The sequence below is a fragment of the Ascaphus truei genome, chromosome 3, assembly GCF_040206685.1.
Source record: "Ascaphus truei isolate aAscTru1 chromosome 3, aAscTru1.hap1, whole genome shotgun sequence".
NCBI classification, from domain to species: Eukaryota; Metazoa; Chordata; class Amphibia; order Anura; family Ascaphidae; genus Ascaphus; species Ascaphus truei.
The window spans coordinates 156,332,123-156,404,211 of record NC_134485.1 but is presented as its reverse complement, the minus strand read 5'-3'; positions in this window follow the sequence as shown (position 1 = coordinate 156,404,211).

The following is a 72,089-nucleotide window of genomic DNA, read 5'->3' as shown; positions in this document are numbered from 1 at the left end:
CTCTTCTCCTCGGGGTACCACCCGCAGACCAACGGCCAGACGGAGAGAATGAATCAGACCTTGGAGCAGTATCTCAGATGCTTTGTGTCAGAATCTCAAGACAACTGGGTGGACCTATTACCCTGGGCAGAGTTCGCAATTAATTCGATGAAGAATGAGTCCACGCAAGAATCGCCTTGTTCCATTAATTATGGGTTCCACCCCAGCAGCCTTCCTCTCTCTTCTCTACCCTCTGGTGTACCTGCAGCTGATACCCAGGTGTCTAATTTACAAGTCTCTTATAAGAGGATTCAAAAAGCCTTGCAAGGGGCCGTCCAAAAACAAAAAGCTCAAGCAGATAGGCAACGTCAGGTGGCTCCGGAATACAAACCTGGAGATAGAGTTTGGCTTTCTTCAAAAAATATCAAGCTTAAAACTCCTTCCCAGAAGCTGGCGCCCTGATTCTTGGATCCCTTCAAGGTCCTCGAACGGATCAATCCTGTGGCGTATCCACTTTCGCTACCTCCCACCATGAGGATACCCTCTGTGTTCCACGTTTCCCTTCTGAAACCCTTCGTTCAAAATGTACATTTTCCGGATCGTCCTCAGAGACCCAACCCTGTCGTAATACAAGGGCAACAAGAATTTGAGGTCCATTCCATTCTCTCCGTCTGGCCGTTGGTCTGCGGGTGGTACCCCGAGGAGAAGAGGAGGGAAAAGCTCTGAGAGAAAGCTCGACAAAACTTAGAAATGAATTGAGTACCCCTGTCCGAGACAATGGAGAGTGGCACGCCGTGTAGCCTGAAAATTTCTTTAGAAAATATGTCAGCCAAGGTAGCTGTATTGGGGAGGCCCCTGAGGGGTATAAAGTGTGTGTGCTTGGAAAATCTGTCCACTACTACAAGGATCGTATTCATCCCTTTAGAAGGTGGGAGTTCCACAGTAAAGTCCATGGAAATATGCTTCCAAGGCCATTCCGGAATAGGAAGGGGCAGGAGAAGACCGGAAGGTTTGTGTCGGGCGGACTTGCTCTGAGCAAAGACCGGACAAGCTCTGGTGAAATCAAAAATGTCATTGTTCATTTTAGGCCACCAAAAGGTCTGTTTAATAAGATCCACTGTCCTCTTGAAGCCTGGATGACCAGCAGATCTGAAAGAATGCCCCCACTCTAAGATCTTGTGGCGAAAACGTGGAGCAGCATACAGATGTCCTTCTGGCACCTTAAATCTCCTAGAGATATGAGCCTGGGCTTTATTGATCTCATCCAGGATATCAAAAGTATTGGCAGAAATAAAATGTTTTGCCGGAAGAATAGTCTCAGAAGATTAGTTAGATCCTTCCTCCGTAGAGAATTGTCGAGAAAGTGCATCAGCCTTGATATTCTTGGTACCCTGAATATAGGAAATCGTGTTATTGAAATGAGAGAAAAAAAGTGCCCAACGTGCTTGACGGGATCCCAGACGACGAGCCCCCTCAATGTACAATAAGTTTTTGTGATCGGCGAGAATTGCTACTGGCTGTTTGGTACCCTCGAGGAGGTGCCTCCATTCTTGCAAGGCTAACTTGATAGCCAAAAGTACACAGTTCCCGACATCCTAATTTCTCTCGGTGAAGAGAACTTCCTAAAAAGAATCCACAAGGATAGAGTCTTTCTTGGGGGGGAAGACCTTTGCGAGAGGACTGCCCCAGCTCCCACATCAGAAGCGTCAACCTGAAGGGTGAAAGGAAGAGATGTGTCTGGGTGCCGGAGGATGGGAGCGGAGACGAAAGCTCTTTTTAGAAACTCGAAGGCTTTGATGGCCTCTGAGGACCATGTAGTAGGATCAGTCCCTTTTTTGGTAAAGCGGTAATGGGTAGAGCGATAGTGGAGAAATTACGGATGAATTTTCGATAGTAGTTAGAAAAGCCAAGGAAACGCTGGACGACTTTTAGGGAATTCGGCAACGGCCAATCTAGAACAGCCTTCAATTTCTCAGGATCCATGGTGAAGCCTTTATCGGAAATTATATAGCTAAGGAAGGCTATGGATGATTGGTGGAAGAGACATTTCTCCATCTTCGCTTAGACGCTATTTGCACGAAGCCGAGCGAGAACCACCCTGGTGTGACGAATGTGCTCTTCCAGGTTCTTGGAGAAAATGAGGATATCATCTAGGTATACTATGACGAAAATACCCAAAATGTCCCGGAAGATATCATTCATAAATTCTTGGAAGACGGCTGGGGCATTGCAGAGGCCGAACAGCATCACTAGATATTCATAATGACCTGTACGTGTGTTGAATGCAGTTTTCCATTCGTAACCGTCGCGTATTCGGATAAGGTTGTAAGCTCCTCTCAGATCGAGTTTGGAAAATATAGAAGCTCCTTGGAGCCGGTCAAAGAGTTCTGAAATTAGAGGTAGAGGGAACTGGTTTTTAACTGTAATTTTGTTAAGCCCACGAAAGTCGATACAGGGTCTTAGGGAGCCATCCTTCTTTTTCACGAAGAAGAAACCTGCCCCGGCCGGGGAAGTGGAATTCCGAATAAACCCTCTCTTGAGATTTTCCTGGATGTAAGTCGCCATAGCCTCGGTCTCGGGCACGGAAAGGGGATACGACTTAGACTTGGGGAGTGTGGCTCCAGGAATTAATTTGAGGGGCAGTCGTACGAACGATGAGGAGGTGGTAAGACTTCAGCCTGAGTCTTGTTAAAAACATCCAAAAAATCATGGTATACCTGAGGCAAGGTAGAGAGAGGAGATGAAGAAGTGTCAAGACCAGCGAGCACGGTAACGTGAGGAGTGACCGTCTTCTTCTAGGTAGTAGCCCACTGGATCGGTAGTTCGTCTGTCCAATCGACAGGCGGGTTGTGAAGCTGGAGCCATGGCAATCCCAAAATGACCTGGACTGTAGGTGAGTGGAAGACATCGAAGATGATGACCTCAGTATGACCATCCGCAGTGGTCAAGGTGAGAGGAACAGATTCCCAAATAATGAAGGCTGGTTGGAGCGGTCGACCGTCGATAGCCTCAAGGCCGATGGGTGACTTCTTCTTGACTAACGGAATTTGGTTGTTGCAGGCATAGTCGTGATCCAAGAAGTTACCACCAGACCCGGAGTCGATGAAGGCTTCAACCTCTACCCGAAGATTGGGACCATAGAGAGTTATTGGGAGAAGAATTATCTTCGGTAGCTCTTTGGGGGAAGAGGGGCAAGGAGAAATGGTACCCAGTAAAAGCCCCTCTACCTTTATTTCTCGTTCACTTTCTCGTTTCCCGGTTTCAGGCGACAGTGACGTAGTTTGTGTTCCGGGGATCACCAGTAGTAGCAGAGACCCTCATTTCGGCAGCGTGTTCTCTCAGCGGTCCGAAGCTGTTGGCTACCGATTGGCAGTGGTTCGGGAGCATCCAACGCAGGAGGAGCCCAGGGAGGAGACCTAGGAGAAGCAGGCAAGGGCAGCATTAAATGAGGATGCTGGCGTTCCTCTCGTCGCTCTTGAATGCGCTGGTCCATCCGGATGCTGAGGGCAATGAGAACCTCCAGAGATGAGGGACGAGTGTGAGCCGCCAGGTCGTCCTTGAGGGATTCAGACAATCCCTGCCAGTATGCTGCGGAAAGAGCCTCATCATTCCACCAAGTCTCTGCAGAGATGGTGCGGAACTCAACCGCGTATCTTGCCGCCGACCTGCGACCCTGGGAGAGATGAAACAAGGAAGAAGCGGCAGTCTCCCTACGCGCTGGCATGTCAAAGACCTGCTGGAACTCTCGCCGAAATCTGGGGTAGCCTTGAGTTCTCAGATCTGTGCTCCCAGAGAGGAGAAGCCCAAGCGAGAGCGTCACCCGTCAGCAGGGCATAGACATAGACCACTCTAGAGCGACCTGAGTGAAACTGAGATGGGGACATCTCGAACTGGACATCACATTGGTTCAAGAATCCCCGGAAAGTAAGGGGGTCTGCGGCATACCGGTTGGGAGGTGGAATACATGGCTCAGAGATGCCCATAGGTACTGGGGCAGGAGGAGATGGTATAGCTGGGGATTCCCGCAGGGAGAGTTTAGAAAGCTGCTGCGACACGGCCGTGACTTGATCGCTCAAAAATTGCCAGTGATCCATAGACAAACCTTGGCCCACCTCAGGGGGGTCTGCATTTGTTGGGCTCTGCATAATGTAATGCCTGAATGCCCACAGATCTGGCCAGACCCCAGTACTGAGGTGGGTAAGGGTATAATTCGCACCCACAGTAGTGAGGGCGTGCCCGGAGTGTGGTAAGATGCGTTGCCGGGCCTGGTGAGAAAGGGTTAACCTGATACTTGCTGCGTCCGGGGTGCCAGAAGTCCGAGGGTCAATATCCAAGAGCCGTAGGTCAGAGGCAGGAGAGAGCAGCGTAGTGCCAAGTCCAAAGCCGAGTCCAGGGGTAGAGTAGTGCCGAGTGCCAAAGCCGAGCCCAGGGTTAGCGAGGTACACAAAGTCAAACGAGAGCCGAGATCAAATCCAAAGGTATCCAACAGGGGCAGGGACAGGAACGTGAGCTGTAACACAGAACAGAGCCAGGCATAGACAACCGCACACAGGAGTCACAGAAGAACTATGCAGAGCGAGGAAGGAGAGGGCAGACTGGGGTTATATATGCAGGAGGACCAATGGTAGCAAGATGTGGAGCGGAGGCCTGTCTGAGCAAGCCCAGGGATAGGTTCAGGTGCGCAGAGTGGGAGTCAGCAAGGTGAGTGGTGGAGATAGCCTGCAACCGATGGGGGGCGGAGCCAGTGGTGCGGGAGGACGGCCAAGAGGATCGGGTGCACGCGTGCTCTGTAAGGTTCCTGTACGCGCTCCCTGGCCGCGTGTGGGAGGATGCGGCATGCGCCACGGAGGAGCAGCATGGCGTCTGACGGGAGGAGGTAAGGAGCCGACGGGGAGGGGGTCTGGAACGAACAGCCGCACTGGGAGCCGGGGTGATGGGGACCCGCTGAGAGGCGCGTGTCCCCTGATCCCTTACACATATCCCCTCTTAGATGCCTCTTTTCTAATGTAAATAAATCTAATTTCGCTAGCTTCTCCTCATAAGTTAGATTGTCCATCCCCTTTATTAATTTGGTGGCTCTTCTCTGCACTCTCTCTGGTTCCATAATGTCTTTTCTTAGGATTGGTGCCCAAAATTGTACACCATTTTCAAGGTGTTGTCTTACTAATGCTTTGTAAAGGGGCATAATTATGTTTACTTCCCTTCCATCCATTGCCCGTTTGATGCAAGATAAGATCTTGTTTGCCTTTGCAGCTACTGCATGACTTTGGGCACTATTGCTAAGCCTGCTGTCTACAAGCACTCCTAAATCCTTCTCCATCAAGGATTCCCTCAATTTATCCCCATTTAATTTGTAAGTCGCCTGTTTATTCTTGCATCCCAAATGCATAACCTTACATTTATCTGTATTAAATCTCATCTGCCATTTACCTGCCCACGTTTCCAGTCTCTCCAAGTCCTTCTGAAGAGAAATTACAGCCTGCTCTGATTCTATTACCTTAAACAATTTAGTATCATCAGCAAAGATGGAGACTTTGCTCTCGATGCCAACCTCAAGGTCATTAATAAACAAGTTAAAAAGCAGGGGTCCCAGTACCGATCTCTGAGGTACTCCACTCACGTCTTTAGCCCAACCTGAAAATGTTCCATTTATGACAACCCTCTGTTGTCTGTCCTTTTACCAGTTTTCAAACCATGTGCATATGTTATTACGGAGTCCAATTTTCTTTATTTTGTACACCAACCTCTTGTGTGAAACCGTATCAAAAGCCTTTGCAAAATCTAAGTAGACCACATCAACTGCATTACCCTGGTCTAAATTCCTTCTTACCTCCTCAAAGAAACAAATAAGGTTAGTTTGGCATGCTCTATCCTTCATAAATCCATGCTGACTATTACTAATAATTTTGTTTTCCATTAGGTATTCCTGAATATTACCCTGTATTAAACCTTCAAGTAGTTTCCCCATTATTAAAGTCAGGCTTACAGGTTTGTAATTTCCCTGTTGTGATCTAGCTCCCTTTTTAAATATAGGCACCTCATCTGCTTTACGCCAATCTTGTGGTACTGAGCCTCTGGAAATGGACTCCTTGAATATTAAATATAATGGTTTGGCTATTACTGAGCTTAACTCATTGAGAACCCTTGGATGTATGTCATCGGGGCCAGTTGACTTATTTACTTTATTTTATCAAGTCGCTTATGAACTTCTTCCTCAGTTAACCAATTGTTAATTAATATGGAGGTTGTGGCTTCCTCCTGCGGCACTACTATTGAACTTGATTCTTCCCTGGTAAACACAGAGGCAAAGAATTGTTTTAATACCGCTGCTTTTTCCTTATCTCCAGTAATCTGCCTACCCATCTCACACTGAAATTTTTGTTTCTCATTTTTTTGTTATGATGGTACTTAAAGAACATTTTAGGGTTGCTATTACTTTCTATTGCAATCCTTTTTTCATTATCCATTTTTGCTAATTTGATTGCCCTTTTGCAATTTTTGTTACATTCCTTATAATTCTGAAACGATGTCTCCGTCCCTTCTGACTTAAAGAATCTAAACGCCTTCCTCTTCTTGTCCATTTCCTCCTCTACCTGTTTATTTAGCCACATTGGTTTTGACTTATTTCTTTTATACTTATTACCCAAGGGTATACTATACACTGATAAGTGTACTTTTCTAACAATGTTTTAAATACTGTCCATATATCTTCTACATTTTTCCCTGCAAAAACATCATCGCAATGTATTACTTGTAGATTAGACCTCAGTTTATTAAAATCTGCCTTTCTAAAGTTTAAGGTCTTTGTTGAACCCAAGTAATCTATTTTTTGATAATTTATTTTAAATGAGACCATGTGTCATATTCTCTAGCCTGCTGTACCCATGCTTAGCCACCGGGATTGCTGCCACTCTCAATGTCTTGTTCTAGCCTGCAGTACCTATACTTGTTCACCGGGATTGCTGCTGGTAAACTAAGGAACATTCCAGACTCTGATACCTGACACCTCTGCACCTGTGCTCCACCTCTCAGCCTGCCTATATAAACCTCCCTTTCCTGTTCCTCCCTTGCCTGTTTATACTGGTTCCTTAGCTATTGCAAGGTTCCTGTGTTTACTGCTGTGCTAGCTATTGCTATCATCCTGTTCCAGTTTCCTCGTTGCCGACCTCTGCTTGTTTCCTGACTTCGCTACCTGCCGCCTGCCTCGGACCCCTGCGTGTTTCTTGACTTCGCTACCTGCCGCCTGCCTCGGACCCCTGCTTGTTTCCTGACTTCGCTACCTGCTGCCTGCCTCGCATCTCTGCTTGTGACCCCTACTTCGTTCCCTGCTGTTCCTGCCACTGGGATCCACTTCAGCCGAAGTCCAATCCTTGACAGAATAAACAGGCCCTACCATGGATTCCGCTGGAACACACCCGGCTCAGGCTCAGACACTCCATGACTTACAACATATCATGGTTGGTTACCAGGAACAACAAAGACACGTGTTTAATCGTCTTGGCCGCTTGGAAGAACAAGCCGCCACCGCGGAAGCTGAGAATCGTGAAATACGTATAGCCTTAATCACCTTGTCTGGTAAAAACACTGTGCCTTTGCAAACCGCACCCCGTATATCCCTTCCGGAAATTTTTTTGGGGAAAAAACAATCTTTCCGGAATTTCCTTAATCAATGCAGACTTGTGTTCAAGCTTCAGGCCATCATTTATCATACCGAAGAAGCCCAGGTTGGACTGATCATAACCCTGCTCAAGGATGAGGCACTTGCTTGGGTCTCCTCTATGTTAGAACAAGATAGACCACTACTAAGGGACTTGGAGGAGTTCATCGAAGCCATGAGTCTTATTTTTGATGACCCAAATCGTAGTGCAACCGCTGAGGCAACTCTGAACAATCTTCGTCAAGGAAGACGCTCGGCAGTTGAATACGCCGCTGAATTCCGCAGATGGGTTAACGATACTGATTGGAATGAGGCCGCGCAGAAATATCATTTCATCAAGTTAAAGACGAACTAGCCCGGGTGGAGCCCCCAGAGAGATTTCAGGACTTTGTCCGTTTATGCATCCAAATTGATCGCAGGCTTACGGAAAGACGATTGGAGAGACAGGGGTTCATGCCAAGCAACCCCGGGTTTAGAGATGTCAGTACCCCAAGACGTTCCAGGGAGACTGAGGAGGAGCCGATGCAAGTAAATACACTGCGGGGACCCATCTCAACTGGGGAAGGAATAGAGGCCGAACAGAAGATCTCTGTTTATATTGCGGAAATGATGGGCACTATCTCGCTGATTGCCCAAACAAGTCCAGGCGGTCTTCTTTCCATAGCCCTAGGAGAAATCAGCTGCACGCTATTTCAAAGACTGTTTTCTCTGCTTCTCAAGGGAAAGATAACCCTCCTTCGCTACACCCTCACCTCCTGGTTCCTATTATAATCGAGGAAGGAACACATCGTTTTTCAACCACAGTAATGGTCGACTCAGGGGCGGCAGGGAGTTTTATGGACATAGAATTCACCAAAAGCAATTCGGTATCATTTGTAGCCAAGGAATCGCCAGAAAGGATGGAAGTCGTTGACGGTTCTCCCTTGAGCTCTGGATCTGTTACCCATGACACCAGTAACTTAACACTAATCATGGAGCCCAATCACCAGGAGAAGATTTATTTTGTACTCATTCCATCACCTTTGTTTCCAGTGATTCTGGGAATTCCATGGCTCATGATTCATAACCCACTAATTGACTGGAAGACAAAGACCCTCACGTTTCCCTCGGAGTACTGTCAGCTAGCCTGTCTACCTAAAACTTCTATACCAGAGTGTGTAGGAATACATAAGATTTCCTCGTCTCAAGAAAATCTTCTGCCGGCTCCTTACTCTGAGTTTTTAGATGTGTGTGACAAGAAGAACGCAGATACGCTTCCCCCACATCGCTCTTATGACTGTCCCATTGAATTATTACCGGGTGCTGCCATTCCGTTTGGAAGAATCTATTCCCTCTCAGAACCGTAATTGAAGGTCCTCAATGACTACCTACATGAGAACCTATCAAAGGGTTTTATCCGACCCTCTACTTCTCCAGCAGGTGCTGCGCTCTTCTTCGTGGGAAAGAAAGACGGTTCTCTACCCTCGGACCCCTGCTTGTTTCCTGACTTCGCTGCCTGCTGCCTGCCTCTGATCTCTGCTTGTGACCCCTACTTCGCTCCATGCTGTTCCTGCCACTGGGATCCACTTCAGCCGAAGTCCAATCCTTGACAGAATAAACAGGCCCTACCATGGATTCCGCTGGAACAGACCCGGCTCAGGCTCAGACACTCCATGACTTACAACATATCATGGTTGGTTACCAGGAACAACAAAGACACGTGTTTAATCGTCTTGGCCGCTTGGAAGAACAAGCCACCACCGCGGAAGCTGAGAATCGTGAACTACGTGCAGCCTTAATCACCTTGTCTGGTCAAAACACTGTGCCTGTGCAAACCGCACCCCGTATATCCCTTCCAGTAAAATTTGGGGGGAAAAAACAATATTTCCGGAATTTCCTTAATCAATGCAGACTTGTGTTCAAGCTTCAGCCCATCATTTATCATACCGAAGAAGCCCAGGTTGGACTGATCATAACCCTGCTAAAGGATGAGGCCCTTGCTTGGGTCTCCCCTATGTTAGAACAAGATAGCCCACTACTAAGGGACCTGGAGGAGTTCATCGAAGCCATGAGTCTTATTTTTGATGACCCAAATCGTAGTGCAACCGCTGAGGCAACTCTGAACAATCTTCGTCAAGGAAGACGCTCGGCAGCTGAATACGCCGCTGAATTCCGCAGATGGGTTAACAATACTTATTAGAATGAGGCCGCGCAGAAATATCATTTTCGGCAGGATCTCTCGGAGCAAGTTAAAGACGAACTAGCCCGGGTGGAGCCCCCAGAGAGATTTCAGGACTTTGTCCGTTTATGCATCCAAATTGATCACAGGCTTTCGGAAAGACGATTGGAGAGACAGGGGTTCATGCCAAGCAACCCCGGGTTTAGAGATGTCAGTACCCCAAGACGTTCAAGGGAGACTGAGGAGGAGCCGATGCAAGTAAATACACTGCGGGGACCCATCTCAACCGGGGAAAGGAATAGACGCCGAACAGAAGATCTCTGTTTATATTGCGGAAATGAAGGGCACTATCTCGCTGATTGCCCAAACAAGTCCAGGCGGTCTTCTTTCCAGAGTCCTAGGAGAAATCAGCTGCACGCTATTTCAAAGACTGTTTTCTCTGCTTCTCGAGGGAAAGATAACCCTCCTTCGCTACACCCTCACCTCCTGGTTCCTATTATAATCGAGGAAGGAACACATCGTTTTTCAACCACAGTAATGGTCGACTCAGGGGCGGCAGGGAATTTTATGGACATAGAATTCGCCAAGAACAATTCGGTATCATTTGTAGCCAAGGAATCACCAGAAAGGATGGAAGTCGTTGTCGGTTCTCCCTTGAGCTCTGGACCTATTACCCATGAAACCTGTAACTTAACACTAATCATGGAGCCCAATCACAAGGAGAAGATTTATTTTGGACTCATTCCATCACCTTTGTTTCCAGTGATTCTGGGAATTCCATGGCTCATGATTCATAACCCACTAATTGACTGGAAGACAAAGACCCTCACGTTTCCCTCGGAGCACTGTCAGCTACCCTGTCTACCTAAAACTTCTATACCAGAGTGTGTAGGAATACATAAGATTTCTCGTCTCAAGAAAATCTTCTCCCGGCTCCTTACTCTGAGTTTTTAGATGTGTGTGACAAGAAGAACGCAGATACGCTTCCCCCACATCGCTCTTATGACTGTCCCATTGAATTATTACCGGGTGCTGCCATTCCGTTTGGAAGAATATATTCCCTCTCAGAACCGGAATTGAAGGTCCTCAATGACTACCTACATGAGAACCTATCAAAGGGTTTTATCCGACCCTCTACTTCTCCAGCAGGCGCTGCGCTCTTCTTCGTGGGAAAGAAAGACGGTTCTTTACGCCCCTGCATTGACTATCGGGAACTAAATAAGATTACGGTGAAGAACAGGTACCCATTACCTCTGATTCCTGAACTATTGGAAAGAATTCGGTCAGCTAAAATCTTTACCAAATTAGATCTCAGAGGAGCGTATAATTTGATCCGCATTCGACACGGTGACGAATGGAAAACAGCCTTCCGAACCCGTTATGGGCACTATGAATATCTGGTGATGACTTTTGGACTCTGTAATGCCCCTGCTACCTTCCAGCATTTAATTAATGGTGTCCTCCGAGAGTTATTGGACAATTCATAGTGGCATACCTGGATGACATCCTTGTCTTCTCAGATAATATCATGGATCATCAGAGACATGTCCGAATTGTCCTTGAGCGTCTCCGTAAGTACAAATTGTACATCAAGTTAGAAAAATGTGAATTTGAAAAGACCAGCATGCAATTTCTCGGTTACATCATCTCTCCCGAGGGTTTGAGTATGGACCCAGGCAAGATTCAAGCCATGGTGGAATGGCCAATCCCTCGAAATGAAAAGGACATTCAGAGATTTGTGGGTTTTGCCAATTTCTATAGACGTTTTATTAAAAATTTCTCTTGCATTATTGCCCCAATCACCCAACTCACACGGAAAGAATTCCCCTTCAAATGGTCTCCTAAAACGGATGCGGCATTCGAACAATTGAAGTCACTCTTCACATCTGCCCCTATCCTCATCCATCCATATCCAGAATTACCATTCATCTTGGAAGTGATGCATCCGACTCCGCTGTTGGTGCCATTCTTTCACAAAGAATTGGACCCAAGATGCTCCTTCATCCATGTGCCTTTAATTCATACCAAATGTCAACAGCTGAACAAAATTATGACATCAGAAACAAGGAACTCTTGGCTATAAAAGCTGCATTCTCTGAGTGGAGACACCTACTGGAGGGGGTCAGTCATCCAATTACGGTCTTTACGGATCACAGGAACTTAGAATTCATTCGATCCGCAAAGAGACAAGCCAGATGGGCTCTCATATTTGCAAGATTTCAGTTCCATATCTCATACCGCCCTGGCTCCAAGAATGGGAAAGCCGACGCCTTGTCACGGTCCTTTCCTAATCCTAGTTCAGACAAAGAGCAAGAAGAAACTATTCTTCCAAAAAGAAATTTTTTGGGCGTCACATTCTCTGCCGATCTCCTCACACGAATAAAGGGAGCCTACTCAAATGACACTTTTCTTAAAAACCCTCCTCCGGAAGCAGAACTATTTCTATGTGATGGTCTCTGGAACTGTAAGGATCGTCTGTTCGTCCCTAAGGAGGTAAGATTAGAGGTGCTCCAATTAATGCACGACTCCCGACCCGCTGGTCACCCAGGTGTCCTCAAGACACAGGAACTGTTGCCTCGCTCTTTTTGGTGGCCTAAATTAGCACAAGATGTTAAAGACTATGTCCTCTCCTGTGAGACTTGTGCTAGAACCAAGACCCCTTGAGCATCACCTGTAGGTTTACTGCAGCCTCTTCCGGTTCCAACTCGTCCTTGGGGGTCCATATCAATGAATTTTATTGTTGACCTGCCCCGATCAAATGGACATAATACCATCCTGGTAGTGGTGGATCGACTTACAAAGATGGCTCACTTCACTGCAGCACATAATCTTCCTTCTGCAGACCAGACATCCAAGTTGATTGTGAAAGAGGTGTTTCGGCTTCACGGGGCTCCTGATGAGATCATATCCGATAGAGGGGTACAATTCACTTCAAAATTTTGGAGGACCTTCTGTTCCTCTCTAGGAATTCGTTTAAGTTTATCGTCTGGCTATCATCCACAATCCAATGGCCAGACAGAAAGGACCAATCAGACTTTGGAACAATACTTACAATGTTTTGTTTGTCATCTCCAGGATGACTGGATTGATTTCCTACCATTAGCTGAGTTTTCATACAACAACTGACATCATTCATCGACTCAGAAGAGCCCCTTTTTCTCAAATTATGGATTTCATCCAACCTTTATTCCTCGTTTTCCATCTTCGGGCCCCATTCCGGCAGTTACAGAGAAACTGGAGACTCTGCGAGACATCCAGGAGACCCTCAAAGAGACACTTCGTGAGACTCAAGTAAAGTACAAAAGAGCAGCAGACCAACACCGCAGACCCTCCCCAGAATTTCAAGTCGGGAATAAAGTCTGGCTTTCTACAAAAAATCTACGTCTTAAGGTTCCAACCATTAAATTGGGCAAAAAATACATCGGGCCATTTCGCATCTCAGCACTAATAAATCCAGTGTCCTTCAGATTAGAGCTTCCTTTGACCATCAAAATACACCCTGTGTTTCATTCTTCTCTGCTGAAACCTTTCCATGAGAACCCGTTTCCTGGATGGAGACTTCCTCCCCCTGATCCCGTCCTCGTGGATAACGAAGAGGAATTCATTGTGGAAAGAATTTTGGATTCCAGGTTACATCGAGGGAAACTACAGTATCTGGTTCACTGGGGGGGCTATGGCCCAGAGGAGAGGTCTTGGGAACCCAAAGATTTTGTACATGCTCTGCGACTAGTCAAAGCTTTCCACCAACGATATCCAGACAAGCCTAGCAAGGATCGTCCGGAGAACGCTCTTGGGAGGGGGGAGTAATGTCATATTCTCTAGCCTGCTGTTACCATGCTTGGCCACCGGGACTGCTGCCACTCTCAATGTCTTGTTCTAGCCTGCAGTACCTATACTTGTCCACCGGGATTGCTGCTGATAAACTAAGGAACATTCCAGACCCTAATACCTGACACCTCTGCACCTGTGCTCCACCTCTCAGCCTGCCCATATAAACTTCCCTTTCCTGTTCCTCCTTGCCTGGTTATACTGGTGCCTTAGCTCCTGCAAGGTTCCTGTGTTTACTGCTGTGCTAGCTATTGCTATCATCCTGTTCCAGTTTCCTCGTTGCCTCAGACCCCTGCTTGTTTCCTGACTTTGCTACCTGCCGCATGCCTCGGACCACTGCTTGTTTCCTGACTTCGCTGCCTGCTGCCTGCCTCTGAACTCTGCTTGTGACCCCTACTTCGCTCCCTGCGTTTCCTGCCACTGGGATCCACTTCAGCCGAAGTCCAATCCTTGACACCCCTCCTGTCCATTGTCGTCCCCTCCCCCTCCTGTCCACTGTCCCGTCCCCCTCCTGTCCACTGTCCCGTCCCCCTCCTGTCCACTGTCCCGTCCCCCTCCTGTCCACTGTGTCGTCCCCCTCCTGTCCACTTTCCCGTCCCCCTCCTGTCCACTGTCCCATCCCCCTCCTGTCCACTGTCCCGTCCCCTCCTGTCCACTGTCCCGTCCCCTCCTGTCCACTGTCCTGTCCCCTCCTGTCCACTGTCCCGTCCCCCTCCTGTCCACTGTCCCCCCCCCTCCACTGTTCCCCCCTCCTGTCCACTGTCCCCCCCCTCCCCTCCTCCTGTCCACTGTCCCCCCCCTTTTCCCTCCTCTCCCCCCCCTTTCCTAGCGGGAAATTTAACTCACGGGCAACGCCGGGTCTCTCAGCTAGTATATATATATATATATGTATGTATGTATGTGATACAAGGCAGCAGGCACTTGGTAAACAATGAAGAGCTGATGCTTATCCCATATTCGATATTGAAACAACAGGTATATCCAGATCTTCATCCGGAAAGAAGAGACAGCACACAGCCAAGTTGAAATAACAATATATTGAGGTAACAAAAACCAAGGCACTACATCCGACGTTTCAGTCAGCTACACGTGACCTTCCTCAGGGATGTGCATTGAAAGAGTGCCAGTGAACAAACATACATACACAAACCAATCAAAAATAATCAAACTCACCCGTGTGCATACCATTTGCAAACATGCAAATTCAAACAGGTGGGGTTGGTGACACGCAATCGCTTCGTGGAACACACCGCCATCTTGCAGCATTATCTACACTGCTGTACTCATACAGGCAATGTGATTCTACTTTGTCTGCATCCGCGCCAACCTCCGGCGCCGTCGTATGACGTCACGCTATGCGCCGTATTCGCGCATGTGCAGTGCAAACCGAAGGCTCATATAACCTATCCATGTAAATACATAGTAATGTTTGCACAGCAGCGACACTCACAGGTGCCTGGATTTACTGCACAGTATAGATTACCCAAAATGCTGCACCATGTCTGCCCACTATGTCTGTAAGCAAATAGATTGTCTATAAAGACCTATAAAAATATATAACCCCACACATAAGGGCCCATCAAAGAACCTGGGGAAATAAAGCGTCATGTGTATAAGATTTGTGTGTCACCAAACATCACCAACATATAAACATATATAGACATATAATACCACCCACTGTAAAGTGAAAATAGTGATGGGAGTACAACCAAGACAAAGCCATGGAGACATACTGCATGCAAATCAACTATACATCCAATTGTAGTCAAAAAGACTATATCTTAGTCAAAAGATAAAAAAACTAGAAATGTAAAAAAAAAAATGAAAAATACATAAAAAATCACTGAAACTTCAAACAAATTTCAAAAAAAATTATCACAAAAAGCATCCCAATTTGAGATCCTCATTTAGCCCGTTTGGGTCAACGGTTTTCAACTCAAAAATCAGCCTCGCCTCTTGCTGCAGCAACAGCTTGTTTCTGTCACCACCCCATGTTGATGCCTGTACTTGAAAAATTGGCATACAACGGAATGTTGCCTTCGAGTGTACCATGTCCCTGAAGTGTTTAGCAACCGGCAGACTTTAACTTGTGTATTTTTTTTTTGTGGTATATCATTTCTTTCCACTGTATGTACAGTATGTACAGTATGTATGTATGTACAGTATGTATGTATGTATGTATGTATGTATGTATGTATGTCTAGAGAGATATATACATAAAGGGTAAGAAATTATGTTGTTTTAAAAGCTTGATTTGTTGTGTTTTAAATTAATTTGTCTATGCGGCTATGCTTTATTTTGTGTTTAAAGTATTTTAAAATTAGATAGATGTAATTGTTGATTTTCTATGGTGTTTTTGAGGTCAGGGTTAGCCTTGGTTTTCAATTTTGTATTCTTGTTGGTACATATATTTTTTCTCAGGCTAAATTGTTATGTTAAAGGCTTGAATTTTTCAATTGTTTAATTGTTAGGGATGGAATGTAAATTGTTTAGGGATGTCATTAATGCATGGTAATTGATGTATGTTTACTGGATTGGATAAAATAGTATACTTGTTTGGAGGTATTTGTCTTTTGCTTGCAATGTTATTTTTTACACTCATTTGCAGAATGTATATGCTGCATAGATTGTATGCATCATATATGCAATGTAACTGCAATGTGTTGATTGGCATTAGAGGTATTTGATTGGCATTTGAAGATTGTGATTGTAAGTTCAGTTAGGATTATGAAAGGAAATTAATTTTATTGTAGTGTGTCTTTATGGAGAATTGTTATTTTGAGTACAGCATGTTTGATAACCCTTCTACATTTATTTGTATATTGGTTCATCATGTGTGTGTGTATATATATATCTCTCTCTCTCTTTGTGTGTATATATATATATATATATATATATATATATATATATATATATATATATATTTGCATGATGAAGCCAATGTACAAATTCATGGGTGAAGGGTGGGTATCGGGCCAGTGTGTCTTAACCCCTTAATTACCTTTGCGGTTATTATCCGATAAATTGTTTAAGGGGTTAATTGATATCTGAATGTAATTGCAATGTATTGGCTTTGTTTTGGCTATGTATTTTGTGGGCAAGACAAGGATGTTGCTGGCGATGGAGACTTCTTATTGATGAGGTCAGTAGTACTTTATTTGTTTGAATATGCTAGTTAATGTTTGAAATAATGGGCAAATAATCTATTATCCCTATCTGGATAATAGTTATTTTGCACATTATTGTACTGTAGGTGTTGGGGGGGGGTGTATGTATTGAATGTATAGGCCAGGTTTATTTGTTTTACATTCAGGGTTTGTTCCGTGGTTCTGTGTGGGACCTCTGGAGACCACCTGCGGGTCTCCTCGGGTATCTCACGGGTATCAGGCTGGTGGTTCCATGGGTGACACATGCGGGGATGAAGCAGTGGCCTCACATCTGTGGGGGAACCGCGACCCGTAGTCTGTGAGGATGAAGCGGTGGCCTCACATCTGTGGGGGCACCGCCGACCCATAGGTGTGGGGATGAAGATGTGTGGTCCCACTTCTGTGGGGGCACCGTGGACCCATAGTGAGCACTTGTGAGTTCCCCAGACCCCCGTGGGAACCACCCGAGGCCCCGCAGACACCTGTGGGTCTGACCCGGGGCTCTCAGACATCCTTGGGCCTACTGTGGGGACCCAATTGTGGCCCATGGTGACCCAAGGAGACCACCTGGGGGCCATGGTGCTGGTGGGACCCATCAGCAGGCCTCCAGAACCTGTTTGAAAAGGGCTGCTGGTACCCTGCAGGTCTGTCAGGTGCCCCGCCAGCCCACCGGGGACTCGCGTGGGGCTGCGTTATGAACCCTGTATGTAAAAGGATAAATCTTGTATTTATTGGGGGGGCACAGGGGGTGGGTAATGTATTTAATAAATATAATGATGTTTATTATGTGTCACTGTATTGTTTTTATTGTGGGTACTGGGGGTGGGGGGGTATGTGGGTAGGCCTCCCTTGTGGGTAGTGGGTGAGGGTGGTTAGGCCTCACGGGGTGGGGAGTTAATGTGGGAGGGTATGTAGGCGTCCCGAGTGGTGGGTGAGGGTGGGTTAACCCCTTAATGACTGTAGCGGTTAATAACCGCTATGGTGGTTAAGGGGTTAGGGGACATTGCTTTGGATGTTTTCATTCTTGTGTCTGTTTTGCAGCAGCGGAGGGGGCCATGGGCAGGATGAAGAGGAGGATGGCCTTCATCGTGGCAGCCGGACATGGGTGGTGAGTACTATATGTATTTAATGTATGTATTGCTGTTTATGTATTTCAAATACACAGGGGGTGTATGTTGTTTATTGCTATGTTTATTGGGGGCAAATGTCCCCAATAAACATACTATTCTGCCTTAACCCCTTCATTGCCTTAGCGGCTATCCGCTATGGTAATGAAGCAGCATTTATGTATTTTTAATAATATTGTGCGGAAGCAGACCCCCTGCTCACAGTACACTATTATTAAAAATACATTCATGCTGCTTCATTACCATAGCACATAGCCGCAAAGGTAAGGAACGAGTATTTATTGATATGTGTGTTTTACTGATAGTGTAGATGTGCAGAGGGTCTCCGAAGCTGAACCGCTTTGGTTTTAGGTCCGGGGAACCCCTGCTTCCCAAGATACAGGCCCCTTTAGGGGGTGCCGGTATCCCTCTGCTGTGTTTACATTCCGCGGTCACATGATCGGGACCTTTAAATGCAGAGGGATACCGGCACCTCATAAAGGGGTCTGTATCTCAAGAAGCAGGGGGTCCCCGGACCTGAAACCAATGCGGTTCAGCTCCGGAGACCCCCTGCACATGTACACTATCAGTAAAAGTTGTTTATAAATACTTTTTATTTTGCCGATGTTTGCACTGAGAGAGCAGCTCTTCTCTCTCTGCTGCAAACATCTATCGGCAGAAAAGGCCTATCGGAAGGCTTATCGGGAGCCAGGCTGTATCGGCACAGGCTCATCGGCAGTTTTGCTTTCGCAGTGATTCGGCAGGGATCGGCATGGATTCGGCCCTTACTGAATACCGCGAGGGCAAATCGACAAAAAAACCCTATCCGCCACCCTTCACGAAAAGATTTTATCGGGGCTTACTGCATGGAGCCCATAGTGTTATGTAAGGAATCGGGGGCCACGTCCCTTGTGGTGTGACCCCTCCTTACCCACTACCAGTACTGCAGCGGCTGCTGCCCCTGCCCCCCGTCGCCACCCATGCCGCCGCCAAGTGCATACCTTGAACTCTGCCGTCCCCATCTTGGATTCTGGCACTCGTGTTACAGACTGTCAGCTGTGCTCCACTACTTCCTGGTCTCTCAGCCACTCACGAGCAGCTCCTCGACACGCCTCCACCATGCCCCTCGTCCGGATTGGTCACTGTCGCTTTAAATATTCTGCTTTGGCTTCACTTCCTTGCCCAGCATAGATCCTTATGGGATGTTACCTGTGTTTCTGCCACAAGCCTTGTTCTTTCGTTACGTATCTCTGTTTTTGTTCCAGTTCGTTGTACTCGTCCAGTTTCCTCCAGGCCTGCTGCTGCTACGCTGAGTTCCTGAGTTCCTGGTTCTTACAGACCTGCTTCGTTTGCGCTGTAATACGGGGTTACTAGTGCTGCCTGGTGGTGTGCCTATTGCGGTCAGTCTTCCCTCTCCTAGACCGGAGCTATGGGTCGTGGACGCCACTCGCGTAAACCTCATTCCCGACCTGTAGCGATTGCGCTGACGCAAAAGGACCAGCTTGATTTCCTGTTGCCGACTCCCTGCTTGAACTACGACTACCCGGATATCTCCTACCCCGACTCTGGCTTGCCCAACAACTATGCTGTTATCTCCAGTCCTGAACCCGGCCTGTTTGACTATGAACTGCGCACTCCGGACCAGTCTGCGCGGTATAAGGTCGGTGATTTCTTAACCCAGCCTCAGCCCCGCGGTCCGGTCCCGGTTTGTGGCGAGCACAATCGTGACATGTTATTAGTGAAAAGGATAATTACAACCCTTATTTTTTAGGGTGTAAATACATACAAATTCTGTAAATACAGTGGCAACTGCAGCTGTTAGATGGTCAGGGTGGCTTAGCACTCCGACAGCACTACAGACAATAAACACAAAAAAACAGCGCAAACTGCATAGTGAAGTATTTCAAATATTATTATTCCATAAATAAGGGTAAGTATTAGCCATACATTAGGTAGATAGAACAAGCGCATTGAGTGCTAAAAGCACGATGAATTACCACTCAGCAACAGGTGTTAGGCAGCTCTGGATATCACAGCAACAGAGATTCCTGAGGTCATCAACACGTCCTCGGTACACGATCCTGGAGAAAACGACTCAATCCGGTGGGGCTGTCTCTTTCGGAGGTGAATTCCTCCCAGCGGTGTCAGCAAGCGTGTTCCCGTCGGACTTCCGGGTCGCGTCCGGATGACGTCACGGCGCCATGCGTAAAAGTTCTCATGGTACACGTAGACCGTGCAATGAGTCCAGTATGTACCAGAGTCCCGATGCACCCAATCAATGGGGATAGAAGGTCGTAGCACCAACAGTTCAATAAGCCACCAGGCAGTATAACAAAATGGCAGTATAGCACCAATAGGAATAATTAAAATAGAACAATAAAATCAACTAATCCTACGCGTTTCGTAGCTCACGCTACTTCATCAGGGCTTTGAATTCACTAATATTTGTATATAGTTATCATATCCCCTCTTAGACGCCTCTTTTCTAATGTAAATAAATCTAATTTAACTAGCCTCTTCTCATAAGTTAGAATGTCCATCCCCTTTATTAATTTGGTGGCTCTTCTCTGCTCTCTCTCTGGTTCCATAATGTCTTTTCTTAGGATTGGTGCCCAAAATTGTACTCCATATTCAAGGTGTGGTCTTACTAATGCTTTGTAAAGGGGCATAATTATGTTTACTTCCCTTCCATCCATTGCCCGTTTGATGCAAGATAAGATCTTGTTTTCCTTTGCAGCTATTGCATGACATTGGGCACTATTGCTAAGCCTGCTGTCTACAAGCACTCCTAAATCCTTCTCCATCAAGGATTCCCCCAATATATCTCCATTTAATTTGTAAGTCGCCTTTTTATTCTTGCATCCCAAATGCATAACCTTACATTTATCTGTATTAAACCTCATCTGCCATTTACCTGCCCACGTTTCCAGTCTCTCCAATTCCTTCTGAAGAGAAATTTCATCCTGCTCTGATTCTATTACCTTACACAATTTAGTATCATCAGCATAGATGGAGACTTTGCTCTCGATCCCAACCTCAAGGTCATTAATAAACAAGTTAAAAAGCAGGGGTCCCAGTACCGATCCCTGAGGTACTCCACTCACGACTTTAGCCCAACCTGAAAAAGTTCCATTTATGACAACCCTCTGTTTGTCCTTTAACCAGTTTTCAATCCAGGTGCATATATTATTACTGAGTCCAATTTTCTTTATTTTGTACACCAACCACCTGTGTGAAACCGTATCAAAAGCCTTTGAAAATCTAAGTAGACCACATCAACTGCATTACCCTGGTCTAAATTCCTTCTTACCTCCTCAAAGAAACAAATAAGGTTAGTTTGGCATGCTCTATCCTTCATAAATCCATGCTGACTATTACAGTACTAATAATTTTGTTTTCCATTAGGTATTCCTGAATATTATCCCGTATTAAACCTTCAAGTAGTTTCCCTACTATTGAAGTCAGGCTTACAGGTCTGTAATTTCCCGGTTGTGATCTAGCTCCCTTTTTAAATATAGGCACCACATCTGCTTTATGCCAATCTTGTGGTTCTGAGCCTGTGGAAATGGAGTCCTTGAATATTTAATATAATGGTTTTGCTATTACTGAGCTTAACTCTTTGAGAACTCTTTGATGTATGCCATCGGGGCCAGGTGCCTTATTTACTTTAATATTTTCAAGTCGCTTATGAACTTCTTCCTCAGTTAACCAATTGTTCATTAATATGGAGGTTGTGGCTTCCTCCTGCGGCACTACTATTGAACTTGATTCTTCCCTGGTAAACACAGAGGCAAAGAATTTGTTTAATACCTCAGCTTTTTCCTTATCTCCAATAATCTGTCTACCCATTTTACACTGAAAGGGTCCTATATTTTCTTTTCTCATTTTTTTGCTATTAAGGTACTTAAAGAACTTTTTAGGGTTGACCTAACTTTCTATTGCAATCCTTTTTTCATTATCCATTTTTGCTAATTTGATTGCCCTTTTGCAATTTTTGTTACATTCCTTATAATTCTGATATGATATCTCCGTCCCTTCTGACTTAAAGAATCTAAACGCCTTCCTCTTCTTGTCCATTCCCTTCCCTACCTGTTTATTTAGCCACATTGGTTTTGACATTTCTTTTATACTTATTACCCAAGGGTATACACTGATAAGTGTGCTTTTCTAACAATGTTTTAAAGACTGGCCATTTATCGTCTACATTTTTCCCTGCAAAAATATCATCCCATTGTATTACTACTAGATTAGACCTCAGTTTATTAAAATCTGCCTTTCTAAAGTTTAAAGTCTTTGTTGAACCCAAGTAATCTGTTTTTTGATAATTTATTTCAAATGAGACCATGTTATGATCACTTTTTCCCAAATTTTCCAGGACTTGAATATTTGTTATTACTTCTACATTGTTTGATATGACCAAATCCAGAACTGCCCCTCTACTGGTTGGTTCCTCAATAATTTGGGTCATATAATTGTCTTTAAGCACCCCCAAAAACCTGTTTCCTTTTGTTGTAATGCTCAGCTCATTGCCCCAGTCTATGTCTGGATAATTACAATCCCCCATTATGCAAACATGACCCAGTTTTGATGCCTTCTCCATTTGCAAAAGTATTTTAGCTTCCTCAATCTCACAGATATTTGGTGGTTTATAGCATATTCCCACAAACATTTTCTTTATACTTTTACCTCCACTGCTAATTTCTATCCACAAAGTCTCTACATTTTCATCATTCCCTTCATAGACATCATCCCTTATAATTAGGGTGACCATTCGTACCGGTTTTGCCGGGACAGTCCCAGTTTTTTCTGCCCTGTCCCGATTTTAGCTCCGTCCCGGTTATGTCCCAGTTTTTGTCCCTGGTCCCGGTATTGCGGGGCAGCGGCGGTGAGGAGAATGCGGCGGCCGGTAAGTATTTTCTATGTGTGTGTGAATGCTGCCGGGGGGACTGAATGAAGGAGAATGCCGGGGGCGGGAAGAGAATGCCGGCGGGGCGGGACTTAGAATGCCGGCCGGCCCGCAGGGGATTGGTTGCAGGCAGGTCAGAGGAGGCCGGGGGCGGGACTTCCGCTTTGTGCAGAGCACACGTGTCTTCCCGCACCCGGCTCCTCTGTGCGAGGTGAGTGTCCCCCTTCTGTCCCGGGTCCCAGCCGGGCGGGGGGGGGTAAAAGGAAGTGGTAGCGGGGGTGTGCCAACCTTTGTACCACCTTGCACCTTTGCCCCCCCCCGGCGCTCCCACCATTTCCCCCCCGGCGCTCCCAGCATTGCCCCCCCTGGTGCTCCCACCATTGCCCCCCTCCGGCGCTCCCACTTCCCCCCCCCGGCGCTCCCACTATTGCCCCCCCCGGCGCTCCCACCATTGCCCATCCGGCGCTCCCACCATTGCCCCTCCGGCGCTCCCACCATTGCCCCCCCCGGCGCTCCCACTATTGCCCCCCCGGTGCTCCCACCATTGCCCCTCCAGCGCTCCCACCATTGCCCCCCCAGCGCTCCCACTATTGGCCCCCCGGCGCTCCCACTATTGCCCCCCGGCGCTCCCACCTTTGCCCATCGGCTCTCCCAGCTTTGCCCCCCAGCGCTCCACCTTTGCCCCCCCGGCGCTCACAGCTTTGTTCCCCGGCGCTCACAGCTTTGCCCCCCGGCGCTCACTTCCCCCCGTCCCCTTGGTGTGGGAGATGGGCTCGGGGGTGGGCAGTGGTTGCTGCGCGGTCGCGAGCGGTACAGGGGCTGGCGGGGTGTATCTGTGTGTGTGTATCTGTGTGTGTGTATCTGTGTGTTTGTGTATCTGTGTGTGTGTATCTGTGTGTGTGGGTGTGTGTGGGTGTGTGTGTGTGTGGGTGTGTGTATGTGTATCAGTGTGTGTGTGTGTATCTGTGTGTGTATCAGTGTGTATCATTGGGTATCAGTGTGTGTGTGTATCAGTGTGTGTGCGTGTGTGTATCAGTGTGTGTATCAGTGGGGGTATGTGTATGGGTGTATCAGTGGGTGTGTGTATCAGTGGGTGTGAGTATCAGTGGGTGTATGTATCAGTGGGTGTGTGTATCAGTGGGTCTGTGTATCAGTGTGTGTGTGTGTGTGTGTGTGTGTGTGTGTGTCTGTGTATCAGTGGGTGTATCAGTGGGTGTGTGTGTATCAGTGGGTGTGTGTGTATCAGTGTGTGTGTGTGTGTGTGTGTGTATCAGGGGGGGGGGGTGTATCAGTGGGGGTGTGTGTGTGTATCAGTGTGTGTGTGTGTGTGTGTATCAGTATCAGTGTGTGTGTGTATCAGTATCAGTGTGTGTGTGTCAGTGGGTGTGTGTCTCTCTCCCTCCCTCTCTCCCCCACCCTGTCTCCCTCCCACCCTGTCTCCCTCCCTGTCTGTCTCCCTCCCTGTCTGTCTCCCACCCTGTCTGTCTCCCACCCTGTCTGTCTCCCACCCTGTCTGTCTCCCACCCTGTCTGTCTCCCACCCTGTCTGTCTCCCACCCTGTCTGTCTCTCACCATGTCTGTCTCCCACCCTGTCTGTCTCCCACCCTGTCTGTCTCCCACACTGTCTGTCTCCCACCCTGTCTGTCTCCCACCCTATCTGTCTCCCACCCTGTCTCCCTCCTTGTCTCCCACCTTTTCTCCCACCCTGTCTCCCTCCTTGTCTCCCACCCTGTCTCCCTCCTTGTCTCCCACCCTGTCTCACTCCTTGTCTCCCACCCTGTCTCCCTCCTTGTCTCCCACTCTGTCTCCCTCATTGTCTCCCACCCTGTCTCCCTCCTTGTCTCCCACCCTGTCTCCCACCCTGTCTCCCTCCTTGTCTTCCACCCTGTCTCCCTCCTTGTCTCCCACCCTGTCTCCCTCCTTCCCTCCCACCCTGTCACCCTCCTTCCCTCCCACCCTGTCGCCCTCCTTCCTTCCCACCCGTCTCCCTCCTTCCCTCCCTCCCTCCCTCCCTCCCACCCTGTCTCCCTCCTTCCTCCCACCCTGTCTCCCTCCTTCCCTCCCACCCTGTCTCCCTCCCTGTCTCCCTCCTTCCCTCCCAACCTGTCTCCCTCCTTCCCTCCCACCCTGTCTCCCACCCTGTCTCCCTCCTTCCCTCCCACCCTGTCACCCTCCTTCCCTCCCACCCTGTCTCCCTCCTTCCCTCCCACCCTGTCTCCTTCCTTCCCTCCCACCCTGTCTCCCTCCTTCCCTCCCACCCTGTCTCCCTCCTTCCCTCCCACCCTGTCTCCCTCCTTCCCTCCTTCCCTCTCACCCTGTCTCCCTCCTTCCCTCCCACCCTGTCTCCCTCCTTCCCTCCCACCCTGTCTCCCACCCTGTCTCCCTCCTTCCCTCCCACCCTGTCTCCCTCCTTCCCTCCCACCCTCTCTCCCACCCTGTCTCCCTCCTTCCCTCCCACCCTGTCTCCCTCCTTACCTCCCACCCTGTCTCCCTCCTTCCCTCCCACCCTGTCTCCCTCCTTCCCTCCCACCCTGTCTCCCTCCTTCCCTCCCACCCTGTCTCCCTCCTTCCGTCCCACCCTGTCTCCCTCCTTCCCTCCCTGTCTCCCTCCCTGTCTCCCTCCCTGTCTCACCCCCTGTCTCACCCCATCTCACCCCATCTCCCACCCTGTCTCCCTCCCTGTATCCCTCCTTCCCTCCCACCCTGTCTCACCTGTCTTCCTCCCTCCCTGTCTCACCCTGTCTCCCTCTCTCCCTGTCTCACTCTATCTCCCTCCCTCCCTGTCTCACCCTGTCTCCCTGTCTCCCTCCCTCCCCCACTGTCTCACCCTGTCTCCCTCCCTGTCTCTCTCCCTCCCTCCCTGTCTCTCCCCCTCCCTCCCTCCCTCCCTGTCTCTCTCCCTCCCTCCCTGTCTCCCTCCCTGTCTGCCTCCCTGTCTCACACCCTCCCTCCCTGTCTAACACCCTCCCTCCCTGTCTCACCCTCCCTCCATGTCTCACCCCCTCCCTCCCTGTCTCACCCTCCCTCCCTGTCTCACCCTCCCTCCCTGTCTCACCCTCCCTTCCTGTCTCACCCTCCCTCCCTGTCTCACCCTCCCTCCCTGTCTCACCCTCCCTCCCTCCATGTCTCACCCTCCCTCCCTCCGAGTCTCACCCTCCCTCCCTCCGTGTCTCACCCTCCCTGTCTCACCCACCCTCCCTCCCTGTCTCACCCTCCCTGCCTCACCCTCCCTGTCTCACCCTCCCTGTCTCACCCTCCCTGTCCCACCCTCCCTGTCTCACCCTCCCTGTCTCACCCTCCTTGTCTCACCCTCCCTGTCTCACCCTCCCTCAGCCTCCCTGTCTCACCCTCCCTCACCCTCCCTGTCTCACCCTCCCTCGCCCTGTATCCCATAAACGAGGGATCGCACCGTCTCCCTGTCTCCCTCCCTCGCCCTCCCTCCCTGTCTCCCTCTCTCGCCTTCTCTCCCCATCTCCCTCCCTCACCCTCCCTTCCTGTCTCCCTCCCTTCCTGTCTCCCTCCCTCACCCTCCCTCCCTCGCCCTCCCTCCCTGTCTCCCTCCCTCGCTCTCCCTCCCTGTCTCCCTCCCTCGCCCTCCCTCCCTGTCTCCCTCCCTCGCCCTCCCTCCCTGTCTCCCTCACCCTGTCTTATCTTAACTGCCGTATACCTACACCGAAGTAACCTACTCTGCTTTCTTCCAGATCTGACTCAAATTTCATGCGGGAGACATCGAAAGACAGGTAAGGATCACCTCCCCTCCAGTATAGTACCTTGAGGGACTGCGGATCAGGTAAGATCCCAGGCGGGATTGCTGCTTTTAGAAATTGTGAAGAGGGGGCATCAAGACACTGGTTAATGGGTTCAGAATCATTCACATCTGGGGTTTTTTTTGTTTGATTATTGAGGTGTACACACACACACACACTCACACACACACACACACACACACTAATGGTAGCAAACTATAAGTGTACTACAATAAATAAACTGTTATATATATATATATATAAAATGTGTCCCGGTTTTTCATTTTCAAAATCTGGTCACCCTACTTATAATAGGTTTAAGATCTGGTCTAACATATAAACATACTCCACCTCTGCTTCTATTTGTTCAATTCTTCCGAAAAAGAGAATAACCCTCTAAATAAACTGTCCAGTCATGAGTTTCATCCCACCATGTTTCAGTAATGCCTATGATACCATACTGCTCCCTTGCAGCTATTAATTCAAGCTCCCCCATTTTATCTGTCAGGCTTCTTGCATTAGCAAGCATGCATTTAAAAAAAATTTCAGCCTGTACTATTATCTTATCTGCTCCTTCCTTTCTGCTCCCACTTGATATAGTCTTTACTCATTTTCTAGTATCATCTGTATTTACTATGGGTGTTTCACTGCTTGTCAAACTTGCACTTGCCCTCATTCTACCTCCATACCACCTTGTATCCTCATCTATTCCATTTAGTTCCTTATCTGTTTCATTCCCCTCCCACCCCCATCCTAGTTTAAAATCTCCTCCAACCTTTTTACTATTCTCCCCCCTAGCACAGAAGATCCCTCTTAATTGAGGTGCAATCCGTCCCTAGAATATAGAGAGCAACTCTCAGAAAAGGAGCCCCAGTGCTCTAAAAACCCAAACCCCTCTTTCCTGCACCACTTTCTTAGCCATGCATTAACCTCCCTGATCTCTCACTGTCTCCCTGCGGTAGCGCATGGCACTGGTAGTATTTCAGAAAATACTACCTTGGAGGTCCTTGCCTTTAGCTTTTGGCCTAGATCCCTGTAATCATTTTTTAGGACCCTCCATTTTTCTCTAACGTTGTCATTGGTGCCAACATGTACCAAGACCGCCGGGTCAATCTCAGCCCCCCCCCAACTATCTGTCTATCCGATCCGCTTTTTTTTGTTGTTGAGTAAAAACATTTTTCTATAACTTTTACATAGTTACATAGTAGATGAAGTTGAAAAAAGACGTAGGTCCATCAAGTTCAACCTACAGTAGAGGCAACGCTTATTCTAACATTTGCCATAAACTAGCCGGGTTACATTTCGGGTATGTGCTGGGTATGTTCTGGGCTAGTTTGAGGCACGTTTAAGGCATTTCTGCATTGACTATCGACCCATAGGATTAACACAGCAGGGATCCCTGGCAGTCCAATTCAGTTTGAATGGGACTGCCAGGGACCCCCGCTGTTAATCTGATAGGCCATTAATCAATGCAAAAATGCTGGGGCTAGTTTAAGGAAATGTATTCAGAATGTACCTGGGTGTACCTGGGTCTTTTGGGGAATTGCCACTGGTTTTTGTTAGAATAATCGCTGCCTCTACTGTATGCTAAATTTAGACAACAGATACTTTATCCTATAACGATACTTACTTATTGATCCAGAGGAAGGCAAACAAAAAACCCCATTAAGGGGAAAAATTAATTCCTTCCTGACTCCAAGAATTGGCAATCGGATTAATCCCTGTATCAACATCCTTCCCATGTATACTTATTTGGTATATCCCTGTATACCTTTCCCATCTAAAAAGATCTCCAACCTTTTTTTGAACAAATCTATTATATCTGCCATCACAGTCTCCATGGGTAATGAATTCCACATTTTAACTGCCCTTACTGTAAAGAACCCTTTCCTTTGTTGCTGGTGAAATTTCCTTTCCTCCAACCTTAAGGGATCGCCCGAGTCCTTTGTACTGCTCGTGGCATGAATAGTTCATTTGAAAGCTCCTTGTATTGTCCCTGAATATATTTGTATATAGTTATCATATCCCCTCTTAGACGCCTCTTTTCTAATGTAAATAAATCTAATTTAGCTAGCCTCTCCTCAAAAGTTAGAATGTCCATCCCCTTTATTAATTTGGTGGCTCTTCCCTGCACTCTCTCTAGTTCCATAATGTCTTTTCTAAGGATTGGTGCCCAAAATTGTACTCCATATTCAAGGTGTGGTCTTACTAATGCTTTGTAAAGGGGCATAATTATGTTTAATCCCTTCCATCCATTGCCCGTTTGATGCAAGATAAGATCTTGTTTGCCTTTGCAGCTACTGCATGACATTGGGCACTATTGCTAAGCCTGCTGTCTACAAGCACTCCTAAATCCTTCTCCATCAAGGATTCCCCCAATATATCTCCATTTAATTTGTAAGTCGCCTTTTTATTCTTGCATCCCAAATGCATAACCTTACATTTATCTGTATTAAACCTCATCTGCCATTTACCTGCCCAAGTTTCCAGTCTCTCCAAGTCCTTCTGAAGAGAAATTACATCCTGCTCTGATTCTATTACCTTACACAATTTAGTATCATCAGCAAAGATGGAGACTTTGCTCTTGATCCAAACCTCAAGGTCATTAATAAACAAGTTAAAAAGCAGGGGGTCCCAGTACCGATCCCTGAGGTACTCCACTCACGACTTTAGCCCAACATGAAAAAATTCCATTTATGACAACCCTCTGTTGTCTGTCCTTTAACCAGTTTTCAATCTGTAAAGTTTTCAACCAGTTTTGAACTACTGTACTGTACAGCACAGTGCAATCAAATAGCAAAGTCATTCCCAAACGGGCTGGTCTTCCAGGAACGAGCCCTTACTGATGCAGCGGACGTTATTCGAACATTAAACGCGGTGTGTAGATCGGAATACCCATGCGATGGCGCACAATTTTTTTGATTCGCGCCGACTTAAACACGCGGGTAGTTTATCGTTTTGTCCGGAACAGAAAATGGCATTTTAGCATTGTCTGCAATGCCGTCGAGAAACTCAAGTGGGCAATCGCGAGTTATTGTCATAAAAATACAATAAACAATTAAATGTCACGAGTACCATGTTGACTAAATCAGCTGAGCTGCCTGCCATGCACGCGAAAGTGCGATAAGCCATATTATACACGGATCAGCGTGTGTATTATACATAAAGTGTACTGTATCTGTACTATACACAGAGCAGCTTGTGTACTGTATCTGTATTATACACAGAGCAGCTTGTGTACTGTATCTGTATTATACACAGAGCAGCGTGTGTACTGTATCTGTATTATACACAGAGCAGCTTGTGTACTGTATCTGTATTATACACAGAGCAGCGTGTGTACTGTATCTGTATTATACACAGAGCAGAGTATGTATTATACACAGAGTAGCGTGTGTACTATATCTGTATTATAGACAGAGCAGCGTGTGTATTATACACAGAGCAGCGTGTGTATTATACACAGAGCAGCGTGTGTATTATACACAGATCAGCGTGTGTATTATACACAGAGCAGCGTGTGTACTGTATCTGTATTATACAAAGAGCAGAGTATGTATTATACACAGAGTAGCGTGTGTACTATATCTGTATTATACACAGAGCAGCGTGTGAATTATACACAGAGCAGCGTGTGTATTATACACAGAGCAGCGTGTGTATTATACACAGATCAGCGTGTGTATTATACACAAAGCAGCGTGTGTACTTTATCTGTATTATACACAGAGCAGCGTGTGTATTATACACAGAGCAGCGTGTGTATTATACACAGATCAGCGTGTGTATTATACACAGAGCAGCGTGTGTACTTTATCTGTATTATACACAGAGCAGCGTGTGTATTATACACAGAGCAGCGTGAGTACTGTATCTGTACTATACACAGAGCAGCGTGTGTACTGTATCTGTATTATACACAGAGCAGAGTATGTATAATACACAGAGCAGCGTGTGTATTATACACAGAGCAGCGTGTGTATTATACACAGAGCAGCGTGAGTACTGTATCTGTATTATACACAGAGCAGAGTATGTATTATACACAGAGCAGCGTGTGTATTATACACAGAGCAGGGTGTGTACTGTATCTGTATTATACACAGAGCAGCGTGTGTATTATATATAGAGCAGCGTGTGTACTGTATCTGTATTATACACAGAGCAGAGTATGTATTATACACAGAGCAGCGTGTGTATTATACACAGAGCAGGGTGTATACTGTATCTGTATTATACACAGAGCAGCGTGTGTATTATACACAGAGCAGCGTGTGTACTTTATCTGTATTATACACAGAGCAGCGTGTGTATTATACACAGAGCAGCGTGTGTACTGTATCTGTATTATACACAGAGCAGCGTGTGTATTATACACAGAGCAGCGTGTGTACTTTATCTGTATTATACACAGAGCAGCGTGTGTATTATACACAGAGCAGCGTGTGCACTGTATCTGTATTATACACAGAGCAGCGTGTGTACTGTATCTGTATTATACACAGAGCAGCGTGTGTACTGTATCTGTATTATACACAGAGCAGCGTGTGTACTGTATCTGTATTATACACAGAGCAGCGTGTGTACTGTATCTGTATTATACACAGAGCAGCGTGTGTACTGTATCTGGATTATACACAGAGCAGCGTGTGTACTGTACTGTATATGTATTAAACACAGAGCAGCGTGTGTACTGTATCTGTATTATACACAGAGCAGCGTGTGTTCTGTATCTGTATTATGCAGAGAGCAGCGTGTGTATTATACAGAGAGCAGCGTGTTTACTGTATCTGTATTATACACAGAGCAGCGTGTGTACTGTACCTGTATTATACACAGAGCAGCGTGTGTATTATACACAGAGCAGCGTGTGTACTGTGTCTGTATTATACACAGAGCAGAGTATGTATAATACACAGAGCAGCGTGTGTACTGTATCTGTATTATACACAGAGCAGCGTGTGTACTGTATCTGTATTATACACAGAACAGCGTGTGTACTGTATCTGTATTATACACAGAAAAGCGTGTGTACTGTATCTGTATTATACACAGAGCAGCGTGTGTACTGTATCTGTATTATACACAGAGCAGCGTGTGTACTGTATCTGTATTATACACAGAACAGCGTGTGTACTGTATCTGTATTATACACAGAGCAGCGTGTGTACTGTATCTGTATTATACACAGAGCAGCGTGTGTATTATACACAGAACAGCGTGTGTACTGTATCTGTATTATACACAGAGCAGCGTGTGTACTGTATCTGTATTATACACAGAGCAGCGTGTGTACTGTATCTGTATTATACACAGAGCAGCGTGTGTATTATACACAGAGCAGCGTGTGTATTATACACAGAACAGCGTGTGTACTGTATCTGTATTATACACAGAACAGCGTGTGTACTGTATCTGTATTATACACAGAGCAGCGTGTGTATTATACACAGAGCAGCGTGTGTACTGTATCTGTATTATACACAGAACAGCGTGAGTACTGTATCTGTATTATACACAGAGCAGCGTTTGTACTGTACTGTATTATACACAGAGCAGCGTGTGTATTATACACAGAGCAGCGTGTGTACTGTATCTGTATTATACACAGAGCAGCGTGTGTACTGTATCTGTATTATAGACAGAGCAGCGTGTGTATTATACACAGAGCAGCGTGTGTACTTTATCTGTATTATACACAGAGCAGCGTGTGTATTATACACAGAGCAGCGTGTGTACTGTATCTGGATTATACACAGAGCAGCGTGTGTACTGTATCTGTATTATACACAGAGCAGCGTGTGTATTATACACAGAGCAGCGTGTGTACTGTATCTGTATTATACACAGAGCAGCGTGTGTAATGTATCTGTATTATACACAGAGCAGCGTGTGTAATGTATCTGTATTATACACAGAGCAGCGTGTGTATTATACACAGAGCAGCGTGAGTACTGTATCTGTTTTATACACAGAGCAGCGTGTGTAATGTATCTGTATTATACACAGAGCAGCGTGTGTAATGTATCTGTATTATACACAGAGCAGCGTGTGTACTGTATCTGTATTATACACAGAGCAGCGTGTTTAATGTATCTGTATTATACTGTACACAGAACAATGTGTGTATTATACACAGAGCAGCGTGTGTACTGTATCTGTATTATACACAGAGCAGCGTGTATACTGTGTCTGTATTATACACAGAGCAGCGTTTGTATAATACACAGAGCAGTGTGTGTACTGTATCTGTATTATACACAGAGCAGCGTTTGTATAATACACAGAGCAGTGTGTGTACTGTATCTGTATTATACACAGAGCAGCGTGTGTGTTATACACAGCGCAGCGTGTGTACTGTATCTGTATTATACACAGAGCAGCGTGTGTACTGTATCAGTATTATACACAGAGCAGCGTGTGTACTGTATCTGTATTATAGACAGAGCAGCGTGTGTATTATACACAGAGCAACGTGTGTACTGTATCTGTATTGTACACAGAGCAGCGTGTGTTCTGTATCTGTACTATAAACAGAGCAGCGTGTGTACTGTACCTGTATTATACTCAGAGCAGCGTGTGTATTATACACAGAGCAGCGTGTGTACTGTGTCTGTATTATACACAGAGCAGAGTATGTATAATACACAGAGCAGCTTGTGTACTGTATCTGTATTATACACAGAGCAGCTTGTGTACTGTATCTGTATTATACACAGAGCAGCGTGTGTACTGTATCTGTATTATACACAGAGCAGCGTGTGTATTATACACAGAGCAGCGTGTGTACTGTATCTGTATTATACACAGAGCAGCGTGTGTATTATACAGAGAGCAGCGTGTGTACTGTATCTGTATTATAGACAGAGCAGCGTGTGTATTATACACAGAGCAGCGTGTGTACTTTATCTGTATTATACACAGAGCAGCGTGTGTACTGTATCTGTATTATACACAGAGCAGCGTGTGTATTATACACAGAGCAGCGTGTGTACTTTATCTGTATTATACACAGAGCAGCGTGTGTATTATACACAGAGCAGCGTGTGTACTGTATCTGTATTATACACAGAGTAGCGTGTGTACTATATCTGTATTATACACAGAGCAGCGTGTGTATTATACACAGAGCAGCGTGTGTATTATACACAGAGCAGCGTGTGTATTATACACAGATCAGCGTGTGTATTATACACAAAGCAGCGTGTGTACTTTATCTGTATTATACACAGAGCAGCGTGTGTATTATACACAGAGCAGCGTGTGTATTATACACAGATCAGCGTGTGTATTATACACAGAGCAGCGTGTGTACTTTATCTGTATTATACACAGAGCAGCGTGTGTATTATACACAGAGCAGCGTGAGTACTGTATCTGTACTATACACAGAGCAGCGTGTGTACTGTATCTGTATTATACACAGAGCAGAGTATGTATTATACACAGAGCAGCGTGTGTATTATACACAGAGCAGCGTGTGTATTATACACAGAGCAGCGTGAGTACTGTATCTGTATTATACACAGAGAAGAGTATGTATTATACACAGAGCAGCGTGTGTATTATACACAGAGCAGGGTGTGTACTGTATCTGTATTATACACAGAGCAGCGTGTGTATTATACATAGAGCAGCGTGTGTACTGTATCTGTATTATACACAGAGCAGAGTATGTATTATACACAGAGCAGCGTGTGTATTATACAGAGCAGGGTGTGTACTGTATCTGTATTATACACAGAGCAGCGTGTGTATTATACACAGAGCAGCGTGTGTACTGTATCTGTATTATACACAGAGCAGCGTGTGTATTATACACAGAGCAGCGTGTGTACTTTATCTGTATTATACACAGAGCAGCGTGTGTATTATACACAGAGCAGCGTGTGCACTGTATCTGTATTATACACAGAGCAGCGTGTGTACTGTATCTGTATTATACACAGAGCAGCGTGTGTACTGTATCTGTATTATACACAGAGCAGCGTGTGTACTGTATCTGTATTATACACAGAGCAGCGTGTGTACTGTATCTGTATTATACACAGAGCAGCGTGTGTACTGTATCTGGATTATACACAGAGCAGCGTGTGTACTGTACTGTATATGTATTATACACAGAGCAGCGTGTGTACTGTATCTGTATTATACACAGAGCAGCGTGTGTTCTGTATCTGTATTATGCAGAGAGCAGCGTGTGTATTATACAGAGAGCAGCGTGTTTACTGTATCTGTATTATACACAGAGCAGCGTGTGTACTGTACCTGTATTATACACAGAGCAGCGTGTGTATTATACACAGAGCAGCGTGTGTACTGTGTCTGTATTATACACAGAGCAGAGTATGTATAATACACAGAGCAGCGTGTGTACTGTATCTGTATTATACACAGAGCAGCGTGTGTACTGTATCTGTATTATACACAGAACAGCGTGTGTACTGTATCTGTATTATACACAGAAAAGCGTGTGTACTGTATCTGTATTATACACAGAGCAGCGTGTGTACTGTATCTGTATTATACACAGAGCAGCGTGTGTACTGTATCTGTATTATACACAGAACAGCGTGTGTACTGTATCTGTATTATACACAGAGCAGCGTGTGTACTGTATCTGTATTATACACAGAGCAGCGTGTGTATTATACACAGAACAGCGTGTGTACTGTATCTGTATTATACACAGAGCAGCGTGTGTACTGTATCTGTATTATACACAGAGCAGCGTGTGTACTGTATCTGTATTATACACAGAGCAGCGTGTGTATTATACACAGAGCAGCGTGTGTATTATACACAGAACAGCGTGTGTACTGTATCTGTATTATACACAGAACAGCGTGTGTACTGTATCTGTATTATACACAGAGCAGCGTGTGTATTATACACAGAGCAGCGTGTGTACTGTATCTGTATTATACACAGAACAGCGTGAGTACTGTATCTGTATTATACACAGAGCAGCGTTTGTACTGTACTGTATTATACACAGAGCAGCGTGTGTATTATACACAGAGCAGCGTGTGTACTGTATCTGTATTATACACAGAGCAGCGTGTGTACTGTATCTGTATTATACACAGAACAGCGTGTGTACTGTATCTGTATTATACACAGAGCAGCGTGTGTATTATACACAGAGCAGCGTGTGTACTGTATCTGTATTATACACAGAGCAGCGTGTATACTGTGTCTGTATTATACACAGAGCAGCGTTTGTATAATACACAGAGCAGTGTGTGTACTGTATCTGTATTATACACAGAGCAGCGTTTGTATAATACACAGAGCAGTGTGTGTACTGTATCTGTATTATACACAGAGCAGCGTGTGTGTTATACACAGAGCAGCGTGTGTACTGTATCTGTATTATACACAGAGCAGCGTGTGTACTGTATCAGTATTATACACAGAGCAGCGTGTGTACTGTATCTGTATTATAGACAGAGCAGCGTGTGTATTATACACAGAGCAGCGTGTGTACTGTATCTGTATTGTACACAGAGCAGCGTGTGTTCTGTATCTGTACTATACACAGAGCAGCGTGTGTACTGTACCTGTATTATACTCAGAGCAGCGTGTGTATTATACACAGAGCAGCGTGTGTACTGTGTCTGTATTATACACAGAGCAGAGTATGTATAATACACAGAGCAGGTTGTGTACTGTATCTGTATTATACACAGAGCAGCTTGTGTACTGTATCTGTATTATACACAGAGCAGCGTGTGTACTGTATCTGTATTATACACAGAGCAGCGTGTGTATTATACACAGAGCAGCGTGTGTACTGTATCTGTATTATAGACAGAGCAGCGTGTGTATTATACACAGAGCAGCGTGTGTACTTTATCTGTATTATACACAGAGCAGCGTGTGTATTATACAGAGAGCAGCGTGTGTACTGTATCTGTATTATACACAGAGCAGCGTGAGTACTGTATCTGTATTATACACAGAGCAGCGTGTGTATTATACACAGAGCAGCGTGTGTACTGTATCTGTATTATACACAGAGCAGCGTGTGTATTATACACAGAGCAGCGTGTGTACTGGATCTGTATTATACACAGAGCAGCGTGTGTATTATACACAGAGCAGCGTGTGTACTTTATCTGTATTATACACAGAGCAGCGTGTGTACTGTATCTGTATTATACACAGAGCAGCGTGTGTATTATACACAGAGCAGCGTGTGTACTTTATCTGTATTATACACAGAGCAGCGTGTGTATTATACACAGAGCAGCGTGTGTACTGTATCTGTATTATACACAGAGCAGTGTGTGTATTATACACAGAGCAGCGTGTGTACTTTATCTGTATTATACACAGAGCAGCGTGTGTAATGTACCTGTATTATACACAGAGCAGCTTGTGTATTATACACAGAGCAGCGTGTGTACTGTATCTGTATTATAGACAGAGCAGCGTGTGTATTATACACAGAGCAGCGTGTGTACTGTATCTGTATTATACACAGAGCAGTGTGTGTATTATACACAGAGCAGCGTGTGTACTGTATCTGGATTATACACAGAGCAGCGTGTGTACTGTATCTGTATTATACACAGAGCAGCGTGTGTATTATACACAGAGCAGCGTGTGTATTGTATCTGTATAATACACAGAGCAGCGTGTGTACTGTATCTGTATTATACACAGAGCAGCGTGTGTATTATACACAGAGCAGCGTGTGTACGGTATCTGTATTATACACAGAGCAGCGTGTGTATTATACACAGAGCAGCGTGTGTTCTGTATCTGTATTATGCAGAGAGCAGCGTGTGTATTATACAGAGAGCAGCGTGTTTACTGTATCTGTATTATACACAGAGCAGCGTGTGTACTGTATCTGTACTATACACAGAGCAGCGTGTGTACTGTATCTGTATTATACACAGAGCAGCGTGTGTATTATACACAGAGCAGCGTGTGTACGGTATCTGTATTATACACAGAGGAGCGTGTGTATTATACACAGAGCAGCGTGTGTACTGTATCTGTATTATACACAGAGCAGCGTGTGTATTATACACAGAGCAGCGTGTGTACGGTATCTGTATTATACACAGAGCAGCGTGTGTATTATACACAGAGCAGAGTATGCATAATACACAGAGCAGCTTGTGTACTGTATCTGTATTATACACAGAGCAGCGTGTGTACTGTGTCTGTATTATACACAGAGCAGAGTATGTATAATACACAGAGCAGCTTGTGTACTGTATCTGTATTATACACAGAGCAGAGTATGTATAATACACAGAGCAGAGTGTGTACTGTATCTGGATTATACACAGAGCAGCGTGTGTGTTATACACAGAGCAGCGTGAGTACTTTATCTGTATTATACACAGAGCAGCGTGTGTATTATACAGAGAGCAGCGTGTTTACTGTATCTGTATTATACACAGAGCAGCGTTTGTATTATACACAGAGCAGCGTGTGTACTGTATCTGTATTATACACAGAGCAGCGTGTGTATTATACACAGAGCAGCGTGTGTACTGTATCTGTATTATACACAGAGCAGCGTGTGTATTATACACAGAGCAGCGTGAGTACTTTATCTGTATTATACACAGAGCAGCGTGTGTATTATACAGAGAGCAGCGTGTTTACTGTATCTGTATTATACACAGAGAAGCCTGTGTACTGTATCTGTATTATAGACAGAGCAGCGTGTGTATTATACACAGAACAGCGTGTGTACTGTATCTGTATTATACACAGAGCAGCGTGTGTACTGTATCTGTATTATACACAGAGCAGCGTGTGTACAGTATTGGTATTATACACAGAGCAGCGTGTGTATTATACAGAGAGCATCGTGTGTACTTTATCTGTATTATACACAGAGCAGTGTGTGTATTATACACAGAGCAGCGTGTGTACTGTATCTGTATTATACACAGAGCAGCGTGTGTACTGTATATGTATTATACACAGAGCAGCGTGTGTACTGTATATGTATTATACACAGAGCAGCGTGTGTACTGTATCTGTATTATACACAGAACAGTGTGTGTATTATACACAGAGCAGCGTGTGTAATGTATCTGTATTATACACAGAGCAGCGTGTGTACTGTATCAGTATTATACACAGAACAGTGTGTGTATTATACACAGAGCAGCGTGTGTAATGTATCTGTATTATACACAGAGCACCGTGTGTACTGTATCTGTATTATACACAGAACAGTGTGTGTATTATACACAGAGCAGCGTGTGTACTGTATCTGTATTATACACAGAGCAGTGTGTGTATTATGCACAGAGCAGCGTGTGTACTGTATCTGTATTATACACAGAGCAGCATGTGTACTGTATCTGTATTATGCACAGAGCAGCGTGTGTATTATACACAGAGCAGCGTGTGTGTTATACACAGAGCAGCGTGTGTACTGTATCTGTATTATACACAGAGCAGCATGTGTACTGTATCTGTATAATACACAGAGCAGCGTGTGTACTGTATCTGTATTATACACAGAGCAGCGTGTGTATTATACACAGAGCAGAGTGTGTACTGTATCTGGATTATACACAGAGCAGCGTGTGTGTTATACACAGAGCAGCGTGAGTACTTTATCTGTATTATACACAGAGCAGCGTGTGTATTATACAGAGAGCAGCGTGTTTACTGTATTTGTATTATTAACAGAGCAGCGTTTGTATTATACACAGAGCAGAGTGTGTACTGTATCTGTATTATACACAGAGCAGTGTGTGTGTTATACACAGAGCAGCGTGAGTACTTTATCTGTATTATACACAGAGCAGCGTGTGTATTATACAGAGAGCAGCGTGTTTACTGTATCTGTATTATACACAGAGCAGCGTTTGTATTATACACAGAGCAGCGTGTGTACTGTATCTGTATTATACACAGAGCAGCGTGAGTACTGTATCTGTATTATACACAGAGCAGCGTGTGTATTATACACAGAGCAGCGTGTGTACTGTATCTGTATTATACACAGAGCAGCGTGTGTATTATACACAGAGCAGCGTGAGTACTTTATCTGTATTATACACAGAGCAGCGTGTGTATTATACAGAGAGCAGCGTGTTTACTGTATCTGTATTATACACAGAGCAGCCTGTGTACTGTATATGTATTATAGACAGAGCAGCGTGTGTATTATACACAGAGCAGCGTGTGTACTTTATCTGTATTATACACAGAGCAGCGTGTGTACTGTATCTGTATTATACACAGAGCAGCGTGTGTACTGTACCTGTATTATACACAGAGCAGCGTGTGTACTGTACCTGTATTATACACAGAGCAGCGTGTGTACTGTACCTGTATTATACACAGAGCAGCGTGTGTACAGTATTGGTATTATACACAGAGCAGCGTGTGTACTGTATCAGTATTATACACAGAGCAGCGTGTGTATTATACACAGAGCAGCGTGAGTACTGTATCTGTATTATACACAGAGCAGCGTGTGTATTATACAGAGAGCATCGTGTGTACTGAATCTGTATTATACACAGAGGAGCGTGTGTACTGTATCTGTATTATACACAGAGCAGCGTGTGAACTGTATCTGTATTATACACAGAGCAGCGTGTGTATTATACACAGAGCAGCGTGTGTACTTTATCTGTATTATACACAGAGCAGCGTGTGTAATGTACCTGTATTATACACAGAGCAGCTTGTGTATTATACACAGAGCAGCGTGTGTACTGTATCTGTATTATAGACAGAGCAGCGTGTGTATTATACACAGAGCAGCGTGTGTACTGTATCTGTATTATACACAGAGCAGTGTGTGTATTATACACAGAGCAGCGTGTGTACTGTATCTGGATTATACACAGAGCAGCGTGTGTACTGTATCTGTATTATACACAGAGCAGCGTGTGTATTATACACAGAGCAGCGTGTGTATTGCATCTGTATAATACACAGAGCAGCGTGTGTACTGTATCTGTATTATACACAGAGCAGCGTGTGTATTATACACAGAGCAGCGTGTGTACGGTATCTGTATTATACACAGAGCAGCGTGTGTATTATACTCAGAGCAGCGTGTGTTCTGTATCTGTATTATGCAGAGAGCAGCGTGTGTATTATACAGAGAGCAGCGTGTTTACTGTATCTGTATTATACACAGAGCAGCGTGTGTACTGTATCTGTACTATACACAGAGCAGCGTGTGTACTGTATCTGTATTATACACAGAGCAGCGTGTGTATTATACACAGAGCAGCGTGTGTACGGTATCTGTATTATACACAGAGGAGCGTGTGTATTATACACAGAGCAGCGTGTGTACTGTATCTGTATTATACACAGAGCAGCGTGTGTATTATACACAGAGCAGCGTGTGTACGGTATCTGTATTATACACAGAGCAGCGTGTGTATTATACACAGAGCAGAGTATGCATAATACACAGAGCAGCTTGTGTACTGTATCTGTATTATACACAGAGCAGCGTGTGTACTGTGTCTGTATTATACACAGAGCAGAGTATGTATAATACACAGAGCAGCTTGTGTACTGTATCTGTATTATACACAGAGCAGAGTATGTATAATACACAGAGCAGAGTGTGTACTGTATCTGGATTATACACAGAGCAGCGTGTGTGTTATACACAGAGCAGCGTGAGTACTTTATCTGTATTATACACAGAGCAGCGTTTGTATTATACACAGAGCAGCGTGTGTACTGTATCTGTATTATACACAGAGCAGCGTGTGTATTATACACAGAGCAGCGTGTGTACTGTATCTGTATTATACACAGAGCAGCGTGTGTATTATACACAGAGCAGCGTGAGTACTTTATCTGTATTATACACAAAGCAGCGTGTGTATTATACAGAGAGCAGCGTGTTTACTGTATCTGTATTATACACAGAGCAGCCTGTGTACTGTATCTGTATTATAGACAGAGCAGCGTGTGTATTATACACAGAGCAGCGTGTGTACTGTATATGTATTATACACAGAGCAGCGTGTGTATTATACACAGAACAGCGTGTGTACTGTATCTGTATTATACACAGAGCAGCGTGTGTACAGTATTGGTATTATACACAGAGCAGCGTTTGTATAATACACAGAGTAGCGTGTGTACTGTATCTGTATTATACACAGAGCAGTGTGTGTATTATACACAGAGCAGCGTGTGTACTGTATCTGTATTATACACAGAGCAGCGTGTGTACTGTATATGTATTATACACAGAGCAGCGTGTGTACTGTATATGTATTATACACAGAGCAGCGTGTGTACTGTATCTGTATTATACACAGAACAGTGTGTGTATTATACACAGAGCAGCGTGTGTACTGTATCTGTATTATACACAGAGCAGCGTGTGTACTGTATCTGTATTATACACAGAACAGTGTGTGTATTATACACAGAGCAGTGTGTGTAATGTATCTGTATTATACACAGAGCACCGTGTGTACTGTATCTGTATTATACACAGAACAGTGTGTGTATTATACACAGAGCAGCGTGTGTACTGTATCTGTATTATACACAGAGCAGTGTGTGTATTATGCACAGAGCAGCGTGTGTACTGTATCTGTATTATACACAGAGCAGCATGTGTACTGTATCTGTATTATGCACAGAGCAGCGTGTGTATTATACACAGAGCAGCGTGTGTGTTATACACAGAGCAGCGTGTGTACTGTATCTGTATTATACACAGAGCAGCATGTGTACTGTATCTGTATAATACACAGAGCAGCGTGTGTACTGTATCTGTATTATACACAGAGCAGCGTGTGTATTATACACAGAGCAGAGTGTGTACTGTATCTGGATTATACACAGAGCAGCGTGTGTGTTATACACAGAGCAGCGTGAGTACTTTATCTGTATTATACACAGAGCAGCGTGTGTATTATACAGAGAGCAGCGTGTTTACTGTATTTGTATTATAAACAGAGCAGCGTTTGTATTATACACAGAGCAGAGTGTGTACTGTATCTGGATTATACACAGAGCAGCGTGTGTGTTATACACAGAGCAGCGTGAGTACTTTATCTGTATTATACACAGAGCAGCGTGTGTATTATACAGAGAGCAGCGTGTTTACTGTATCTGTATTATACACAGAGCAGCGTTTGTATTATACACAGAGCAGAGTGTGTACTGTATCTGGATTATACACAGAGCAGCGTGTGTGTTATACACAGAGCAGCGTGTGTACTGTATCTGTATAATACACAGAGCAGCGTGAGTACTGTATCTGTATTATACACAGAGCAGCGTGTGTATTATACACAGAGCAGCGTGTGTACTGTATCTGTATTATACACAGAGCAGCGTGTGTATTATACACAGAGCAGCGTGAGTACTTTATCTGTATTATACACAGAGCAGCGTGTGTATTATACAGAGAGCAGCGTGTGTACTGTACCTGTATTATACACAGAGCAGTGTGTGTAATGTATCTGTATTATACACAGAGCAGCGTGTGTACTGTATCTGTATTATACACAGAGCAGCGTGTGTACTGTACCTGTATTATACACAGAGCAGCGTGTGTACTGTACCTGTATTATACACAGAGCAGCGTGTGTACAGTATTGGTATTATACACAGAGCAGCGTGTGTATTATACAGAGAGCATCGTGTGTACTTTATCTGTATTATACACAGAGCAGTGTGTGTATTATACACAGAGCAGCGTGTGTACTGTATCTGTATTATACACAGAGCAGCGTGTGTACTGTACCTGTATTATACACAGAGCAGCGTGTGTACTGTACCTGTATTATACACAGAGCAGCGTGTGTACAGTATTGGTATTATACACAGAGCAGCGTTTGTATTATACAGAGAGCATCGTGTGTACTTTATCTGTATTATACACAGAGCAGTGTGTGTATTATACACAGAGCAGCGTGTGTACTGTATCTGTATTATACACAGAGCAGCGTGTGTACTGTATATGTATTATACACAGAGCAGTGTGTGTACTGTATATGTATTATACACAGAGCAGCGTGTGTACTGTATCTGTATTATACACAGAGCAGCGTGTGTATTATACACAGAGCAGCGTGTGTATTATGCACAGAGCAGCGTGTGTACTGTATCTGTATTATACACAGAGCAGCGTGTGTACTGTATCTGTATTATACACAGAGCAGCGTGTGTAATGTATCTGTATTATACACAGAGCAGCGTGTGTAATGTATCTGTATTATACACAGAGCACCGTGTGTACTGTATCTGTATTATACACAGAGCAGCGTGTGTACTGTATATGTATTATACACAGAGCAGCGTGTGTACTGTATCTGTATTATACACAGAGCAGCGTGTGTAATGTATCTGTATTATACACAGAGCACCGTGTGTACTGTATCTGTATTATACACAGAGCAGCGTGTGTACTGTATCTGTATTATACACAGAGCAGCATGTGTACTGTATCTGTATAATACACAGAGCAGCGTGTGTACTGTATCAGTATTATACACAGAGCAGCGTGTGTACTGTATCTGTATTATACACAGAGCAGCGTGTGTATTATACACAGAGCAGCGTGTGTGTTATACACAGAGCAGCGTGTGTACTGTATATGTATTATGCACAGAGCAGCGTGTGTACTGTATCTGTATTATACACAGAGCAGCATGTGTACTGTATCTGTATAATACACAGAGCAGCGTGTGTACTGTATCAGTATTATACACAGAGCAGCGTGTGTATTATACACAGAGCAGCGTGAGTACTGTATCTGTATTATACACAGAGCAGCGTGTGTATTATACACAGAGCAGCGTGAGTACTGTATCTGTATTATACACAGAGCAGCGTGTGTACTGTATCTGTATTATACACAGAGCAGCGTGTGTATTATACACAGAGCAGCGTGTGTGTTATACACAGAGCAGCGTGTGTACTGTATCTGTATTATACACAGAGCAGCATGTGTACTGTATCTGTATAATACACAGAGCAGCGTGTGTACTGTATCAGTATAATACACAGAGCAGCGTGTGTACTGTATCTGTATTATACACAGAGCAGCGTGTGTATTATACACAGAGCAGCGTGTGTACTGTATCTGTATTATACACAGAGCAGCGTGTGTATTATACACAGAGCAGCGTGAGTACTTTATCTGTATTATACACAGAGCAGCGTGTGTATTATACAGAGAGCAGCGTGTGTACTGTACCTGTATTATACACAGAGCAGCGTGTGTATTGTATCTGTATTATACACAGAGCAGCGTGTGTACTGTATCTGTATTATACACAGAGCAGCGTGTGTACTGTACCTGTATTATACACAGAGCAGCGTGTGTACTGTACCTGTATTATACACAGAGCAGCGTGTGTACAGTATTGGTATTATACACAGAGCAGCGTGTGTATTATACAGAGAACATCGTGTGTACTTTATCTGTATTATACACAGAGCAGTGTGTGTATTATACACAGAGCAGCGTGTGTACTGTATCTGTATTATACACAGAGCAGCGTGTGTACTGTACCTGTATTATACACAGAGCAGCGTGTGTACTGTACCTGTATTATACACAGAGCAGCGTGTGTACAGTATTGGTATTATACACAGAGCAGCGTTTGTATTATACAGAGAGCATCGTGTGTACTTTATCTGTATTATACACAGAGCAGTGTGTGTATTATACACAGAGCAGCGTGTGTACTGTATCTGTATTATACACAGAGCAGCGTGTGTACTGTATATGTATTATACACAGAGCAGCGTGTGTACTGTACATGTATTATACACAGAGCAGCGTGTGTACTGTATCTGTATTATACACAGAGCAGCGTGTGTATTATACACAGAGCAGCGTGTGTATTATGCACAGAGCAGCGTGTGTACTGTATCTGTATTATACACAGAGCAGCGTGTGTACTGTATCTGTATTATACACAGAGCAGCGTGTGTAATGTATCTGTATTATACACAGAGCAGCGTGTGTAATGTATCTGTATTATACACAGAGCACCGTGTGTACTGTATCTGTATTATACACAGAGCAGCGTGTGTACTGTATATGTATTATACACAGAGCAGCGTGTGTACTGTATCTGTATTATACACAGAGCAGCGTGTGTAATGTATCTGTATTATACACAGAGCACCGTGTGTACTGTATCTGTATTATACACAGAGCAGCGTGTGTACTGTATCTGTATTATACACAGAGCAGCATGTGTACTGTATCTGTATAATACACAGAGCAGCGTGTGTACTGTATCAGTATTATACACAGAGCAGCGTGTGTACTGTATCTGTATTATACACAGAGCAGCGTGTGTATTATACACAGAGCAGCGTGTGTGTTATACACAGAGCAGCGTGTGTACTGTATATGTATTATGCACAGAGCAGCGTGTGTACTGTATCTGTATTATACACAGAGCAGCATGTGTACTGTATCTGTATAATACACAGAGCAGCGTGTGTACTGTATCAGTATTATACACAGAGCAGCGTGTGTATTATACACAGAGCAGCGTGAGTACTGTATCTGTATTATACACAGAGCCGCGTGTGTATTATACACAGAGCAGCGTGAGTACTGTATCTGTATTATACACAGAGCAGCGTGTGTACTGTATCTGTATTATACACAGAGCAGCGTGTGTATTATACACAGAGCAGCGTGTGTGTTATACACAGAGCAGCGTGTGTACTGTATCTGTATTATACACAGAGCAGCATGTGTACTGTATCTGTATAATACACAGAGCAGCGTGTGTACTGTATCAGTATAATACACAGAGCAGCGTGTGTACTGTATCTGTATTATACACAGAGCAGCGTGTGTATTATACACAGAGCAGCGTGAGTACTGTATCTGTATTATACACAGAGCAGCGTGTGTACTGTATCTGTATTATACACAGAGCAGCGTGTGTATTATACACAGAGCAGCGTGTGTGTTATACACAGAGCAGCGTGTGTACTGTATATGTATTATGCACAGAGCAGCGTGTGTACTGTATCTGTATTATACACAGAGCAGCATGTGTACTGTATCTGTATAATACACAGAGCAGCGTGTGTACTGTATCAGTATTATACACAGAGCAGCGTGTGTATTATACACAGAGCAGCGTGAGTACTGTATCTGTATTATACACAGAGCAGCGTGTGTATTATACAGAGAGCATCGTGTGTACTGAATCTGTATTATACACAGAGGAGCGTGTGTATTATACACAGAGCAGCGTGTGTACTGTATCTGGATTATACACAGAGCAGCGTGTGTATTATACAGAAAGCATCGTGTGTACTGAATCTGTATTATACACAGAGGAAGGAGCGTGTGTATTATACACAGAGCAGCGTGTGTACTGTATCTGTATTATACACAGAGCAGCGTGTGTACTGTACCTGTATTATACACAGAGCAGCGTGTGTATTATACACAGAGCAGCGTGTGTACTGTGTCTGTATTATACACAGAGCAGAGTATGTATAATACACAGAGCAGCGTGTGTACTGTATTTGTATTATAAACAGAGCAGCGTTTGTATAATACACAGAGCAGCGTGTGTACTGTATCTGGATTATACACAGAGCAGCGTGTGTGTTATACACAGAGCAGCGTGTGTACTGTATCTGTATTATACACAGAGCAGCGTGTGTACTGTATCTGTATTATACACAGAGCAGCGTGTGTACTGTATATGTATTATACACAGAGCAGCGTGTGTACTGTATCTGTATTATACACAGAGCAGCGTGTGTACTGTATCTGTATTATACACAGAGCAGAGTTTGTATTATACACAGAGCAGCGTGTGTATTGTATCTGTATTATACACAGAGCAGCGTGTGTACTGTATCTGTATTATACACAGAGCAGCGTGTGTATTATACACAGAGCAGCGTGTGTTCTGTATCTGTATTATACTGTACACAGAACAATGTGTGTATTATACACAGAGCAGTGTGTGTACTGTATCTGTATAATACACAGATCAGTGTGTGAATTATACAGAGAACAGCGTGTGTTCTGTATCTGTATTATGCAGAGAGCAGCGTGTGTATTATACAGAGAGCAGCGTGTTTACTGTATCTGTATTATACACAGAGCAGCGTGTGTACTGTATCTGTACTATACACAGAGCAGCGTGTGTACTGTATATGTATTATACACAGAGCAGCGCGTGTATTATACTGTACACAGAGCAGCGTGTGTACTGTATCTGTGTTATACACAGAGCAGCATGTGTACTTTATATGTATTATACACAGAGCAGCGTGTGTACTGTATCTGTATTATACACAGAGCACTCTGTGTATTATACACAGAGCTGCGTGTGTACTGTGTCTGTATTATACACAGAGCAGAGTATGTATAATGCACAGAGCAGCGTGTGTACTTTATCTGTATTATACACAGAGCAGCGTGTGTACTTTATCTGTATTATACACAGAGCAGCGTGTGTATTATACACAGAGCAGCGTGTGTACTGTATCTGTATTATACACAGAGCAGCGTGTGTACTGTATCTGTATTATACACAGAGCAGCGTGTGTACTGTATATGTATTATACACAGAGCAGCGTGTGTACTGTATATGTATTATACACTTAGCAGCTTGTGTACTGTATCTGTATTATACACAGAGCAGCGTGTGTAATGTATCTGTATTATACGCAGAGAAGCTTGTGTACTTTATCTGTATTATACACAGAGCACCGTGTGTACTGTATCTGTATTATACACAGAACAGTGTGTGTATTATACACAGAGCTGCGTGTGTACTGTATCTGTATTATACACAGAGCAGCGTGTATATTATACGCAGAGCAGCGTGTGTACTGTATCTGTATTATGCACAGAGCAGCGTGTGTACTGTATCTGTATAATACACAGAGCAGCGTGTGTATTATACACAGTGCAGCGTGTGTACTGTATCTGTATTATACATAGAGAAGCGTGTGCACTGTATCTGTATTATACACAGAGCAGCGTGTGTGCTGTATTTGGATTATACACAGAGCTGCGTGTGTATTATACAGAGAGCATCGTGTGTACTGTAACTGTATTATACACAGAGGAGCGTATGTACTGTTTTTGTATTATACACAGAGCAGCATTTGTATTTTACACAGTGCAGCGTGTGTACTGTATCTGTATTATACACAGAGCAGCGTGTGTACTGTATCTGTATTATACACAGAGCAGTGTGTGTACTGTATCTGTATTATACACAGAGCAGCGTGTGTATTATACACAGAGCAGCGTGTGTACTGTATCTGTATTATACACAGAGCAGCGTGTGTACTGTATCTGTATTATACACAGAGAAGCGTGTGTATTATACACAGAGCAGCGTGTATACTGTATCTGTAATATACACAGAGCAGCGTGTGTATTATACACAGAGCAGCGTGTGTGTTATACACAGAGCAGCGTGTGTACTGTATATGTATTATGCACAGAGCAGCGTGTGTACTGTATCTGTATTATACACAGAGCAGCATGTGTACTGTATCTGTATAATACACAGAGCAGCGTGTGTACTGTATCAGTATTATACACAGAGCAGCGTGTGTATTACACACAGAGCAGCGTGAGTACTGTATCTGTATTATACACAGAGCAGCGTGTGTATTATACACAGAGCAGCGTGAGTACTGTATCTGTATTATACACAGAGCAGCGTGTGTACTGTATCTGTATTATACACAGAGCAGCGTGTGTATTATACACAGAGCAGCGTGTGTGTTATACACAGAGCAGCGTGTGTACTGTATCTGTATTATACACAGAGCAGCATGTGTACTGTATCTGTATAATACACAGAGCAGCGTGTGTACTGTATCAGTATTATACACAGAGCAGCGTGTGTACTGTATCTGTATTATACACAGAGCAGCGTGTGTATTATACACAGAGCAGCGTGAGTACTGTATCTGTATTATACACAGAGCAGCGTGTGTACTGTATCTGTATTATACACAGAGCAGCGTGTGTATTATACACAGAGCAGCGTGTGTGTTATACACAGAGCAGCGTGTGTACTGTATATGTATTATGCACAGAGCAGCGTGTGTACTGTACCTGTATTATACACAGAGCAGCGTGTGTATTATACACAGAGCAGCGTGTGTACTGTGTCTGTATTATACACAGAGCAGAGTATGTATAATACACAGAGCAGCGTGTGTACTGTATTTGTATTATAAACAGAGCAGCGTTTGTATAATACACAGAGCAGCGTGTGTACTGTATCTGGATTATACACAGAGCAGCGTGTGTGTTATACACAGAGCAGCGTGTGTACTGTATCTGTATTATACACAGAGCAGCGTGTGTACTGTATCTGTATTATACACAGAGCAGCGTGTGTACTGTATATGTATTATACACAGAGCAGCGTGTGTACTGTATCTGTATTATACACAGAGCAGCGTGTGTACTGTATCTGTATTATACACAGAGCAGAGTTTGTATTATACACAGAGCAGCGTGTGTATTGTATCTGTATTATACACAGAGCAGCGTGTGTACTGTATCTGTATTATACACAGAGCAGCGTGTGTATTATACACAGAGCAGCGTGTGTTCTGTATCTGTATTATACTGTACACAGAACAATGTGTGTATTATACACAGAGCAGTGTGTGTACTGTATCTGTATAATACACAGATCAGTGTGTGAATTATACAGAGAACAGCGTGTGTTCTGTATCTGTATTATGCAGAGAGCAGCGTGTGTATTATACAGAGAGCAGCGTGTTTACTGTATCTGTATTATACACAGAGCAGCGTGTGTACTGTATCTGTACTATACACAGAGCAGCGTGTGTACTGTATATGTATTATACACAGAGCAGCGCGTGTATTATACTGTACACAGAGCAGCGTGTGTACTGTATCTGTGTTATACACAGAGCAGCATGTGTACTTTATATGTATTATACACAGAGCAGCGTGTGTACTGTATCTGTATTATACACAGAGCACTCTGTGTATTATACACAGAGCTGCGTGTGTACTGTGTCTGTATTATACACAGAGCAGAGTATGTATAATGCACAGAGCAGCGTGTGTACTTTATCTGTATTATACACAGAGCAGCGTGTGTACTTTATCTGTATTATACACAGAGCAGCGTGTGTATTATACACAGAGCAGCGTGTGTACTGTATCTGTATTATACACAGAGCAGCGTGTGTACTGTATCTGTATTATACACAGAGCAGCGTGTGTACTGTATATGTATTATACACAGAGCAGCGTGTGTACTGTATATGTATTATACACTTAGCAGCTTGTGTACTGTATCTGTATTATACACAGAGCAGCGTGTGTAATGTATCTGTATTATACGCAGAGAAGCTTGTGTACTTTATCTGTATTATACACAGAGCACCGTGTGTACTGTATCTGTATTATACACAGAACAGTGTGTGTATTATACACAGAGCTGCGTGTGTACTGTATCTGTATTATACACAGAGCAGCGTGTATATTATACGCAGAGCAGCGTGTGTACTGTATCTGTATTATGCACAGAGCAGCGTGTGTACTGTATCTGTATAATACACAGAGCAGCGTGTGTATTATACACAGTGCAGCGTGTGTACTGTATCTGTATTATACATAGAGAAGCGTGTGCACTGTATCTGTATTATACACAGAGCAGCGTGTGTGCTGTATTTGGATTATACACAGAGCTGCGTGTGTATTATACAGAGAGCATCGTGTGTACTGTAACTGTATTATACACAGAGGAGCGTATGTACTGTTTTTGTATTATACACAGAGCAGCATTTGTATTTTACACAGTGCAGCGTGTGTACTGTATCTGTATTATACACAGAGCAGCGTGTGTACTGTATCTGTATTATACACAGAGCAGTGTGTGTACTGTATCTGTATTATACACAGAGCAGCGTGTGTATTATACACAGAGCAGCGTGTGTACTGTATCTGTATTATACACAGAGCAGCGTGTGTACTGTATCTGTATTATACACAGAGAAGCGTGTGTATTATACACAGAGCAGCGTGTATACTGTATCTGTAATATACACAGAGCAGCGTGTGTATTATACACAGAGCAGCGTGTGTGTTATACACAGAGCAGCGTGTGTACTGTATATGTATTATGCACAGAGCAGCGTGTGTACTGTATCTGTATTATACACAGAGCAGCATGTGTACTGTATCTGTATAATACACAGAGCAGCGTGTGTACTGTATCAGTATTATACACAGAGCAGCGTGTGTATTACACACAGAGCAGCGTGAGTACTGTATCTGTATTATACACAGAGCAGCGTGTGTATTATACACAGAGCAGCGTGAGTACTGTATCTGTATTATACACAGAGCAGCGTGTGTACTGTATCTGTATTATACACAGAGCAGCGTGTGTATTATACACAGAGCAGCGTGTGTGTTATACACAGAGCAGCGTGTGTACTGTATCTGTATTATACACAGAGCAGCATGTGTACTGTATCTGTATAATACACAGAGCAGCGTGTGTACTGTATCAGTATTATACACAGAGCAGCGTGTGTACTGTATCTGTATTATACACAGAGCAGCGTGTGTATTATACACAGAGCAGCGTGAGTACTGTATCTGTATTATACACAGAGCAGCGTGTGTACTGTATCTGTATTATACACAGAGCAGCGTGTGTATTATACACAGAGCAGCGTGTGTGTTATACACAGAGCAGCGTGTGTACTGTATATGTATTATGCACAGAGCAGCGTGTGTACTGTATCTGTATTATACACAGAGCAGCATGTGTACTGTATCTGTATAATACACAGAGCAGCGTGTGTACTGTATCAGTATTATACACAGAGCAGCGTGTGTATTATACACAGAGCAGCGTGAGTACTGTATCTGTATTATACACAGAGCAGCGTGTGTATTATACAGAGAGCATCGTGTGTACTGAATCTGTATTATACACAGAGGAGCGTGTGTATTATACACAGAGCAGCGTGTGTACTGTATCTGGATTATACACAGAGCAGCGTGTGTATTATACAGAAAGCATCGTGTGTACTGAATCTGTATTATACACAGAGGAAGGAGCGTGTGTATTATACACAGAGCAGCGTGTGTACTGTATCTGTATTATACACAGAGCAGCGTGTGTACTGTACCTGTATTATACACAGAGCAGCGTGTGTATTATACACAGAGCAGCGTGTGTACTGTGTCTGTATTATACACAGAGCAGAGTATGTATAATACACAGAGCAGCGTGTGTACTGTATTTGTATTATAAACAGAGCAGCGTTTGTATAATACACAGAGCAGCGTGTGTACTGTATCTGGATTATACACAGAGCAGCGTGTGTGTTATACACAGAGCAGCGTGTGTACTGTATCTGTATTATACACAGAGCAGCGTGTGTACTGTATCTGTATTATACACAGAGCAGCGTGTGTACTGTATCTGTATTATACACAGAGCAGCGTGTGTACTGTATCTGTATTATACACAGAGCAGCGTGTGTACTGTATCTGTATTATACACAGAGCAGAGTTTGTATTATACACAGAGCAGCGTGTGTATTGTATCTGTATTATACACAGAGCAGCGTGTGTACTGTATCTGTATTATACACAGAGCAGCGTGTGTATTATACACAGAGCAGCGTGTGTTCTGTATCTGTATTATACTGTACACAGAACAATGTGTGTATTATACACAGAGCAGTGTGTGTACTGTATCTGTATAATACACAGATCAGTGTGTGAATTATACAGAGAACAGCGTGTGTTCTGTATCTGTATTATGCAGAGACCAGCGTGTGTATTATACAGAGAGCAGCGTGTTTACTGTATCTGTATTATACACAGAGCAGCGTGTGTACTGTATCTGTACTATACACAGAGCAGCGTGTGTACTGTATCTGTATTATACACAGAGCAGCGCGTGTATTATACACAGAGCAGCGTGTGTACTGTATCTGTGTTATACACAGAGCAGCATGTGTACTTTATATGTATTATACACAGAGCAGCGTGTGTACTGTATCTGTATTATACACAGAGCAGCGTGTGTTCTGTATCTGTATTATGCAGAGAGCAGCGTGTGTATTATACAGAGAGCAGCGTGTTTACTGTATCTGTATTATACACAGAGCAGCGTGTGTACTGTATCTGTACTATACACAGAGCAGCGTGTGTACTGTATCTGTATTATACACAGAGCAGCGCGTGTATTATACTGTTCACAGAGCAGCGTGTGTACTGTATCTGTGTTATACACAGAGCAGCATGTGTACTTTATATGTATTATACACAGAGCAGCGTGTGTACTGTATCTGTATTATACACAGAGCACTGTGTGTATTATACACAGAGCTGCGTGTGTACTGTGTCTGTATTATACACAGAGCAGAGTATGTATAATGCACAGAGCAGCGTGTGTACTGTATCTGTATTATACACAGAGCAGCGTGTGTACTTTATCTGTATTATACACAGAGCAGCGTGTGTATTATACACAGAGCAGCGTGTGTACTGTATCTGTATTATACACAGAGCAGCGTGTGTACTGTATCTGTATTATACACAGAGCAGCGTGTGTACTGTATATGTATTATACACAGAGCAGCGTGTGTACTGTATATGTATTATACACTTAGCAGCGTGTGTACTGTATCTGTATTATACACAGAGCAGCGTGTGTAATGTATCTGTATTATACGCAGAGAAGCTTGTGTACTTTATCTGTATTATACACAGAGCACCGTGTGTACTGTATCTGTATTATACACAGAACAGTGTGTGTATTATACACAGAGCTGCGTGTGTACTGTATCTGTATTATACACAGAGCAGCGTGTATATTATACGCAGAGCAGCGTGTGTACTGTATCTGTATTATGCACAGAGCAGCGTGTGTACTGTATCTGTATAATACACAGAGCAGCGTGTGTATTATACACAGTGCAGCGTGTGTACTGTATCTGTATTATACATAGAGAAGCGTGTGCACTGTATCTGTATTATACACAGAGCAGCGTGTGTGCTGTATTTGGATTATACACAGAGCAGCGTGTGTATTATACAGAGAGCATCGTGTGTACTGTAACTGTATTATACACAGAGGAGCGTATGTACTGTTTTTGTATTATACACAGAGCAGCATTTGTATTTTACACAGAGCAGCGTGTGTACTGTATCTGTATTATACACAGAGCAGTGTGTGTACTGTATCTGTATTATACACAGAGCAGCGTGTGTATTATACACAGAGCAGCGTGTGTACTGTATCTGTATTATACACAGAGCAGCGTGTGTACTGTATCTGTATTATACACAGAGAAGCGTGTGTATTATACACAGAGCAGCGTGTATACTGTATCTGTATTATACACAGAGCAGCGTGTGTATTATACACAGAGCAGCGTGTGTACTGTATCTGTATTATACACAGAGCAGAGTGTGTACTGTATCTGTATTATACACAGAGCAGCGTGTGTACAGTATTGGTATTATACACAGAGCAGCGTGTGTATTATACACAGAGCAGCGTGTGTACTGTATCTGTATTATACACAGAGCAGTGCGTGTATTATACACAGAGCAGCGTGTGTACTGTATCTGTATTATACACAGAGCAGCGTGTGTACTGTATCTGTATTATACACAGAGCAGTGTGTGTACTGTATCTGTATTATACACAGAGCAGCGTGTGTACTGTATCTGTATTATACACAGATCAGCGTGTGAATTATACGCAGAGCAGCGTGTGTACTGTATCTGTATTATACACAGAGCAGCGTGTGTATTATACACAGAGCAGCGTGTGTACTGTATCTGTATTATACACAGAGCAGCGTGTGTATTATACACAGAGCAGCGTGTGTATTATACACAGAGCAGCGTGTGTACTGTATCTGTATGATACACAGAGCAGTGTGTGTATTATACAGAGAGCAGCGTGTGTACTGTATCTGTATTATACACATACAGTGTGTGTACTGTATCTGTATTGTACACAGAGCAGTCTGTGTACTGTATCTGTATTATACACAGAGCAGCGTGTGTATTATACATAGAGCAGAGTGTGTACTGTATCTGTATTATACACAGAGCAGCGTGTGTACTGTAACTGTATTTTTTTTTTTTTTTGTAACTTAAATTTTTATTAGTTTATAATTTTATAATATTATACAATACAATACATTACAAAGTACATTATATCATGGTGATTCTCAGTGTATCTGGAAGTATAATGTTACTAATATCAATGGAATAGAACTTTAATCTGTGGTCAGACTGGTGGGCCTAAAGGGGTATCGAGACACGGCTCGCTTTCCGGGGTCCATATTATGGTGTCAAACCCCCCTTCTAATCGGGGGGGACCAGGTGTAAAAGCTCAGTCACCGAATAATTAACCGCCCTGCCGATTAGTCGGCTGACACACGACTCATCCAGACGACGTATACATAAACAGGTAGACAACTACATGGGTAGACAAACAAACGTGAAGACCGACAAACAATCAACCATCCGGACGGACAAACCGGTATACAAACATTGATCCAAGAGGAAGAGGGGGGGAGGGGGGGAAGAGGGGGTTGGGATGGATGCTAGTGATCGTGAGTGTGTCTCAGAGTTGTTACGCTGCCTCTCTAGGTATGTTACCTGTTTGAGATGTAATCATCTTATGCCGAGCATGGGTGTAGCACACCTCTCCCAAGGAGAACGGACTTGGAAACTATCATAGCCAGATTGATGCCCTTTCTAACCCCGGGATGTCTGTCTGTGCCAACCAAGGCGTACAGACTTTTAGATAATTGTCGCCAGTGTCGTTAACCAGACTCGTTAACTTTTCCATCTGGCAGATAAACCAAATACGATTCCGAATTTTTGGGATGGTTGGTATGTCTGAGCTTTTCCATAGTGCTGCGATCTCACACAGCGTTGCGAGTGCAAAGTGAGCAATAAGTTTATTATGAGCTTTAGAGAGATCCGCTAGTGGTCTGTTCAAGAGAAACAGCCACGGATCTGGGGGAATAGTAAGATCAAACAGTCTCTGTATCCAAAGTCTAATTGTCTCCCAGAATGAGGAGATCCGCGGGCAAGACCACAGCATATGTAGCAGGTCTGCTGATCCTCCACATTGGCGCGGGCACAGCGGGGAGGATCCCGGCATGAACCTTGATAATTTTAGTGGGGTAAGGTACCATCGCATCAGGACGTTATATGCGTTTTCCTTGAGAGAGGTACATATGGAGCACTTTGCTGTGGCTAGAAAAATAGCACTCCAGTCCTCATCTTCCAGACATTCTCCGATGTCTGTTTCCCAACGCGATCTAAATGAGGGTATCTCATGGGCTTGTTTGCTAGAACTGATCACTTCGCTGTATAGCTGCGAGGTAAGTCCCTTTGTGTCGGTCTCTGCCAGACAGAGCTTTTCGAAGGATGTCAATTGTGGGTACGGGACAAATTTGTTATAAAACGCCCTGATCTGGAGGTATCTAAAGAATTCTGAGTGGGGGATCTCTTTTTCTAATCTGATGTGGTCAAACGTCTTAACTTTTCTGTCATGGCCTTCCAGATCTTTAATCCGATTATAACCTTTCTTTTTCCAAATTGAGATATTACCGACCGATAGGCCCGGCACGAACTCGGAATTGTTCCACAGGGGTGACATCATAGAGCGTGTCGTTTTCATATTAATTTTGCTGACTCTTGGTTTTTTACCTCCCCATATAAACTTGGAGATGTCGGATTGAAGTGAGTGCAGATCCTTCAATCTGAGTGGCACTGAGAGAGTTTGGAAGAGATATAAAATACGGGGGAGTAAGTTCATTTTAACACTATGGATTCTTCCTATCCAGGAGATCCTTTTAGATGTCCACTTTTGTAGGTCTGATTTTAGGGTCCGGATTAGGTTGGGGTAATTTGCGTCGTATATTTCTTTGACGTTTCTGGTGATGTGGACACCCAGATATTTTATAGATTTGTGTTGCCAGTGAAATTTAAAGTTTAGTTTTAATAGTTTTTCTATATGGCTGGGGAGATTGACATTGAGAGCTTCAGATTTGGATTGATTGATTTTGAAGCCGGAAATTTTAGAAAACCTGTTTAGCAGGTCAAATAAGTTTGGTAGTGAGGTGAGGGGTTTCGAGATCATCAAGAGGATGTCATCTGCGTACAGGGCCGCTTTATGGGTTTGGGAGTATGCGTTTAACCCTGAGATGTCAGGGTTTCCTCTGATTTGCGCCGCCAGGGGTTCGATAGAGAGGGCGAATAGGAGGGGAGATAATGGGCAACCCTGTCTCGTACCACTCTTAATTTGGAAGTGCCGAGAGGGGTAGCCTTGGTGTACAACTCTGGCGGTGGGGTTAGAGTACAGCGATAGAATCGCATCACTCACCCGATCTCCAAAGCCAAATGCCGCAAGCGTCTCCTTTAGATAGGGCCAGTCTATCCTATCGAAAGCCTTTTCGGCGTCCAGACTTAACAACATACTTTGAGCAGTGTCAATAGTGGCCAAATCTATCAGATCTATAAATCGACGGGTATTATCTGCGGCTTGTCGGCCCTTGATAAATCCGACCTGATCTGGATGTATGAGTCTGGGTAGGATAAGACATATTCTATTGGCCAATAATTTTGCATATAGCTTGATATCCGTATTGATTAGTGATATGGGCCTGTAACTTTTGCAGTCTAGTGGGTCTTTCCCTGGTTTCGGGATGATTGATATAGACGCCTGTAACATCTCCTTGGGGATGGGGGCTCCCGCTAAAATAGCGTTGAATACTTGGAGCAACCTTGGGGCAAGTAATTTGATAAATTTCTTGTAGTATAACCCTGAGAAGCCGTCCGGCCCCGGTGCCTTTGAAGGTTTAAGTTCCGTAATGGCCTGTGTCAACTCCTCGTGTGTGAAGTCGGCATTTAGGGAGGCTCTGTCTGATTCTGTCAATCTCACCAGGTTGGAGCTAGCCAGGAAATCTCTTAGCTTACTGCTCGTGCTAGGATTATGTGCCACTTTCTCACCATTATAGAGTGTCTCATAGAAGGAGCCGAATTCATCTACTATTTTCTGTGGGTTTGAAGTAGGTGTACCAGATTTTAAGCGTAAAGCTTGGATGTTGTATTTAATTTGCCTGTCTTTCAGCATGCGGGCCAGCATCGTATCCGGCCTGTTTGCTTTTTCGTAAAATTTCCTCTTTGACCAACTCAATGAATTATCAGCCCTGGAGGTCAGTATCATGTTTAATTCAATTTTAGTGTCTTTTACCTCTTGTAGGGTTTGCGGGTCTAGTTTCTTTTTATGTTTGGCGGAGAGAGTTTGTAATTTAGTTTGGAGTGTGACAATTTTTGCTTCTCTCTCTTTTTTTCGTCTAGCTGTGATATTTATGAGGGTACCTCGGAGAGTCGCTTTATGCGCCTCCCAGGGGACCAGATGTGAGGAGACAGAGCCGGCATTTACCTTGAAAAACTGGTCTATCTCATTACCCACAGTATCACAGATCTCTGGAATTTTTAGAATGGATTCATTTAGCTTCCAGTTCGTTCCTGGTCTACCCGTTTGAATATTGTTGCACCGGAGCTCTATGGGTGCGTGGTCAGACCATGAAATATCATGGATCTCCGCTTGGGTGACCTTGGGGACCAGGTGACAGGACACTGCGAAGTAATCAATCCTACTGTATGAGCAATGTGGGTGCGAGAAGAATGTGTAATTCCTATCTGCTGGGTGTAGCTCTCTCCAAATGTCTATTAGTTGGTTACATTTGAGACCTCTTCGTAGGGATATACCTGCTCCTTTATTGTGTAGGGTAGCTCCACCTGATCTGTCCATGTGAGGTTGTAGGACCATATTAAAATCTCCTGCTAAGACCACGCTTCCCTGCGCAACCGAGTTTAGGATTCTAAAGAATTTCTCGAAGAAGATTGCACTCTTTTCGCAGGGGGCATATATACAGGCGATTGTGATATTCTGTCCCCTAATAGTTCCTACTATTATAATAAATCTGCCATCGTTATCCCGTTTGGTTATCAGGCCTTCGTAAGGGATGCTATTACGGAATAGGATGGCAACTCCACGCTTTTTGACTTCAGCAGAGGCCGAAAAAACCTGGGTGAAGTCTTTATCAAGATATTTGGGGGTATTGGTTTTGCTGAAATGTGTCTCCTGTAGGAGCAACACATCTGCATGTTTTCTTTTATAATCTGTGAAGGCTAGTTTGCGTTTAGTGGGGTTGTTAAAGCCATGCACATTGTGAGATATAAAAGTCAACGCCATTTATTGCTGTGTGTGACTACGCGCATCATTATGTTGCTTGACTTACCCGTGGCTTCCATGTGTAGGGCCGGACGATCACTGTCTTCAGGACGCTTACTCGTAGATAGGTATTTGAGGGAAGGGTAGGGAGGGAGTGGGGGGCAACGGGGAGGGAGGGGGAGGGGGGGACTGGGAGTAGCACATGAGGGTCAACAACAAGGGGGTTGGGTTCACGACACATAACAACAGATACTGTAATGTACAAAAAACAAATAGGAACATGAAGACAAGAGCCCACTCCGGGAGCCCCCGGGAGTGGCCCTTGCGCCCAAGGGATGGATCCTTTGGCCCAGACTGACGACGGGATCTTCCCTGCCTGCTGGGTCCTGGCTTCCCTGGGACTTGTTTGCGACCCCTATTCTGTAGGGATCGTAGCGGAGGACACATACACGCCGATCAGGGAACTGTCCTGCCGGCGCATCTCCTTTAAACAGACAACAGTTAAATAACAGTATAACTTATAACTTTAGCAATAAAAAACTCTCATTTACATAACATCCACCTAAAGAGTTTCCCCCAAAACTCCACTTCTCCCTACTCCTGTAACTGTATTATTGTATTGTATTGTATTGTATGTCTTTATTTATATAGCGCCTTTAATGTACATAGCGCTTCACAGTAGTAATACATGTGGTAATCAAATAAAAAACAGATAATATAAATAACAGATCATGGGAATAAGTGCTTTAGACATAAAAATAACATTTCGGAAGAGTAGTCCCTGCCCGAGGAACTTACAGTCTAATTTGTAGGTAGGTAGAACGTACAGAGACAGTAGGAGGGAGTTCTGGTAAGTGCATCTGCAGGGGGCCAAGCTTTATGTATCATGTGTTTAGAATATCCACAGTGCTATTCATATGCTTCTTTAAGCAAGTGTGTCTTAAGGAGGGTCTTAAAGGTGGATAGAGAGGGTGCTAGTCGGGTACTGAGGGGAAGGGCATTCCAGAGGTGTGGGGCAGTCAGTGAAAAAGGTTTAAGGCGGGAGAGGGCTTTAGATACAAAGGGTGTAGAAAGAAGACATCCTTGAGAAGAACGCAAGAGTCTGGATGGTGCATAACGAGAAATTAGGGATGAGATGTAAGGAGGGGCAGAAGAATGTAAAGCTTTAAAAGTGAGGAGAAGAATGGAGTGTGAGATGCGGGATTTGATCGGAAGCCAGGAGAGGGATTTCATGAGGGGAGATGATGAGACAGATCTAGGAAAGAGTAGAGTGATTCTGGCAGCAGCATTTAGGATAGATTGTAGGGGAGACAGGTGAGAGGCAGGAAGGCTGGACAGCAGGAGGTTACAGTAATCAAGACGGGAGAGAATGAGGGCCTGAGTCAGAGTTTTAGCAGTCGAGCAACAGAGGAAAGGGCATATCTTTGTTATATTGGGGAGGAAAAAGCGACAAGTTTTAGAAATGTTTTGAATGTGAGGGGCGAATGTGAGAGAGGAGTCGAGTGTGACCCCTAGGCAGCGTGCTTGGGCTACTGGGTGAATGATTTTAGTTCCAACAGTAATGTGGAAGGAGGTAGTAGAGCCAGGTTTGGGAGGAAGTATGAGGAGCTCTGTTTTAGCCATGTTTAGTTTAAGGCGTCGGAGGGCCATCCAGGATGATATAGCAGAGAGACATTCAGAAACTTTGGTTTGTACAGCAGGTGTAAGGTCAGGTGTTGAAAAGTATATTTGTGTGTCGTCGGCATAGAGGTGATAATTAAACCCAAAAGATGTTATTAGGTCACCTAGAGAGAGTGTGTACAGATGAAAGAGAAGAGGTCCCAGGACAGAGCCTTGGGGTACCCCCACAGAGAGATCAATAGAGGAGGAGGAGGTGTTAGCAGAAGAGACACTGAAAGTACAATGGGAGAGGTAGGATGAGATCCAGGATAGAGCTTTGTTCCGAATACCAAGAGTATGGAGAATGTGGAGGAGAAGAGGGTGGTCCACTGTGTCAAATGCTGCAGAGAGGTCGAGTAATATGAGCAGAGTGTAATGACCTCTGTCTTTGGCAGCATGGAGGTCGTCCGCTATTTTAGTGAGGGCTGTTTCCGTGGAGTGAGCAGTGCGGAAGCCAGATTGTAGAGGGTCTAGGAGAGAATAGGTGTTGAGAAAATGGAGCAAGCGAGAGAATACAAAACGTTCAAGGAGTTTTGAGGCAAAAGGCAGGAGGGAGACAGGTCGATAGTTAGAAAAACAGGTAGGGTCAAGCTTGCTGTTTTTTTTTTTTTTTAAATATTTTTCCTTTATTGGTGTCATACATCACGAGGGTACATAATATCGATACTGGCTCGCAGGCCAACTTGTAAATACGGCGCAGTGCATGTACATGGCATAGAAGGGGTAAATGACACTCAATAAACCCTTTTTCCTGCTTTCAATAGTGAAAAAGAGAGGGGGAGACGAAGGAAAGGTGGATAGTTGGGAACGACTTTGGAGAAAGAGGGGGGAGGGAGGGGCTAGGGTTCGTCGGCCGTAGGGGGGGGGGGGGGGGAGGGGGGTAGCTGAGGGGTTTATGTGGGGGTTGGAAGCCCTATCCAGGGTTCCCAGGTAGAATAGAATTGTGGGGTTTTTTGCTTTAACATTGCCGTCAGTTTTTCCATGTTCATAATTCCGTCTATTCTGGAAATCACGGTTCTTCTAGAGGGGGCTTTAATTTTCTTCCATGCCGCCGCGATACAGCATCTCGCAGCTGTCAGTATTGCTGCCGCGAGTCTGGCCGCCGGGGCAGGAAGGTCGTCAATTGGTTTTCCCAGCACGTAGGTCAGCGGGTCCAGGGGTATTTCTATATCCAGGGTCTCGGTCAGGAGGCCCTGGATCCGGGACCAGAATCTTTGGATCTCCGGACATGTCCACCAAATATGGGGCATGTCCCCCCTTTGACCACAGCCTCTCCAGCATTCGTCTGAAGTGCCTGGGTAGATTTGGCTCAGTCTACTCGGGGTCAGGTACCAGTGGAATAATATTTTATAGATGTTTTCTTTCGTGACGGAACAGATTGAGGTTTTGGTGGCTGCCTCCCAAATATCCTCCCAATCCTCAAGGTCCAAGTTTGTGTTTAGATCTTCATTCCATTTCTGCATGTATTGATGGTTAGGGGGGGGCTGAGATGCTTCGAGCGTTTTATAAATTTCTGATATGAGGCCCTTTTGGTATTTGCCTTTGAGGCAGAGGGTCTCGAATCTAGAACGCGGCGGGAACTTGAGAGTAGGGGATTGGGTTCTTAGGAAATGTCGGATCTGGAGGTATTGGAAAATGGGCAAGTTGGGGGACGTGTATGAGGTTCTTAATTCTGGGAGGGACATGGCCTCATCTTTTTCCAGCAAATCCGCAACCACTCTGATGTTTAAGCCTTGAAATTGGCTGAATTGGGATCGGGCGCATCCGGGTGGGAAGTCCGGGTTCCCGAATATGGGGGTCAGTTGAGAGGGGGTTGAAGCTAGGCCATATTTCCCTTTGGTTTTTAACCATGTCGACCTCGTGCATCTCATTGCCCCGAGACCAAGTCTCAACGATTTCCTGTTTTTGGGAGCTGGGGACCACAGTAGGGTAGGGAGGGGGTTCGGGAAAGCGTGGTGTGTCTCGATTTCTAGCCAGCAATTGGTGTCGGGGGAGCTGTTCCATACTACCGCCTGCCTCAGTTGGGCCGAAAGGTAGTATCGGAGTATGTCCGGGGCCCCCAGACCACCTCTCGACCTCGAGGCTAATAGGACCGATCGTGGGACCCTGGCTCTACATTGTTGCCATATAAATTTTAATATATGGGCCTGGATATTCCTTAGTTCTGCTAGTGGAACAGGGACGGGGAGGGTCTGAAAAAAGTAGAGCAGGCGGGGTAGGATGTTCATTTTGGTGGATACTATCCTTCCGAACCAGGAGATCTGGTGGGATAGCCAGGACTCAAGATCTTTTAAGATCTGGCGGAAGAGGGGGGGGTAGTTAATTTGATACAGCGAGTTATATGAACTTGCTATTTTGATTCCGAGGTACTTGATGTGGGAGGTGTTCCATTTATATTTAAATTTCTGTTGTAGGGCTGACCATACGGGGTTCGGGAGGGAGATGCTAAGCGCCTCTGACTTGTCAGTATTGACTTTATAGTCTGATAGTTGGCCGAATTCGTCAAGGAGTTTTTCTAAGTTAGGGAGGGAGGTGAGGGGGTCTGACAGAGTGAGAATTATGTCGTCGGCGAACAGGGATATTTTGTATTCCCTGTCTCCGATTGGGATACCTTTAATAGTGGGTTCAGTTCGAATTCGGGCGGCCAGGGGCTCTATGGATAGGGCAAATAGTAAAGGGGAGAGCGGGCAGCCTTGTCTGGTGCCGTTTTGAATTTTTATTGGGTTGGAGCGGCCTCCTGGGAGTTTTAGTAGGGCTGTTGGATTAGTATAGAGGGCCTGGACGCCGGTAAGAAATGGTCCGGAGAAGCCGAATTGGCGCATCGTTTGGTCTAGATAGGACCATCTGATGCGGTCAAAGGCCTTCTCCGCGTCGAGACTTAGTATCAGGGCCTGGGATTGTTTGAGGTGCACGTGGTCTATAATATCAATAATTTTGCGGGTGTTGTCAGAGGCCTGTCTTCCTGACACAAATCCCACCTGGTCTATATGAATTAGCCTTGGGAGAATAGGATTCAGCCTGTTTGCTAGGATTTTGCTGAAAAGTTTGAGGTCAGAGTTTAGGAGGGATATTGGGCGGTAGCTGGCGCATTGAAGGGGGTCTCTACCCTCTTTATGAATAATAGCCAGATTGGCTGCTGACATAGTGTCTGGGATCTGTTGGTCTTGCATAAAGGAGTTGTACATTTCTAGGAGGTGGGGGGACAGGGGGCCTACAAATTTTTTATAGTACCCGTTGGAAAATCCGTCGGGTCCGGGTGTTTTAGCTAATTTAAGTGAGGATATCGCTTTTTTTAGTTCCTCTAGAGTTATTTTCTTGTTTAAGAACTCAAGTTCTTCTTGAGTGAGGGATGGGAGGTTGCATTTGGATAGATAGTCGGATGTATTTTTGGCGATATCTTTTGGCATGCTAGTTGGGTGTAGATTGTATAGATCTGTGTAGAACTCTGCGAACTCATTCGCGATGTCCTTCTCGTTATAGGAGACTAGGCCGCTTTTAGTTCTGATCTTTGTGATCTGGGACTTTGTCCTCAAGCCTCTTAATTTGGAGGCCAGAAGTTTGTCCGCTTTGTTGCCCCTATCGTAGAACCGCTGTTTGGTCCATTTCAGGGCTCTCTCTACCTCGTCAAGTTGCAACACTTTTAGGTCGGATCTCGCTTTCTCAAGTGTTCTGAACACCTTTTTTGATAGGGATTGTTTGTGTGAGTGCTCTAGCGCTAGGATTTTATCTGTGAGTTCCTTCTGGGCTCTCTGTTTAAGTTTCCTCTTGTAGGAGGCTATTGATATAAGTTCCCCTCTGATAGTGGCTTTGTGGGCCTCCCACAGAGTTGCTGCTGAGGGCACTGAACCTTTGTTTATTTGGAAGAAGGTGAACAGTTTTTGTTTCACTGTTTTGACTACTAGTGGGTCGTTGAGAAGCGAGTCGTCGAGTTTCCAATTGTATGTTAAGGACTTGACGAAAGGTAGAGAGAGGGTGAGTACGATAGGGGCATGGTCGGACCACGTTATTGGGCCTATTTCGGAGTGGGAGGATGCCTGGAGTACATTATTGGTGCCCAGAAAATAGTCGATCCTCGAGTAAGACTGATGGGGGGATGAGTAGAAAGAATAGTCTCGCTGACCCACGTGCTGGGCTCGCCAAATATCCGTCAGAGAGTACTCCCCGAGGATATCTTGAAATTTTTGGGCTTTTGTCTGTAGTTGGATGGAATATGGGGCAGTAGTTTGGCCTGATCTGTCTTGGGCTGGGTTAAGTACCATATTTACGTCTCCGACTAGGAGAAGGGAAGAGAGCGTCGGTTGGTCGAGGGTGCTAAGGAGGTTCTGTAGGAATTGGGTTTGGTTGGCGTTTGGGGCGTAAATATTTAGGATGGCTAAGGGGGTGCCTGAAAGCGTACCTTGGAGGAGTATGTACCGTCCCTCGGGGTCCTTAGTTACTGTCGTCAGGGCAAATGGGGTGTTGTTTTTAATCAGGACGGCCACCCCTCTTTTCTTGCTGGGGGAGGAAGCGAAAAACGCCTGGGGGTATACGTGTTTAAATGTGTTTGGTGGGTCTACATTGTTATAATGGGTTTCTTGGATACAAATTATATCCCCTTTAGTTTTTTTAAATTCTTGAAGGGCTAGTTTGCGTTTGCGAACCGAATTAAGGCCTTTGACGTTCAGGGAAATAATTTTGATCGATGCCATCAGTGTGGGGGGGGGGTCTTAGGGGAAAGCCCCTGTCCCTGAATTGTTCCCATGTCAGGGTTGGTTCGTGCGTCTGTTTGGGACTGTGGGGGGTAGTCTTTAGTGGTCCCACAAGGGGGATTGGGTGGAGGTCGACGGGGGAAGGGTGGGGTGGTGGGGGAGAGGTGGGGGAGGGGGAGGACACAAGAGGGCAAGAAAGAGAATGGGCTGTCTTGGAGCCCGAAAAAGGTTCCTCTTGACATTTTGATGTCAAGGGAATGGGGAATAAAAACCCCTGGGAGAACTTTCGGGGCGTCACTCACGGACCGTAGCCAGAGAGAAGGGTCCAGCACCCCCACCTCATTGCTTATGGGGGGGGGGGGGTCCCTTGTAGGGGAGGGCACCTCTGGCTTATGGAGGCCTTACTCTCCTTTGGTTTGGGCCATAGACAATCTTTTACATCTTTAGTAAACATTGTTGGGGAAGGGTGAGGGGTGGGGGGTGGGTAGGGGGGGGGGGTAAGGGGGGGGTAAGGGAGGGGGGGGAGAGGGAGGGGGGAGGGTTGGGGGGGAGGGTTGGGGGGAGGGAGGGGTGGGGGGGGGAGGGGGGAAGGGCAGTAGGGGTAGGGGTGGGGGGGGAGGGGGGGGGGTAGGGGGGGAGGGCGGAGGGGGTGGGGAGGGGGGAGGGGGGAGGGGCAGTGGGGGTAGGGGTGGGGAGGAGGGGGGGAGGAGGGAGGGGGGAGGGAGGGGAGGGGGAGGGGGGAGGGAGGTAGGGGTAGGGGTGGGGGGGAGGGGGGGAGGGAGGGGGGGGGAGGGAGGTGGGAGGAGGGGGGAGGAAGGGGGGGTGAGGGGATAGGAGGGAGGGGATAGGGGGGGAGGGGGGGGGAAGGGGGGGGGTAGAGGGCAAGGGTACACGGGGTAGGGGGGGGGAGTGGGGAAGAGTTAGGGAGAGGGGGGGGGGAGGGTGGGAGCATATAGTATACACATAAATAGCATCTAGATTAAACAATGCTTTCGGGGGGAGTCCTCCTCCCAGTCCAAGATTTCTCTTGCACTTTGCTAGTATCAACTGCTCTTAGGATATACGATCAGACGGTAGTATATAGCAGCATAGGTTGGGTTGACATAAGACATTTCTCCTCTGGGGGGAGGGGGGGAGCATATAGTATACATACATTTAGCAGCGAGTTTAAACCTTGCTCTCTGGGGGGGGGTCCCAATCCTAGGCCAAGGTTTCCCTTGTACATTACTATTATCAGCTGCTCATTATATACACATTCAGACATTGGTATATAACAATACATGTTGGTTCGACATAAAACATTTCTCCTCTGGGGGGGGGGAGGGGGGGATAGGTGGGGGGGGGGCGCCCTGGGGCAGGGGGGGGGAGCATACATTGTTCGTGTACTTAACATGGGATTTAAACAGTGCGTTCGGGAGGAATCTCAAACCTAGGCTGAGGAATCTCTTACAGAATGTAGTTTTCTTCTATTCAATCAGTAGTTGTTCATATATTGGCATATATCTATGCAAGCTGGATAAACATAGTATAGGTCTTCGTTTATGGTGGGAGGGGGGCAGGTGGGAGGGGGGCAGGTGAGGGGGGGGGGGGGAGAGCTATCCGCGGCGGGGAGGGGGGCGGGAGGGAGATTTGGGGGGGTATCTTACATGGTGTTTAGTCTGGATATTGAGGGGGGGGGGGTTAGAAGGGGAGGGGGGGGGAGGGGGGACATATTATGTATGTCCTTTTCTATTGTTTGGGGTTAGCCTCCGAGGGGGTCTTAGTTTTGGGTCGGGGCGATGGCAGGGGGTGTATAGTTGTAGCTTACTGAGATTTTTATGGTATGTCTACTGCTGTGGGGAGAGTTATAGTGTCTAGTGCTAGTCCGGATCAGTTCAGGGGGGGGGGGGGGAGTGTATATATGGGGTGAAGGGGGGGGGGGGTGGGGGGGGGACCGGGTGGTTCAAATTGGGACCATACAATTGTGGGTTCAGTTGGGAGCCATATAGATCTGAGGGAGAGCTTCAGTAGAGGTGCATAGTTGAGACAAGACCTTGAAGGTATACATCTTTGTTTTGGCGGGGAGAGGGGGGGGGGTGTGGCTCGGGGGGGGTCGCGGTAGACTGGGGTAATAGGGATTCCATGGGGGATATCTGGGTACATCACTTTTATCGTAGGGAGAGAAGGAGAGAGAGGGGGGGGGGTGGGGGAGATTTCTGTTCATACAACCTGCCACTTGCGGGAGGGGGGGGGGGGATGCCTCTGGGAGCGGATCACGGGATGCAGTGTCCATAGATGAAGTCTCTGGTTCTGCTGACTTGGTTCACGGGAATCTTTAGGTTGGGGATCCGGTGCACCTCTTGTCCATCAGGAGCGCCGACCGGACGTGCTTGTGGAGGTGTGCAGCAGCCGGACCGCGTCTCCGGAACTTGGGTCTCCATAGATGCAGCCCCGGGACGCGTGAGTGACGCGAGGGGGACTCGCCCCGCAGGGATCATTGCGGATGTCGTTTCCTCCCGCTGCTGTCCGAGACACCGCGGGAGGAGCCTCGGTTCCCCTCGGACTCAGGGGGGGGCGGAAAAGGTAAGTGGACATTTAGCGTTTAGGGGGGTGGGGAGGGGGGGGCTGGGGGGGGGGGGGAAGGGGGGTATGGGTGGGTTATGAGGAGATGGTGGCGGGGGGGGGGGGGAGGGGGGAAGAGTGGTGGGGGAAAGGGGGGAGAAGAGGGGGGGTGGTGAGGGGTGAAGGAGGGGCTGGGGGGGGGTCGGGAAGGGGGGGATAGTTTCGTGGGGTGTAATCTAGGGGACCTCGTGGCCAAGGGGTTGTTTTATTCATTGAGGGTTCTTGTGTTGGGTATTTGCTGGTGTCTTTAGGGCCTCTGGTTCAGAGTAGGATGACTGTGGGGGCCTCTTGTGGTTTTCATGGGTCTTGCAGTTGGCTGGATCCTCAGGGTTCACCGGAGACGCTGACTCGCTAGTCTCTCCGATGTTCGGGGGACTTCTTGGGGGGTCATCTCCGGCGTCTCCTCAGTGCTGAGGCGGTTGCTCTTCTGCGGTGGGAGAGGGATCCCCAGCGCTTTCAGAAAGTCCTTAGCGCCTTCAGGGGTTGTTACTGTGTGGTGGCGGCCATTGCGGAGCACCACTAGTTTGAAGGGGAATCCCCATCGATACTTTACCCCCTGGTCCCTGAGATAGGAGGTAAGTGGGCGCAGCGCATTTCTTTTATTCATTGTTATTTGGGAGAGGTCGTTGTAGAGTTGGATTTGTACCCCATCCATGGTCACCGTTCTCAGTTCTCTGGCCGCTGTCATGATGCGGTCTTTAGCAGAGTATGCGTGCATTCTCAGCACCACATCTCTGTGCCGGTTTGGGTCCGATGATTTCTGGGCCAGGGCTCTGTGGGCACGGTCTGTGTGTAGGTCGTGATCTGATAGATCAGGGACGAGCTGCAGGAAGAGTCTGCGGAGGTATGGTTGGAGTTCTTCGTGGGTGATAGTTTCAGGGATATTTTTGAGGCGGATGTTCTGCCTCCGTTCCCTGTTCTCCATATCCTCTAGTTTGTCTTGTATGTGTCGGATCGCATCTCCGCATCTCAGAACCTCTTCGTGAGTCTCAGCCTGCTCGTTTGAGACTACCTCCATCTTTACTTCCAGATCTTCTGTCCGCTCCGTCAGTGCTTCCACTTCTGCTCGGATGGTTTGGAGGGCCTTTTCCGTGTCCTCCTGAACTCCTCTCCTCATTTTAATAATTAAAGCGTCAAAAAAATCTTTATTTAAGACGGGGGGGTCTGAGTCAGTCGGGCTCTGTCGGCCGCTGCGCACCTCGTGTTCTGGTTCTTCACCGGCGCCATCTTGCTCCTCGGGGTTGATCTCAGCTAGGCGTTGGGCCGGAGGGAAGAACTTGGTGACGGGGCATTGGCTCTTTCTCTGCGGCTTCCCTGCCATCTCTCCAGAGTTTGTTCTCGGTGTGGGGACGATTTTCAGGGTTTTTGAGGTGTGGGATAAGCTTATTCTGGTGTCTGTATTGGTGAGGGCGCCGGGAGCTCTTCCACTAGCAGACCATCGGCTGTGACGTCACCGGAAGTCTCCAAGCTTGCTGTTTTTGAGTAATGGTATGACTGTTGCATGTTTGAAGGAGGATGGAATGGTTCCAGAGCAGAGGGAGGAGTTCAAAATGTGTGTGAGCATAGTGATTATAGTAGGAGCAAGAGGTTTTAGGAGATGGGAAGGAATGGGGTCAAGAGGGCAAGTGGTAGAGGGAAAAGAGGTGATCAACAGCGACACATCCTCCTCTGAGACAGTGGAAAAAGAGTCAAGGAAGGCAGGAGGAGAGTTAGGAAGAGTTGTAGGATGGGAGGAAGAAACAGAGGGGATGTTCTGCCGTATGGATTCCACCTTTTCCTTAAAATAGTCAGCAAAGTCCTGAGCGGAGATGGAGGAAGGAGAGGCAGCTGAGGGTGGTTTGAGTAGAGTATCAGAGACAGAGAACAGTCGGCGTGGGTTAGACTTGTGCATGTTGATTAGTGAAGAAATGTAGGCTTGTTTAGATTGCGAGAGGGCAGAGTTGTAACAGGATAGCATAAATTTGTAGTGAAGGAAGTCTGCGAGAGTGATAGACTTCCTCCAGAGGCGTTCAGAGGAACGAGTGGAGGAACGCAGCATGCTCGTGTGGGAATTTAGCCAGGGTCTAGGGTTAGAAGGGCGAGTGCGGCAGAGAGAAAGTGGGGCATGTAGATCAAGAGATGAGGACAAGACAGAGTTGTAGTTCCTGACCAGGTTGTCAGGGTCTGTAGCAGAGCTGAGAGAGGAGAGGGAGGAGCTTAAAGTGGACTCAAAGTCAGGTTAGTGAATAGAGCGCAGGTTTCTGCAGAACCGGGGGGTAGATGGAGGGGGAGAAGCGAGAAGGGAGAATGAGATGAGATGATGGTCAGAGAGAGGAAAAGGGGAAATGGAGAAATCGGAGAGAGAGAAGTTTTTAGTGAAAACCAGGTCTAAGTATTGGCCATACTTGTGGGTGCTGGCTGCAGTCCACTGTTGAAGGCCAAAAGAAGAGGTTAGAGAAAGAAAGTGGGAAGCCCAAGGGAGAGAAGGGTCATCAATGTGGCAATTGAAGTCCCCAAGGAGAAGAACAGGGGAGTCTGAGGAGAGAAAGAAAGAGAGCCAGGATTCAAAGTGAGAGAGAAAGGCAGAATGGGGATGAGTAGAGGTAGGTGGGCGATAGATGACCGCCACATGGACAGGGAGAAGAGAGAAGATCTGGACAGTGTGAGCCTCAAAGGAGGGAAAAGCAAGAGATGGAGGAATAGGAAGGGTTCGGTAACGGCAGAGGTGGGAGAGCAGGAGCCCCACGCCTCCACCCCTGCCATCAGTGCACGGAGTGTGGGAGAAGGAAAGGCCACTATAGGAGAAGGCAGCTTCCAGAGCAGTGTCAGACTGAGTGAGCCAGGTCTCAGTTATAGAAAATAGGAGCAGAGATTGAGAGAGAAAAAAGTCATGTACAGAGAGGAACTTGTTAGAAAGGGAGCGAGCATTCCAAAGGGCACAGGAGAAAGGGAGACAGGAGGGAGGGTGGCAGGGGATGGGTATGAGGATGAGCGCATGTATGAATAAGGCAGGGAGCAGGATTGGGAGAGATATCCCCAGAAGCAAGGAGGAGAAACATGGATAGAAAGAGGATGTGTGAGGATGATTTGTAGGGGTGTTTTTTAGTGCAGGGGATATAGCTGTGTGGTGTCAGAGGACGCAGGTAAGAAAGGAGTTCATGTGAACTGAGAAGTGGGGAAGGAAGGAGAGATGGAGATATATGAATAGAGTTTGAGACATTCTGAGGCTGGTAGAAAGAAGTGCATAATTTAAGAAGAAGTGAAGTCACAGCAAATATAAATGGTAAAGTAATATAAAAGAGAGAAAAGTTGCGCCAAAAATGAGTTATCCTACTGTTCAGTATATAGCTCCTGTCCTTGCACAATGCAGTTCCGCAGCCTGAGTCTCTCAGAG